Genomic DNA, 65,240 nt, shown 5'->3' on the forward strand with positions numbered 1-65,240 from the left:
TCACGTGACCTGTACTATAGTTCTTCCGTTCCGAGTGAGTCCCTGTTGTTCCCGTGATCCTGCAGTACAAATGTCCTGTCCTAGCCGCCCGACGCCCAAGTGGGTCGGTTAACTGTTATCCATGCATAACGGGTCGTAACAGCTAGCTAGTAGGGCACTATAAGCAGTAAATATTATATTATATTAACTGTATTAGTGGTGATGTAGATGAGGTTAACTGTGTTAGAGGCGGTAGCTGCAATTGCAGCGTTAATTATAGAGGTTAGGGCTTTATATAATTGCTAATTATATAAGGTGCGCTTAGCTTAATTAACGCTATAATAGGCTAGTATTATTAATACTAGTAATTTTCTCTTTTTACTAATATTAATATAGTTAACTAATAGTAGTTAACTATAATATAATTTAAGAAGAAGTTATTAAATAATATATAATAACTTATAAAAAGTAGTAATTATTAGTAATTATAATAATTACTTAATAATTACTTATAACCTCTACTATAATAGTTACTCTATAGTTATTACTTAATCCTATTTTAAGCTAGTATTAGTAATTGATGCTACTTAAGCTTATATAAATTATCCCTCTATCTATATTATTACTAAGTTTATATTAAGGAAATATATAAAGTATTAATTAAACTTTACTTTAGTAAAGGTATTAATAAAGTTATTATTATTATTAATCTATTATATTTTATATAGCTTATAGCGCTTATATAACTACTATAGAGCTATAATATTAATTATTAAATACTTCTCTTTTGTAATACTTAGCTTGATAAAGTACTTATATAGTAAGTATAAGTTAGTATAACTATATTAACTATATTAGTAGTAATATAGATAAGGTTAACTATATTAGAGGTAGTAGCTATAATTATAATATTAATTACAGAGGTTAGTGCTTTATATAATTACTCATTACATAAGGTGCGTCTAGCTTAATTAACGCTGCGATAGGCCAGAGTTACTAATAGTTGCTATCTTTGTTATTATTATTATCCTTATTGTTGTTGTTATCGTCGTCCGTCATCATCGTCCGTCATTATCGTCTGTTATTATCGTCCGTCGTCGTCGTCTGTCGTCGTCGTCTGTTGTTGTCGTCCGTCGTCGTCCTTTATTATCGTCGTCCGTTGTCGTCTGGTGTTAGAATCCTCGTTATTATTTATTATCTACCTGTTGTTATATATTTTATTGTTATTGTTCTTATCTTTATTTACATTTTTTCTCTATTGTTATTATTATTGTTGTAGTTATTTTAGCTTCCCTATCTTTGTGCTTGCTGCTATGTGTGTCCTTTTATTACTCTCTGCCTATATAGCTATTGATATCCAGCTAGGTAGCAAAAGTCTAAAGTTACCTAGGAAGTCCAGATATCAATGGCTTTAGGTCTCTCTCGTTCAACCTTGGAATTATGAAAATGGGGAACGTATTCTTACGCTACCTTCAGCTCGCAGTACTTACCATACTCCATACGGTTTAGTTGATGACCAAGGAAGCCCAAATGCCGCTCGCATGCCGTTCCAACACCAGTCGCACTCACACAGCAACCTGTCATGATAATGGTTTTTGTCCACTAAGCGCGTGAAAATACACATAAGAATGAACCCCCGGATCGACCAATTCAGTCCTCACCCTCCCCAGTAATTTCTCAACCTCATCCGCCGTCCACCCTAGCCCTCTCGTCAGAGGCCCAATAGTCACCGCATGCAGCCCGTCGTAGATAACGCTCAGATTATACAACCCCACCGTTCTCAGAGACTTACTCCTCGTCCACCCGCCTACAGGCACCTTACGCATTTGGTGTCTGATGTTAGTGAACCCCGCAGCCGCAAGACGCGCCGGGTTGCGTTCCGCGGCGTGCATGTCGACCCCGAACCGCGCCAGGCCCTGGCTGATGAGATCCACCATCTTCATGGGCGCAAAGTCATCCGGCATGGTCCCGTCGTCGCAGCCGTAGACCCAGCGCATTTCCTGTAGCTCGATCCATCCTCCTGGTTTGAGCGTTCTATAGCGTACGTCAGCTGACGAACCTGCGTGTGTGATGAGATGGGGGAGACGGTTACTTGTACGCTGACTCTAGAAGTTTCGGCCATTCCTGTACTGAAGGCGCCATGTTTCCCAGCCGGATGAAGTCGAAACTGTCGGGCTCGTGGAACCACTCTGCCTCGGCGTCGTCTACCACGAACTTGACGTTCGGCGGAACCCAGTCTGGCCATATTGGTGAAAGATCGATGCCCGTGACTGCTGCTTCGGGGTACTCGTCGCCCACTGCTCATTGTCAGCTCGCCCACTCACTCAGCTCTTCACTTCATGCCTAAAGCAAGGGAAACGACACCACGCACCATCGATAGCCCAGACCCCCGTCCCGGTCCCAATATCCAACACCTTCTGCGGATTCCTTACAGGCGCCTCATGCAACTTGCCGCTCATCATGTGCACCATCACAAGGTGCTTCATAAACTCCCTCTGCTGCTCACTATCGTCATTCGGAAAATGGTACCGCCCCTCGCGGTATCGGTGATAGCGCCGGTTGTTTTCAAAAGCGTAGTCGCGAACGGACGGCGACAGCGACATCGTCCCGGCGTGGAGGGACGGCGCCGGCGACGCGGAGGCGTAACCGTCGTCGGCGTCCATCTCGAATGCGTCGATCGTCTCATCGTCGAAGGTTATGGGGGCTTGATGGGTTGAGTTTGAGGGTGCGGGGGATGCGGGGGCGGGTGCGGTGTGCTGTTGCGCCGCCATTGTGAGGGCCGGATCTTGCGCGTGGGCATGAATGGATGCGCGCCGTGGCGGGTGACGGAGATGAGAATGGCGGCGGTGTGAAGCCGGTTGACGTCGGTGATGTGGGAAGTGGGAAGACGTCGGTATTTCATTGTCCACCCGCGGCAGATGGGACGGGACCCTGGCTGTCGCAGGGGTGTCGAGGTAGCATGAGATGACGCCCGGGCGCTCTTGGTGTTGACTTGGGTGCTTGGGTGCTTGGGTGAGATGTGACTGTAAGCCGTCAGGTACATCTGAATGTATGGGTTAGGTACGAGACTGCCCCTGTGAGATTCAGTCGAATGCTGCGGTGAACGGCTAGAAATTTGTCAAATGAAAATTGTGAGCGATGAAGATGGATCTGGGCCCGAGAAGTCGGTAGTGAGCATTGTGCCGGCATCCCAGGCATCGGATGCTGCGATCCCGCTGCAGGAGACCTAACCCGGCATCTGTAGCGAGGTCAGATGCACTGCTGAGAAATCGAGATGCAAGCCGTCTCTGCAATTGAATCGGTTCACTTGCCGTAGTTGACCATGAAGCTCACTCTCAAATATTTGGCTACATGGATAAGTCCACAGCCAAACGTTTTGTCACTTCTGTCACCCAAGCATTCGACCACCAAGGGTGGTCAAGCGGTACTTAAGACCGCTTCTCCATGGAACTTTTAAAAAGACCTCGATGCGATCTTCAGAAGCTGTCAAGTTTAATGTATTCTGCTTTCATTGATTTAAATACCATACAATCCGAGCAAGTCCGGGTGCTTCGGCACCTGGGGCCCAGCAGCAGCTCCGCACAAGTGGGGCCGTCCGTGTCGGATCCGGGCCGCCGGCGGCAACTAAGATGGCCGTGAGATCTTGCACGTCCTGCCGAGGCATATTAAGTGTAGGCGGGATAGAGAGGATAAGGCAGCCTGAAAAGAAGGACTACAGACAAGAGAGGCACACCATCGATGGTACAGCGCCTGGGTAGAGATGTTCTCCTACCCATGGAAGTAATGGTCGGTAACATATTAAATGTATTCAGGACTCTTCTTCCGCTGTCGCGTTATGACTGGCGTAAGTGGCAATGGACCTTTGTCTCCTAGCCGCAACCGGAGCCGGGTTGAGCAGGAACGCACTCAGCTCAGCATCACTCAGCTCGTCTGCACTTACACCATGGTTTACAAGCAACATTTGCGACTGAGCGATAGTCAGATGACGGCGCAGCTCGCCCGGCTCGCAAGCAGCGCCCCATTGCCGATGCCAAAGCTGAAGGTATCTTTTGTGTTTCATCAACTCTTCCTCAGCGTCTGCACCTGCCGTAAAACGCATTCGATGAAATATCTCTGACCATATTCCTTCGTTCAAAACGAAGTTTCGATAGAATGGGTAGCCCAAGTCGTACTTCGTCTGGTAGGCCACATTTATGGCGTCTCGCAAAACCTCCCTCCGGCCCTTAGGCGAGGCGCCGATGACCCTGCACAAAAGTTCTAGTCCCCGCTCACATAGCCAGTGAATGACAAAATGAAAGTTTCCACCTCTAGCGAGACAGGTTCCATCATGGCCTCTTGCTAAATGGTGTAAGCCCTCATCTACTATGATGCGGACGTAGAAGAACCCAAGCCAGTGCCAAACATCCTCCAGTGCTTCGAGCTCTGGTAGTGTGAGTCTCCTGAGAAACGGAATTTCGTCGGCATTCTTGCTGGAGGGGGCTGGACGTTTTCGCCACAAGGCGGCGTGGTGGTCGTAGTCAGTGAGCGCCTTCGGGTCCCACGAGGGCGTAGTGCAAAATAACGCGACAAAGTCGTCTTTGTTCCTGGGACTGCAGTGCCAATCTTCCAATCCCAGGCGCGTTTTGATATCTCCTGGGAGATCAAGAAGAGTATAAAGTTGGGACAACGGTTTGCAAATGTTCCAAAACCATCTCCCGTGATCCTCGGAGTATTGAGATGTGTTGCGTCCATCTGTATAGCGCGCGACGATGTCGGACGGACTACCGAGGTTTTTGGGTGTTCCCGAGAGATGACGGCGGAGGAACATTGTTCGGTATTCGCGAAAGACGAGCTGTATCTCCGGTGTCGACGTCACAAATGCTAGGATATCCTTCCAGGAGAGGGAACCGTTGCATTTGAATATCGCATCGATCATTTCGAAAAGAACTTCCGAAGGCAAGGGCGTAAAAAGGGTCTTGCGTGCAGGAGCAACACTTGGTCGCTCGTTACCGTCTGGAATGACGGCATGTTGGAGCGAATTCATCATGCCGACTTTGATGAATGCGTGTGAAGGTTTAGGACGTCGGTCGTCTCGAGGAACGATTTGGCGGTGGATGAAGGTGAGATCCGAAGTCCGGTCCATGGTCTTGGGTTGTATCCGCCTCATATACCTGTTCCTCGACCAAGTTCAGCCAGAAGATAAACTTTTCATGTATGAGAGCACTGGATTTTCGTTTCTTCTTCTTGTATTTTTGTCTTGTGGCTCCTACTCCATCACGGTGCAAGGCATCAATGCTGCGCCTCATTGTTCTTCCGAGTGAGATGGAAACGTGCGGGCTGCGTTGTCCTCACTGAGAAACCATCTATGTTCGTAAACACCGAAAACTCAATCCCACAGACGACGCATCGTTACATTTCAACCAGCATGCGCCACACTGCGGCGAGACGGTTTGGACAACGCCAGTATCCTAACGAGCCAATGGGACTGAAGAAGCAAGAGCCGATGAACGAAGCCAAGAATTATACGGTTGTACGAAATGATCTGAGAAAACCGGCGAAGGTCATGCAGAAAGGTGACCAGTCGTGTTGATACGCGGGCATCGTATGATGCTGTGACCAAAGGTCCCGCGCTGATAGTGGCATATCCTCTTTTCAAAACGGCCCTCTTGTCGAGGTTTTCCGGGCGACTCACGCGAATTCTCTGTCAGGCATTGTTCCATCGCTGATTGCAGATGCTCATATCAGGCCTCTCATCGCTGCAAGACGGCCGCAGGGGTTCATAATACCAGGTATCGTAGCAGCATTGCGGGGTTGGGGGTTGTTTGTGTTCAAATCTTACAGCGGGGTTCTTACTGCAAAGTCCACTGTTAGCCGTAGCACGGATCCACAGATTGGGGTAGAATTGGGGATGGAGAGAAAAAGCTGCTCAGGAGCCTGGAGGGTGGAAGTGGGCATGAGAAACTATCCTTCATTTAAGAGGCGGGAGACAACTAGGCGAGTGGGCTAATGTCAGTTGATCAGCCACTCGAGATGCCCAGCAGCTTGCGTTTAATCATGTTTGCAGATTGATGGGCGACCAACAGAAGCAAGCAAGGTTTTGCCCTGCATGGCCCTGCAAGACCAAGGCCCCCACAGTGAAGTGCCTGCTTCCGAGAATCACGTTGCACAGCAGCCCGAGAGCTGCTGGTGCGGTAGCGGAGGGATTTGAACGAAAATGGATGCTGGCGAGGCTAGGTACCAAAGCTAGACTTGGGGTACAGCTCCGGTTTGACCTTAACATGACATGCACGTCAATTCATTCTCCACCTCGGTGTGTTCAGAGAACTTGGGACTGTCTTGACTGATAGTTGGCCTGCCCGGTTGGAAGAAGCTCTCTCAGACGACCTGCAGATCAGGCACGGGGCCGAAGTCATGATGCTGCTTGTCGTATTTTGTGATATCGTATGCTCAAGGAGCATCCGATGCCGGTGCCGCCACGCATGCCCTGACATACTCGTGTGGTGGTCATCAATCTGGCCTGGATAAGAGATGGTAGGCTCGAGAGGGCTGCCGGAAGCCGCATTGCGCCGTCCAGGTAAGATTGAGCATGGCACAGGTTGAGATGGGTGTGAAGGACCCGAGCAGTAGTCACCGACCGCCTGGTACTCATGGATTCGCATCCTCGAGCTGGAGGGTGGACGATGAAAGACGGGCCAGTAGGGACTGCTTCCAGGACGTTTCCACCATCCCCCGCGACTGTAAGGATCGAGTAGCATTGCATCCAAAAGAGACTGCATGCTCACCGACAATTCCATTGTGGGTGACCGAGGCCGTTTACGTTGAAAGAAAGAAAGGGTGGTGCTTTGACTGGCATGGTGACAATGTTAGGATAGTGATGCCATTGGGGGAACGAGTCCGGCAGGGTGCGTCGGATGTAAGGTTGGGTATCCGATACACCGCATGTTGAATACAGGGTCGTGAGACAAGCGGGGAGATTTGTAATTGAGTATGCTCGCTTGGTAGGACATAATGCTTGAGAAATTTCAAGGTGGTCGTGGCTGGAGTTGAAGCTCACGACGGATGGAGAAGAATTTGGCATGAGGTAGAATGGGAAACACCCAGCCAGATGCACAGTGAAGGGTACGCTACGCTGTGGCGGGCACTAAGGCAAGCTGGCGGGGCCGTTGCAGGTGGTGACACCGACGCATCTAATGGAGGGGAAGAGAGGGGGAGGCAGCTTTGATGTCTCACAGTAGAGCTGAGAACGGCGAAGAAACGGTTTGAAGTTCCCCAATGGGAGTTCCTTCGGACCATCTTTGGCCTGGCACATCTGGAAGGAGCTGGGTATGTAAACGATGCATTTTGAGCAGCCACAAACGGCAAGACACTAACGGCTGTAGTTTGGGGAACCGTTAGGCCAGGGACCACGCTGTGCAACCGTGGCTTCCGGCGCAGAGCTCAACGGCATGATTGCAGGATGGATGGACTTTCCCTCATTGCTCTAGTCTTTTTCGTGTCGTTTCCAGCTCAAGGAATTGACCAAGGATCGTTGGTAGGAAGTAGTCTGACCTCACTGTGACCTTGCCCGATGTTCAGTTGTAAAAGCTGAGGTGGGGGTTTTGCATGTCACCCCGCCGTTCACGGGCGGCCCCTCTTTTACCGGTACCCGTCCGTGGCGCTACCCCGGTACGTATCTCGCCGGGTAGCAGCTACATCACCGGCCGGGGAAAGGACCTCCTCCCTATAATCATTTTCTGATCTGGTACTTTCTTCCGCTATGGTTCTGTTCCGGCGGCGTAGACACGGCAGGATCGACTCATGGTGGTTTCCCGTTCCTTACCATGCATTATCACTTCCTGAGGCAGCCAGCCACTCACCTCCTCTGCTGCCTCGCATGTTCCTGACCTCACACCAGCGTCCGTATTCGCCTTCTTGCTCCCCTGTCTCCTCTTCCCATGTCGTCCTTGGTCCCGTCGTCCTTGACTTGGCAGCCCATTTCGAACACAAAACCCAGCTTTCTCCTCGTCTCTGCTGATATTCACCTCTTCACCACTGCTATCAGCTCTACGAACGGCTTTCATAGACGCCACTGCTGATATTTCCTTGTTTTCACCACCTCGATTGGCCTCATCTGAATACACACAGCAACCGTCGCCATCATGCCAACCGACCACAAGCAGCCGGGTCGCCAGTTCTCGCTGGGCACCTCGGCCCACCGCAAGAGGCAGATGAGCACCATGCACGAGCAGGGCAATGCCTTTGGCCCAGCTTTGACGGTAGTCATCCAGGAATCAACCTCACAACATGTCACTGACAGATCTAGACCCTCTACTGTGGTATCTCGGCCGTCTTCTCCGACTCTCACACGGCCGTCGTGGCTCTTGCTATCCACGATACCGTCTACCTCATTGACTTCACCGTCAAGCACATCAACCTCGACGACCAGACCCAGACGGGGAACGATGCCATTGCCGACTACGTGATCAACACCCTCGAGGGCTATGAGCACGAAAACTTCTCCAAGTTCATCGGTGCAGGTCTACCCACCACTCTCAAGTACATGAGCCCTACCCTTTGCTCGCGCCTCTGGCTCGACCTCGACATTGTCCCCGTTGTACTCCGTCCCGACGACGAGCACAAGGAGCAGAGTTTCTGGGACATCAAGCGAGTCGATGAGCAGGCTGATTCCATGGCCCGCAAGTGCATCATGTAAGTCGCCCATCCTGCATCTACCCTGGTCGCACATCCAGTGGATCCCGTCACTGACAGTCCACTCCCAGGAACTTTGGCCCCTCTCTCGTCCCCCTTCTCCAGGTCGGCTTCCGGGGTATCGTCCAGACTGATGCGGGCTTCCGCGTCCAGCTCAACACCATCCAGAACCACAAGGACACGTGCGGGTCGGCGACCTGGGATGCCACCATGCACTATGCCAAGAAGCTTCGCGAGAACAAGATCAAGGTTGCCTTCTTCAGCAGCACTCCCCAGGGAGGTGGCGTGGCCTTGATGCGGCACGCCCTCGTTCGGTTTGCGCGTCTCATTGGCGTTGACCTGACTTGGTATGGTATGTTTTTTCCGTCTTGAGACAAGTCCGTTGAGCTGTCAAAAATCGTATGAAACTGACATCATACCCAGTCCCCAAGCCGAGGCCCGGCGTCTTCAGGGTCACCAAGAACATCCACAACATCCTCCAAGGTGTCAGCCACCCTGATCAGCGCATCTCGGACGAAGAGAAGCAGTCCATCATTGACTGGATCACGGACAATGCCAACCGCTACTGGCTGTCTGAGGGCGGTCCTCTGCGTCCCCCTGAAGAGGGCGGTGCCGACGTTGTCATGGTGAGTTCTCCAACTCATCCCCTTCCCCGCGCCCATCTCCAATTCCATACCCCCACTCCCTGAGCTACCCCTCCATGGTGCACTGGAAGTGGGATCATCCCCACAGGAGCTCTGTATTGGTGTTTGCCCCGCGACCTGGCAGTGCACCGAAGCTTCGGGTCTGAACCTTGACTGACTGGTGTTGTCGAACAGATTGATGACCCGCAAATGCCCGGCTTGATTCCTCTCATCAAGAAGATTACCCCAGACCGACCCGTTCTCTACCGATCCCACATCCAGATCCGCAGCGACCTGACTTCCAAGGCCGGCTCTCCTCAGGAGGACATCTGGAATTTCTTGTGGAGCAACATCCAGTATGCCGACATGTTCATCAGCCATCCGATTCCCATCTTCGTCCCGCACAACGTACCGCGGGAGAAGGTTGTTTACTTCCCAGCCACCACTGATTGGCTTGATGGTCTGAACAAGCCTCTCAACAAATGGGATACTGGCTACTACGGCCACATCTACAACAATGCCTGCCGCAACCAGCGCATGACAGAGCTCGAGTGGCCTGCTCGCAAGTACATCGTTCAGGTCGCCCGCTTCGACCCGTCCAAGGGTATTCCTACTGTTATTGACTCTTATGCCGAGTTCCGTCGTATCATGGAGCAGAAGGGCGTCACTGACATCCCTCAACTCGTTGTCTGCGGCAACGGTTCAGTTGATGACCCCGATGCCAGCCTGATCTACGACCAGACCATGGCTCAGCTCGAGAAGCACTACCCTCATCTCATCAAGGACTGCAGCATCATGCGCCTTGAACCCAATGACCAGCTGATCAACACAGTTCTTACTAATGCCCACGTTGTCCTCCAGCTGTCCACCCGCGAGGGCTTCGAGGTCAAGGTCTCGGAGGCCCTTCACGCGGGCCGTCCCGTCATTGCGACTTTGGCTGGCGGCATTCCCCTGCAGGTCAAGGACAAGGTCAACGGCTACTTGGTCGAGCCCGGTGACTACAAGGCAGTCGCCGGCCACCTCGTGGACCTCTTCACAGACGATGAGCTGCACAGAAAGATGAGCTACGAGGCCGAAAACGGTGTCAGCGACGAGGTTGGCACGGTCGGCAATGCCTTGGGTTGGTTCTACCTGGCTGCGAAGTGGGCCGAGGTCGGTGTTAAGCCCGGCCTGCGCGGCGGCGAGAAATGGGTCAACGACATGGCCAGAGAGGAGGCCGGCAAGCCCTACAGGGAGGGAGAGAACCGTCTGCCGCGTCACTTTACGCAGAAGAAGGACATCCCAGTTGTTTCTGGCAAGAGCAACGGCGAGAACGGCCAGAACGGTCAGAACGGCCAGTGAAGCGGGTGTTTTAGGAACATGAGTGACGAAGCAATGCTTAACGGTTAATGAGTCTTATCAAGGGAAAAGTGTTTGGGACTTGTTAGACTGCGAGATGATTCTAGAGTAGCTTCATTGTCTGTGCCCAAACAATTCGTTTTCGTCGTCCTGATTGCCGTCGTCGTTGTTGTTGTTGTTGTTGCTGTCGTCCGCCATCGCCGCCCATCGCCCTCATCCATCATTCTCATCTATCATAAACGCCCATGCTCATCTATCGTTATCGTCTGTCGTCCTCATCAATCGTCGTCGTCCGTCGTCGTCCATCGTCGTCATTACCTGTATTCCTTACATTCCTTCCACTGTCATTCTAGCACAGGGACATAGGCATTCTCAATTGATTTCCCCATTTTGTTTTATGCACCACTTGTTGGTGTTTCGAGTCACGGTGGCGTTGGTGATGGTGCCGTGGCTCTGACCGTTGGACATCACAAGACTAGTGGCCGATTGAAGCTGACCATGCCGGAAACCTCACCACACCCGTTTAGGAAGCTGGGCTGTACCTATTCAGGCTGCGGCTAATCCTTCCCAGCGATGATTTTCCACAAGTTCTGAACCTTCGCAGGATCCAGCCGGGGTGATCCCAGGCTGCAGCAGGTGACAGCCCGCCGGCCGGTTTCCGACGAGTCCACTCGCGCCCCCGGTCGGCCCTCGGATTGCGCAACATCTCGAGTCTCACCGCGAATCAGTCACTCGTGGGACGCCACGCGTCCAGGGTCTTTTGCTAGGCTGATCCTCCGGAGTGATAGATAAGCCCAGGGACGTAATCTGACGTTTCTCTACTGCCTGCTTCTCTCTTTTTCTTTTGTTTCTTTCTATTGCACAGGTATATTGAACGTCGCTTCATTCCCATCTCGCGCGACACAGGATATCGAAGATGGTGCGGCTTTCATCAACCGCCATCCTGGCACTCACCCTATCGCCGGCGACATCGGCATCGGCCTCGGCGCCGGCACCAGCGCAACCTCCGGCGCCGTCAGAGTTTGGCCCGAGCGCGCACCACGCACGCGAGAACGCGGCGCATATCTTCAACGCGGTGCACTCGGCGATGAGGCAGTGGGGCAGCTCGATTCACCACAACGGGCTGGCGGTGATTCCTGCGACGGTGCCGCGGGGCACGATGCTGTTCCACGGGGCGAGGGGGAACTCGACGCCCGAGGGGTTCGAGTGGCTTGCTTTCGAGATGGAGCATTCGGAGGGGTTTGCGAGGAGTTGGAGGGGCGGGGGGGGGCCTGCGCCACGGCCGCCTTCGAAGCCTGGGAATGGGAAGCCGCCGACGGTTTTGGGGAGTGAAGCAGACGAGCAGAGAAGGTTAGGGGATGGGGATGGGAAGAAGCCGGAGAGACCACCGCCGCCGCCGATGGAGAATATGAGGGGATACTTCCACACCTACCGCGCGAACCGGGACTTGAAGCTGCTGTACATCGACGGGATGGCGGCGGGCAAGACGGACATGGGCACGCTCGACACGCAGGACTTTCTGCTGCGCGGGGTGGTGGACCAGCCCAAGTTTGGCGAGTTTGAGCGCGCGGGGGACATTTGCGCGCTCGTGAAGTCGTGGGGGCTGGACGGGGTGATACGGATGGAGATTGGGTTCGAGAGCATCTACTGCGACTTTACCGACGGGCTGGACCTGGTGAGCGTGCTGCGGCGGCCGTGGAGCGAGGAGTGGGTGAGCGCGGGGGGCATGCCGATGTTTGAGTGGGCGAGGGCGGTCGGGCAGAGGTATGATGGCATCGGGGGCGGGCGGGTGAGGGTGGGGTTCGGGGGCATGGTGAGCGGGCTTTGGTATCCTGTGAATGTGAGTAATCCGGCGAGAGACGATATGCCGCGGCTGGGGAGGTTGGAGGAGGGCGTGAGGAAGGCGATGATGGAGCGGGTGAGGGAGAATGTGATGCGGGATGAGGGGGGAGTGGTTGAGTGGCAGGGGGTGGTTGATATGGTGGTGAGCAGGTTCGCGGACCGGATCGGGGCGTTGGCGGAGGAGGGGGCGCATGAGGCTGATGAGGAGGGCTTCGTGAGCCAGGTGTTGGTTGTGACGAACAGCTGGCTGATGTACCCGCGAGATGAGTACGACGTGGAGGTGAAGGAGATGGTTGGGGACGCGAAGGAAAGGTGCGTGAGGCAGTATCTTGCGCCCGCGGAGGTGGTGAGGAACGAGTGGACGGTCGAGGATGGCCTCATCCACACGGCTGTCGAGACCGTACTCGAGAGGATCTGCGGGGATCTCTACTCTGCTCGGGGAATGTTAGTTGACGCTGCGCCGAAGCTTGCGGCTGCGTTCTCGGCGGAGGCCATGAGCGAAGCCATCGACGGGGCCGGGAGCGAGCTCGGAGAGGCGGTCGAGAGAGCGCGCGGGGTGATGAAGGGGTTGAAGGAGTATCTCAACTGGAGCGGGTGGAAGAAGTGCAGGCCTGGCTGTGCGGTGGACGAGGTCTGCTTCGTTGCGATGTGGCCGTTTGGTATGAGGGGGGATCACTACAACCCGAGCTGTCAGAATCGGACGACGATGGAGGGACGCGGGAGGGGGGCGCCCGGGCGCGATGAGGAGGGGTATTGGGATTGGGAGCCGAGGCCGTGAGAGTTTAGAGGGTTTGAGATGATGAATGTGTTTGTTTCTATAGAGTTTGCAGGACTTCTTCGCGGAATATATCATGATGCCGTTTATGCACTCAGCTCAGCTTGTGCTTTAACGTATATGATGACTTCAGAGGCATGATTCACGGTGACATTTATATATATATATATATGCACGGCCTTCATAAGAATAGGAAGAAACATCAATCACTGGGTGGCCGCGGAAACAATATCACAACCCTCCCATATCCAACCCTAACGAAGCGTAGGTAGTCATATATAAATAATGCTTCCGCATATATCCTAGTACTATGGAAAACGCTGATGAGATCCAATATCAAATACTCCAGGAAACAAATGCAGAACCCGAGCACTCTCTGCATGTTGATCGCACAATCCTCACACGGATCCGCCGGAGGGCGTGAAGGAGCTGAGGATGTCAAACCGTAAGATTTCTAACAATCAGAGATATATCTGGAACATTCTTCCTTCACGTTAAGTTTACTGATCCACGTCTTGATCTCGACCGCCGCGCCCTCCGGAGCACGTCCACGTCCACGGGCTGGCTTAGCTCTACACTAACCAGAGTGCATCGAAAGCTCAGCGTACATACTGCATCCTCTCACAACTCACAGGGTCCAATTGCGGCTCACGCAACTAATGGCATGTCCACAGAATCCATCAAAAGCCCCGTTATGCTCTTCTATTCCCAGCTCCGCGGAGAACCTCAGCCAGCCGGGGCGGGCCGGGCGATGACATTTTCTCACCTGGGGAACGTGACCACGATGCATGTTTGTATGAGGTAAGCCTCCAAGAACCGCTGTGGCTCACGCCGTTCCGAAAAGTTCCTCGTTTCCGCGGGGGACATTATGTCAGCGGCAGCAGTGTAGGGTGTTTTGTCGGCGCAGTTTGGGCGCGTGGCAGGGGCGGAAAACGGGTTTTGGTTCCCGAGGCGGTCCAGGAACAGCGCTGCTGCGGCGTGGGACGGGACCCAGAGATCGGCTTCCAGGGCTGACGGCGCGGGACTGGCCGCCGTGCTGTGCTGTGCTGTCATTAAGCACCTCATCGATGGGCGCGCGGAATGTCGTCCTATCCCACCGGCTGACGGGTCCAGGCCTCAATCATCAGTGCTTGCAAAAAGTTTTCACGTCTTTTTGGATTGTCCTATGATGAAGATGATTTGGAACGACGCATTTTACTCCCGAGGAAAACGAATGAAGCTTCTCCGGGAACCTTGTCCATGGGTACACATGTGCAATGATGCCATGTGCGGTTTTTCCATGCTGTTCCAGTTCAGCCCTCGTTTGTTGTTTTTTGTGCGGGAATATCACGTCCGCCTCGGTAACACGGAACCTTTTTACGTGCGAGAGGATGGCGGCCCAACAGCCTGGGGGCAGGCACGCAGGCGAACAAGAGGCGGATGTTTTCATTTGAAAATTCCGTTTCAATTTATTGGGGGTGATCAATGTCTTTGCCTTCAGGCGTTACAGGAACACACACGTAGGTATGTACACACATGCACAACAAGGTGGCTTGTTGGAAAGTGTCTGGCGGGAGTGGCGGTGCGACAATTGTGTATTGTTTTAGAACTTTGAAACAAAGTGTGGGAGAGTCAGAGACAAGGCAATTTCGCTCAACGTCTTGGAGGCGAAAGCTGGGGCTGAATAGGGAGCTGAAGCTTGGTGATCCTTCGGTCGCGTGGGTGTCTGGGTGCCATGTGGTGGTTTCGTCGCACCGGCGCGCGCCCTTTGAGTAACAGAACGCTCGAGATCGACTGCCAGCCAATGCAGCAGCTTTTGGTGAGAGCTTCCAACGACCGTGGCCGCCTCTCCTTCAAATTATTCTGGCGCCATTTCTCCCGTGAAACCTTTTTGGCTGCTGGCATTTAGTCTCTCATCGTGCATGGGCTCTTACCTCAGACTGCAGAGGCCGTGGGTTCTGTCAGATCTTGCATGACGAATTGCAGCGTTGCAGAATGGCATGTGAAGTCGCAGAATCCCCACAGCAGATCATCAAGACCTCAAAGTCTTCAAAACTGCCGCGCGTAAACATCGCTGTACAGAGTAAATCACCGCTTCATGAAAGTACCAAACAAAGGCACCAAATCCAGAATGCAACGGCCACCCGTCCCACCAGCGGAAGCCCACTAAGCGTCCCGCCAGGCGGCCGTTCCGCAGAGTCAATCCGCCACGAGGCGTGCCTGAACAAGGGTGGGCCCGGCCCCGACCGCCGCGGAGATGCACAAACTCTACGACGGTCCGATGTCAGGCCACGGCAAGAGGATGTTACGGAATATCCAGTTTTTTGGTCCCTGTTTCCTCGCGGCACCTTGGCCCATTCTACCCTCCGCGGTTTAGTCTCCGGAGCGGGCAGGTGGACCTTTCCATCGGGACCACTGAGCGCTCTGATATTTGTCAATTCGGGGCCACGGGGGTACCATCGTAAGATGCGTAAGATGGATGGTGATGAGTCGTGCAAGCCGATGGGATTTCCGCCTCGTCATATAAAGCCAGTGTCCCGGCTTGAAACGATGAAACGGGAGGAAAGTGTGTTACCACCACTCATCAGAATCTAGACAGCCGTCTTCCATACACACGGACGATAAGAAACATCAGACCGAAGCACTGGCTTCATCATCATACATCACTTACCTCACGACGCACATCTGGTAGATGTCTGCCTTTTCCAAGACATCTCGTCTCCTGCCACGTCTGGTCCGCCACCAACGATTCATCAATCGAAGCTTTGCAACCTCGTCTGCCAGGATGGGCCTCACGCAACAACAAATCGACATCGTCAAGTCGACGGCACCCGTCCTCAAGGTGCACGGCGAGACCATCACCACCCTGTTCTACAAGGACATGATCGATACCCACCCAGAGCTCAAGAACGTCTTCAGCCTACGCAACCAGGCCAACGGCGAGCAGCCGCGCGCCCTCGCGAATTCGGTCCTGGCTTACGCCACGTACATTGACGACCTGCCGAAGCTCAAGGGCGCCGTCGAGCGCATCGCCCACAAGCACGCCTCGCTGTACATCCGCCCTGAGCAGTACGACATCGTCGGAACCCACTTGATGAAGGCAATCGGGGAGGTACTAGGGGATGCGCTCACGCCAGAGATCGCCGACGCGTGGACGGCGGCGTATGCGCAGCTTGCGCAGGTCTTCATCGGTCGCGAGGCCGAGATGTACAGCGAGGCGGGCTCGTGGACAAGCTGGCGCAAGTTCAAGATCATCCGGCGCATTGACGAATCCGACGTTGTCACCAGCTTCTATCTTGCACCCGTCGACGGCAAGCTGCCTCTGCCCAAGTTCAAGCCTGGCCAGTACATCTCTCTCCAGGTCCCCGTACCCGAGCTGGGAGGTATCACTCAGCCCCGGCAGTACTCGCTCAGCGACGCGCATACGGGCGACTACTACCGCATCAGCGTCAAGCGCGAGGCGACGGTGCTCGACGGCAGTGCGGAGGACAAGGGCAAGGGTCTGGTCACGGGCTTGATTTCGAACATCCTGCACAAGGAGTACCAAGTCGGCGACGAGGTTGAGCTGTCGCATCCCCAGGGGGAGTTCTTCCTCGACGTGACACAGGCCGACAAGGCCGACGTGCCGCTGGTCCTCCTGTCCGCCGGCGTCGGCGCCACCCCGCTGATGGCCATCATGGACACCGTGCTCAGCCCGGAGAGCCAGACGCCAAACAGGCCCGTCAAGTGGGTGCACACGGCGCGCAACAGCTCCAGCTTGGTCTTTGCGAAGCACGTCCGGGACCTGACCCGTCAAAGGGAGAATGTCAGCGCTCACATCTTCCTGAACGAAGTCAAGGAGGGGGATCAAAAGGGTCACCATTACGACTTCCACGAGCACCTCGATCTGGCAAAGCTGCCTACCGCAGAGCTCGGCCTGGCAGACAAGAGGACCGAGTACTTTGTCTGCGGGCCGAAGGAATGGATGCTCAAGGTGAGAGATGCGCTCGAGGGCATGGGTGTCGAGAGGGAGAGAGTCAAGCTGGAGCTGTTTGCGACCGGTGACGTCGCCTGAAGTTGAGGCTGCGATGATTTGAGTATTGAGTCAGACAGGATGAAAAGTTCCGTGACGGGGATCTTGCGAGGGATGAAGCGTTAGCGGGGCGGTGGTCTTGTTCGGACATTGTTTGTTTTTCCCATGTTGGTGCGCGCCTTGCTTTGGATGTATGTACAGATAGACAGATACCTCTCTCAAATTTTGGAACTTTAATTTTTGACAGGTTTTAGAGAGCTTCCCTTGTTGGAGATCTCGTATAAGTGACGAAAGAAAAGGGTTGACCGTTGGTTACTTTTTTGTCTTGTGGTGGTCGTTTTTGTTTGGGTGCCTGGCTCTCCCTCGGTTGAGCGCGGTGTTGGAGTTGATGTTTGCTTTTTCCCCAGCCTGGCTGTTTCGGGGCGATGAGTTCTTTGGGCGCTGAAAAATTTCTTTCAAGTTGGAAAAATTTTCACGATCGAGCGCTCAGGCTTGACTCGGAGGCTTCTAGATGCGAGATTGAACCCTGTCGTGTTGCGTGTAGATGAGATGGCTGAAGAATGAAGTTGAAGTTCGAGTGGGAGCGCGGGATGAGACGAGACCGTAAGACGGGCGGGCTCAACGCTCGTCGTTCGTCTCATCAAACGGCGCCACATGGAGAGCAACGTCCATCCTTGAGAATTAGTATGGCTCAGTATAAGACGGCCAAGATACTCGTTCGTGCCAACTGTCTTAATAACGGCCAATTAATGGTGTTTGGCAGTTAGCTGGCCGTTGGACGGCTGCCTCGGGGTATCAGCCGCTCGAGGGCGGGTGAGGAGGACGAGGCAAAGGAATGGGGGTGGGCGCTGGCTCAGGAAGACGGGACGAGGGCGGGAGTGTGGCCAAAAATAAACTGGGTAAGGTGACACGAGGGGGAGAAATCGTATCACTCGTCAAAAAGAACGTTGCTTATTCGCAGAGCTAGGCGAAAGTAGCCAACGACCAGAGAGAGACCTGGCTTGGGAAGAGCGAATCGTGTATTTTGTGACGACGATTCTAGGACCAGGCGATCAGGTACGGCGGACGGCTTCAGGTTGCCTCTTTCCCCGGCGGACGGGGGATCCGGTTGGATTTCCGGCAGGGCAGAGGAGGGAGAAGCAGGGAGGGCGTGGAGGATGAGGCTGCTCCAGATCAGATGCTCGATCGTCATCGACGCGTACCTTAGGGTGCAGATGCAGATGCGGATGCGGATGCGGATGCGGATGCAAGATTCAGGTCCCCCCATCCGGTTGGGCGTCGTCCGCGATTCCGGGAAAGAGGCCATCTCCATCGAGCTGGGCCGTCGAATGTGAGATGCGACGAAAGCCAGGGCAGTCGCAGGGCAGGGGCGAGAGGTGAGTTGTGAGTTGTGATGGACCCAAGGCCGAGGTGATGGTGTTGAAGTCGGGAATTTGGGAATTTGTTGGGTCAATAAATTGCTTCGATCGGCCCAGGGGTTCACCTGTGCTGCTGCTCATCATGTGCCCGAGGCAGGTGGAAAGGCACGAAGTAGGTCACGGGTAGGCAGGTAGGTAGGTGCCTGCCTGTCCTATTCAGTCTGATGCGAGGAGGTCTGCTTCGGCCGTGATTGGTGAGACCACGTGCCCGGGGACCCGGAGCGCCGATGTGCCGGCCTTGCGCTACCCGGAAAGAGGAAAGGGCGATGCGATCCCAGGCCGCCACCGTACCGCCTTCCGGGACGGGATCAAGCTGATCGGACGGGGGGAGGCAGGAGCGAGCAGCACGGAGCACCGGGCAGGTGCACCTGGTAAACAGTTCGTTCGGGCAGGTGCACTCCCGCGAAGACAGAAGGAGCACATCACAGGGAGGCAGGTGCGAGTGAGTAATTGCTTCATTTTCTTGGGCAGGTAAGGTAGGTGCGGTGCAGTTTCCCGCTTTCCTTCCTTCCCGGCCGAAGTGAACACTGAGATATGAATGAGGCAGGCGGGGGTCCGCGATCCCGTTCCGCCCGTTCCGCCCGCTCCTTCCCCTTCCTTCCCCGGTCTGTCGCATTGATGAATCGTGTTTGCTTGCTTCCTTCCTGCTCAACTGCCCTGCTTCATCGCATCGTCTCCTCTACATATCTCGTACTTCCCTTTGTCATATTTTCCACTTCTTTTGTTTGTTTGGTACCGAGCGATTCCTCCCGTTGTTTCTTCATCGCCCGTATCCCGGTCGCTTTAGGCTTTCTTTCCTTGCAGCAAACAGGGGCCGCCTCGACATGCAGCTGCTCGACCAGCATCAGCACCCAGCGTCAGTCAGTACCAGCAGCTGCAGCAACAAGGGCCGCAGGGCTTGCGGAACAGGGGACCTTCGACCCGGGCGCTGCGAGTCCCATCGATCTGGAACCACCAAACTTTCTTCTCGATGCTTTGCTTCTTCTTCGACCTCACACTCCTCTTCTTTCGATCCAGTCAAGGCCCATTTCGCGACATGGCAGTCCTGGCCGCCCGCATCCTGCTCCCTCGCACATCTTGCAGAGATTTGCACGCTACGGCCTCAACGGCATCGCCGCCCTTCTGCTTCGTCATATCTGACATCGCCCATCCTCCCCCCAACCGTCGATTGCCCCAAGGACCTTCGCCCAAGCATCGTCCAGGCATTACCCACGCAATGACACTGCGTCGCCGGAACACCTCCGGAATACACTGAATCCCTGCTCGTGCTCGGCCATGTCTTGCTCGGCCACGATCCTCGCCCATCACCGTCATTCCAGGGGCTAGGAAAACGACAGAAATCACAAGAGATAGACGAGACGGCCAGAGTTCTGGAAGAGTCACCAGCATTCCTCGGTAACCTCCCCTCATCTGCCGTCCCCTGTCAACCTGCTCTGAATGGCAATCATGGAATGCCGGTACTCAAACTCTATCCGCCCATCATCTCATCACCCTCCATCACGGGGGGGAATTCGCCGACCGACCCAGACTGGGATTGGTCTGGATCGTGCTGCGCTGATATTCACACGCCAGTCGGAGGGTTGGTGGATGAATGGTGGATCCGGGAATGCCCTCTCATGACCGGCTCCCCAACCGACCCCTCGCGTTTTTCGTCATATCTGGAATCACGGCTTCATGGCCGGCCGGCGGGCGCGTTCTCCTCTTCCTGCGGGTTGCGTTGCCCAACATCGCCGAACCGCCGTCGAGCCCGACGCTGGAGACTGTCCAGCCCAGCCCAGCCCAGCACAGTCGCCAGCTTCCCCCACGGACGCAGCCATCCATTCAGCTGTCAATCCCGGCTACTGGTTGCTAGCATGCGCCGAGCCGCTGTCAATCGCCGCCCGCGATGCTCGTTTGGGTGCATCCCCCGTCGATATTGCCCGTCGCCGTCAATATCGTTCCCTCCATGTCGCAGTGCAGTACTTCAGCGGTTCCTGCCTGTGCCGGGGTTGAAGAATCGAGCTATGGATCAAGAGTCGCAAAATCGATAGACAAAAGCCAAGTCCGAAAGGGAGGGCTGCTGTCACGACTGCAACGCAACACAACCTCACGCACGCAGCCCACCTTGCATACTGTCACTGTACTGTCACTTAGATGGCCTGCCACACACATGCACATCATCCTGCGGTGCCCAGCTGGACCTGTCAAATGTTAATTTTCCCTGAGTCGTGTTTGAGCGGCACCGGGTCGCATGATCTGATGCTCATTCCGTTGCCTCTCTGTGGCCATTCCGTGGGACGGCCCGCATTTGCGCCCTGCTTGGCTGCGACGCTGCTCTGTCTGTTATGGTCCTTCAATAATTACTATGCAGCAATTGTGCAGCTCCCGAATTCCCAGGTCAGCCAGGCCCATCATTAGCATACGGCCGCTTCTTCATATCGTCGCTCGCAATTCGGGACTCGCAAAACAAAGGCTCTGCCTCGTTCAAAGAGACGTCGAACGAGATGCACCGATCAAAGGCGTCATGCCCCAGATGGACAGACCAGCTCAACGTCACCCGGTGTTACACGACGCCGAACATGAACAGGTCCCGCTGCGATGCGGTCGGCGTCGGTCGGTGCAGAGACCAGCTTCCGGCGCGGCCTTCAGGGGCTGCCACGAGTCCGGGTCTGGGCGACGCGGACACTTCCGCCAGTCCCATCGTGTGCGACGCGACTAGGTCCTCGTACCTTTTCTCGGTAGTCGTTCGAGTAAAGACCGCACGCAAAAATGTCTCTCCATCAGGAGCCGTAAGAGCCAATGTCAAACGACGACTCCCAAAGCCAGCATCGCCGAATCGTCTGCCTACCCCCATCGAGCCAACTTGCAAGGATTCAACGACACACACCGAATCCTGCTACAGCCTAGCCATCAACCCCTTCAGCCTGTCGTCATACTATTCAAGCCATCAGGTCGTGCAGCCCTCTGACGTCCGGATTTGAAGATGGTCCCGCGGGTGCCAGGCCGCCAGGGTCTGCCTTGAGGGGTAGCGGCGTGAATCCCCCCTGTTAGCTCTTAGCCACATCGCGTCCTCAGCTTCTCGAGACATGGCGCTAGATCTGCAGGCTTCCCAATCCGGCATCACGTCAATGGAATGCACGTTACTCATCTCGACGGCGTTTCAACCGACTCTTTTCTCGCGCAGCCATCACCGACTTCTCTCACCTCTTGACACTCCTTCACGCCCGCCAATGCTCGCCAGATGCGCTTGCTTGGTCTTCCCGCGCGACAAAGAGACGGCGCCTTCCTGCCATACTCTCGGCCGTATCCTTATCGGTCTAACCTACTCGAACCCACAACGGGCCCTATTCAACGGCCATTCGGTGCATGGTTCCCTCCTAGCTCAAGGCCACCTGGCACTATGACCGCCTAATTGTGCACGACATTGCTTTTCCTCCGATGAAGATGCTGTCACCAGGCCTCTGATTTGCCATCGTCGGGGACGGCTCTGCTCGTGCTATTCCCGACTTCGCCGGGTGATCTGGTCAGGGCAGGCAGATTCGCCTCGTCGGAACCTCCTCACCCTCACTCGCCTTAGGCGGGTTTCACCTGGGATCATTCCAAGATGTGACCATCTATCCAACCCAGGACGGATCGAAGAGCGAGACTTATCACATTTTGTCACTGTCGCATCTTGGGGCAGATAATACTGGGTAAGGGTACCCTGGCAGGACCGGCCTGTCGGTTCCAACATGGCCCGGGAGAGATTTGTGCAAACAAACAACGCCAGGAAGCATCCAGCAAACACCTTCAACGTCTCCCCGCCTCCCATATCCGCAATTTGGCAAGCAAACATCACGAACCTCAAATGTGGCTGTGCGGACGGGTGAGGTCCGCAACCACGTATTATCCGACCTAATATTGACCACATCCATGGCTCCTTCGCCGTTAGGCTTGCCCGACCCATTATCAAGCTTAGAATCATCACTTCTAGATATTGTCGAGTCTGGACTGTTCTACTCCCAGGTACTGTATCTCTATTGGCTCCAATTCGAGTCCAGCGGCGGCCGCGGGGACTAAGAGGGTCCATCTGGGGGCCCTACGGCAGGCTGGTCAACGTCCCAAAGACTTTGCTTAGGAGGACAGCGGACGGCTCAATGGCAGTGGGAGAGGCGGCCGGCCTTCACCGTTATCTCTGCCATCCCGGGTCCGCTGACGCGAGGCGTCCCTCTCATACCTCGGTCGCGAGGCTAGTTGCTGAGTCTTTGAATCGACGGGGTCGCACGGCATCGAAGTCGCACCGTTTCTCCACGACAAGCGGTAGACGCGGAGGCCAGCGAGAAGCCGTCGTGCATGATCACCAAACCTGGCTTTACCAGCCGGGTCTTGGCATTCAATCCTCACCCGTGGCTGCTGCTCTCTGCAGCCACTTCTGCATACCCGATGGCCCCCTGTCGACCACTGCCCCCCAGGGCCATACCGCACGGTGGTGGGGAAGAGCTTGGGGTGCCCCCAAGCAGTGGGTTGTTTAGAGGGTCAAACAGACGCCACGCCTCGCGGGTGTGAGCCGTCATGATGAAGAAGCCTTTCACATCTTTTCTCTCTTCTGACGTCCTTTCTTTGTCGTTTGCTGTGCCTCAGCAGTCCAATCTCTCTGTTCAAACTTCGTTTTTCGAGGTTTCATCTGCTCCACATCCAGGACCCTGGTGGATCTCCCGGCCCCTTGCAACTTACCCTTGAACTTCTCAGTTCAGACCCCAGGGCATGCTTGAAGCACAGACTCGGGGGCAGCGCGACGTATTCCTGAGCTAGTGGTTTTTTTCTTCTTTCAGGCATCGTCCTTCATCCCATGGCAATGGGGTTCGATCGGAGAAAGTCACGAAGGCCTGTACCAGTGTGCTGGGCCTCCGGGGAGGTGCCCATTGGCCGTCCGTCAAGAGCAAGCGTACTTGATGACCCCCCCCCCCCCCCCCCTTTGCAGTACACCCCGTCCACAGACCAGTCCATGGTCCCGGGGAGGTTAGCTCAGATACCATCCCGTCCAAGTCCGATGAGCAAGGCCCGCCCAACATCCTCGTCCACTCTGTTCCCATGTTTTACCGTGGCGTCCACGGCTAGTCGACGTTGTCCAATGGCAGCGGCCCGACGCCCATATGCTTTTTCGAGCGGGCTATAGTCGAGGTGAGGAATGGATCAACCTGTGTTTGTCGATGTCAGTTGGTACTTCTCTCCTACCTTAGCTTACACATCTTACACGCGGTACACCTCTCCCCTGCCCACACTCTGCAGCCTGCGTTCATGTAAAAGCTCTTGTCTCATTGCCCAGGGATCCCTCCCACTTTGCTTTACTCGAATGGACCCAGAGCTATTTGACTAAACACCGCCCCCCGACTCTGGAATCCTCGCAATTTGCTCTTGTTTTGCCAACGCCGAACGAACCATGGCAGTGACAATGGCTGACGGTCCGAATCGGAAGGCCTGCGACCGATGTCATACGCAGAAGCTCAGCTGTAAACGCGTCGGTGACGAAGCTTGCGAGCGATGTGTCAGGCTCAAGACGCAATGCAAGTCAAGCCCATCCCTGCGGTATCGGAAGCAACACCACCAGCAGTCGACAGGCGATATCCTACGAAGAAGCATTCCGTCGCCCAAACGCCAGCGATCCAACAGTGGGAGCCACGTTGTGCAACCCGATCTGTGTGAGTCTCGTGTCTTTGACTTGTCTGGGGGGCTCTCCCTTACTGACCATTACTGTGCAGCCATTGTCAAGACCCAAGCGGGTGATTCTATCACGGGAAACCCTGGATTTGGGGATCATGCTGTGTCTCCAGAAGCCATGCTGGACATTGTCGACTTCGACTTTGGCTTTGGACAGCCGAGCCTCTACCCCAACCCAGCGCCAAATCAGCCTTTGCCGCCGCCATTCCACGGTGGCATGGAAGAACTCATGGCAGGAGATTCAATTTCTCACGCGTGGAGTCCCCCGCAATCTGCAACATCGGAGTCGGCATTCACGTCACCTGTGGCTCCACAGCCAGATCCAGCCAACCACGTCTATCTTGGTAGTCCTGGCCCCTTCAGGCAATCAGTCAGGCCTGGTCAACAACTCGACATCACTCCGGAGAGGCGGCAGAGAAGACGTGCAAAGCAGAGGACAAGGCAGATTTCCCTCCGGCCAGCTGCAGGTGGGCCGGGACCGTCTGCGGAAGAGTGGATGCCCCGGATCATCAACGTCAACTCCAGGCTCTTCGAGCTTTCGTCAAGCCTCCCACACCAGGCCGAAGCTTCTGACGAGCCGTCTCGATACAGCATGGCATCCAGTCCCGAAGAGGGCAGTGCAATGATGACGCCTTTCCCGGTGGACGAGATGTTCAAACTTTCGCGCCACTTTGCCGAGATACTTGCGGAGATGGGACCGATCGAAGACGCCTCCCCCGCTAGCGACATGGAAAGGCACCAGCCGAGTAAGGGACTCGACTCACTTGCGGATCCGGCGACTTGCCTCTTCATTCTCTCCACATATGTTCGACTCCTCGACATGTACCAGAAGGTGTTCAGCTGCATTCACTTTCAACTAGGACATTTGCAGCCGGCCAGCCTGTTTCAGTCATGGAAACTCCCTGGTGTCACTGTCGGATCTTTTGCGGTAGACTCGACGCCTTCACTGCAAATGTCTCTTACGATTCAATTAGCCGAAGAGTTTCTCTTGCAGATGCGGCGAGCAGCATCATCACTGGACCCGACTCTGCGATCGGCAGAGTCTCCAGCAGGAAGAACGCTTGACGCGACTTCCATGTTTTCTGGGGTGGTGGATGTCTCATTCCAGGCCCTGAAGAGGCAAGAAGAGAGTCTTGGACAGGAACTAAAGGACCTACGTAAGGACATGGAGTCCTTCCTTGACGGATGAAGATATATCGGAGTTACACATGTTACATAATACCATTGTTCGTTTAAGCCGCATCTCTCCATACACCTAGCAGAAGTGTACGAATCGAGTTTGGCGTGGAGTTGGAGTTCGGCGTCGCTGTTGAAGAAGAGAAACAAGCCAGACTTAAACTGGACTACCAAGACAAAGAAAACGTCTTTCATATGCAAGTACCCCGACTTCCCCACGAGGTAAATGTGCACTGAATCTCACACATTGACTTTGGTACCAAGATTGCGGACCGGTGCGCGCTTCCGAGGCCGCAAAATACCCAGCCCCGTTTTCGACGTTGTTACGCTTCCGTTCTCGTCGAGCCAGCCAAGACCTGACACAGACCACATGTCGGTCGTCGTTGAAGAAGAGGCGTCTCTTATCAAGCCTCCCGACAGCCGATGGCGCCAGTGACTCTGCGATGCTGGACGGGAGGCTAGCTAAGTAGTAGTAGTCCCGTTCCCGGGCAACTGGCCGACCGCCGAACGTGCAGCTCAAATCCCGGCGACCGTTCGAGACACGTTCGGCCACGGAACTCCGAACCACCCACCCCTTGCCAACATCATGAACGCCGAATGTTCTTCTCCCACCGCCACACGCCCCATTCCACCCCTTTGGATCCACCCCAACCGTGGCGGATGGGGGCGTGTGTCTCTTCTGCCCCCTTGCTTTTTTGACAGCAAGGGCACAGGCGTCATGATACCGACGACGCTGGTCTGCGAGGGAGACATCGCGAGATTGATGCCGCGGGCCTGTTGACTCCTTTCCCCTTCGCCGTGTAAGTGAAAATTCTATATATCCCTTCCCGTTCTTCGCCCGAAATGATTCAGTTTATTGGAAGCAAACACATCAACTCAACTTCTTCTCTATTATTATACTCTTCTCTCCGCCTTGATATCTCATCCCTGAGGCCATCATCCCTACCACTTATACCCTTTATTCCTTCCCATAATACATAATCATCCTAGAGATACCCCCGACAGCAATGTCTACCTCCTACAAGATCCCCAAGTCAGAGCCCATTGCCATTGTCGGCACTGGGTGCCGCTTTGCTGGCGATGTTAACTCCCCTTCTCAACTTTGGAATCTCCTATCCAACCCCAAAGATCTCACACAAAAGGTTCCCGCCAACCGCTTCAATGTTGAGGGCTTCTTTCACCCGGATGGAGAGTATCATGGTGCCACGAACGCCACCCAAGGCTACTTCCTCGAGCAGGACCACCGCGTATGGGACGCAGGGTTCTTCAACATCACGCCTAAGGAAGCGGAGGCTATCGATCCGCAGCAACGTATCGTGCTAGAGGTCGTATACGAAGCCATGGAGTCTGCCGGATACACCCTTTCCCAATACGCCGGCCGCAAGGTCGCCGTCTACGCCGGTCTGATGACCGCCGATTACGACTCGCTATGCCAGCGCGACGATATCACCGCTAGCCAGTACTTCGCCACCGGTAACTCGCGAGCCATCCTCTCCAACAGGATATCCTACTTTTTCAACTTCCGCGGCCCCTCCATGACCATCGACACTGCCTGCTCATCGAGTCTAGTCGCCCTCCACCAAGCCGTTCTCAGCCTGCGATCCGGCGAGTGCGAGATGGCCTGCGTGGCCGGCGCCAACATGATGATCACGCCCGAGCAGTTCATCACCGAGTCCAGCTTGCACATGCTCAGCCCTACCGGGCGTTCGAGGATGTGGGATGTTGGAGCGGACGGATACGCGCGTGGTGAAGGTTTCGCCGCGCTCTTCATCAAGCCCCTCTCTCGAGCCCTGAAAGACGGAGACGCAATCATCAGCATTGTCAGAGAGACGGGTGTCAACTCGGATGGACGAACTCAGGGCATCACGATGCCGAACCCCCTGGCCCAGGCCGAGTTGATCAAGGATACGTACCGCCGATCGGGTCTCGACTCCCAGAGCCCCACGGACCGGTGCCAATATTTTGAGGCGCACGGGACGGGCACCCAGGCTGGTGACCCTAGGGAGGCGCAGGCTATTGCTACTGCATTCTTCGGGAACGAGGCGTCGACTGCCGCCGACAGCGATGATAAGAAGCTTGTCGTCGGGTCCATCAAGACGGTCATCGGCCACACGGAAGGCGCCGCTGGTCTGGCTGGCCTACTGAAGGTGGTGCACTCCATGCACAACAAGTCGATCCCACCCAATCTGCACCTCGAGACCCTCAACCCGAGCGTCCGACCTTTCTTTGGCCACCTTCGCATCGCCACTGAGCTCATCCCTTGGCCCCAGGCCCCGGCTGGCCAGCCTCTGCGAGGCAGCGTCAACTCTTTCGGCTTCGGTGGCACCAACTCCCACGCCATCATTGAGCGGTACGAGCCGAGCATCCACAACGAGGTTGCGAAGCGCTTCGACCAATCCGTGAAGCTCTCTACCACCAAGCTCTCCGTCGCACACGATGCTAGCAAGCCCAGCGTTGGTCTGCCTCTGGTTCTCTCTGCCAAGTCGCAGAAATCTCTGGTCGCGGTTGTTCGCTCCGCTAGGGAGTTCATGGTTGGTGACCAGACATCGGCTGATGAGGTCGCCTACAACCTCTACACCCGCCGTTCCGCCCTGACTTACAGGGTTTCCGTCTCTGGCGACTCTCGCGATGCAGTCATTGCCGGTCTGGATAACCTCCTCTCCAAGGCTGGATCCTCCTCCAACCCCGAGCTTGGTGTCCGTGCAAAGCTCGACGGCAACAAGCCCAAGATCCTCGGTATCTTCACCGGCCAGGGTGCCCAGTGGTCTGGAATGGGCCGCAAGCTCTTCCACTCCAACTCCGTCTACCGCAGCGCCATTGAGAAGCTCGAGGATGTTCTCAAGACCTGCCCCCACCCTCCAACGTGGTCCCTCATCAAGGAACTCATCCACCAAGATGACGCCTCCCGCATCAACATCGCCGCCCTCTCCCAGCCTCTCTGCACCGCGGTCCAGATCGCCCTCATCGACCTCCTCGCCAGCCTTGGGGTTTCCTTCCACACTGTCGTTGGCCACTCCTCTGGTGAGATCGCGGCAGCCTATGCCGCCGGCGTCCTCTCTGCCCGCGACGCCATGCTCATTTCGTACTACCGCGGCATGTCTGCCCACCTTGCCGGCGGCAAGAACGGCCAGAAGGGCATGATGATGGCAGTCGGAATGACGCGCGCTGAGGCGACTGCTCTCTGCGAGCGCGACGACATCGAGGGCCGCATCTGGGTTGCCGCCAGCAACGCGCCGACCAGCGTCACCCTGTCGGGCGACAATGATGCTGTGAAGGCGCTGCAGGCCGAGTTGTCTGCGGAGAACAAGTTTGCGCGTCTCCTGGTCGTCGACACGGCGTACCACTCCGCCCACATGGAGAAGCCGGCTGCGGAGTACATGCAGGGCTTGGCCGCTTGCGGTATCGCGCCGAAGCAACGGAACGGAACGGTATGGGTCTCTAGCGTCTACGCCGATGGCACGGACCCGAGCGCCGACGAGCTCAAGGCGAGCTACTGGAAGGACAACATGGTCAAGGCCGTGTCTTTCTACGAAGCTATTGACCTCGCTCTGAGCTCGCAGGGCCCATTTGACTGCGCTGTCGAGGTTGGTCCTCACCCGGCTCTCAAGGGTCCTGTTCAGCAGACTGTCAAGGCCGCGACCGGCGGTGCGCTCTCCTACGCTGGTCTCCTCGACCGCAAGAAGGACGATAGACACGCGTTCGCTGAGTTCTTGGGCTTCACATGGTGCTACTTTGGCCCTGAGGCGATTGGATGGAAGGCTCTGGTTTCCAACTCAACCCAGCCTGGCCTCTTGTCATCGAAGGTTGAGCTGCCGTCTTACCCCTGGGACCACAGCCAGATGCACTATCGCGAGTCGCGCATCGCTCACCAGTACCACTTCCGCGAGCAGGGGCCCCACGAGCTTCTCGGTGTTCGCACTCGCGACGACACCGAGTTCGAGCTTCGGTGGCGTAACATCCTCAAGCTTGAGACCATCCCCTGGATCCAGCACCACAAGTTCCAGGGCCAGGCTTTGCTTCCTGCCTCCGCTTACTGCGTGCTCGCCTTGGATGCCGCAAAGGCTGTTCTGAACGGTCGCCCGGCTTCAGTTGTGGAGCTGACAGACCTCGAGTTCATGAGCGGAATCTCACTCGAGTCCAACACTTATGGCATGGAAATCCTCGTTGCGCTTAGCATCCAGCCCCCGGCTACCAAGGGCCGCTTGGCCGGCAAGGTTATCGATGGCACCTTCACCATCACCTCTTGCTATGCCGACGGTGTTGCGCCGATGCAGAAGAACTTCACTGGAAACCTGCGCATCTACCTTGGCGAGCCGTCTGAGGGAGCTCTTCCCGAGCGCGATCCCGCCAGAGCCGAGACACTGCCGGCCGACACCGATGCCTTCTACCAGATGATGTCGGAGATTGGCCTGGACTACACCGGTCCCTTCCGCGCTCTCGAGGGTATTGATCGCAGATACAACTTCTGCACCGCCACTCTCAAGAAGTTCCACGACTCGGACACCACCGGCCTGGGAGTCAGCCCCGCGACGCTCGACAGCTGCTTCCACTCCGTTTTCGCCGCCTGCGCATCCCCGGGTGACAAGTCGCTCTGGACTTCATTCTTGCCCAGAAGCATCGAGAAGATCCGCTTCAACCTTGCGCTCTGCGACGGAAAGCCTGCTGACGGGGCCTCTCTGGTTGTGGACTCCATCATTACGCAGGAGATCCCGCGCACCAAGACCGCGACGACCAAGTTCGTCGGCGACATGAGCATCTTCAACACCCGCGGCGAGATGGAGATCCAGGTCGAAGGCCTCATGGTTGCTTCCTTCGCCAACTCGAAGCCCGAGGATGACAAGGAGCTGTACCTGCACACTGTGATGGACCTCGACCCCGAACACGAGATCGTGACTGCCGACATCAGCAAGGAGGACGTCGCGACTGAGCGCATCCTGCTTGAGAGCTGTGAGAGAGTTGCGCGATTCTACATTCAGGATGAGTCGGCGATCAAGGAGATGGGAGCGCCGCCTACCTTCTTCACCCCGCCAACTTCGCCTCTTGCACCTAAGGTCGCGGGGTCTGAGGCTCAGCCCAGCCCTTGGAAGTACGACACTCAGGAGTCATTGGAGGCTTTCATCCTCCAGTCGCCTTTCTATCATGCTCTGGAGTTCATCCGCATGCTGGGAGAGAACATACCTGATGTCCTGCCGGCCATGATTTCCACCATCATCCAGGAGGCCAAGCAGCTGCACCGCTTCCGCTCCCACGTCAGCCGGGTCGTCTCTCAGATTGCTCATCGCTACCCTCGCATGCGAGTGCTTGGTCTTACAGACCCCGAGGCTGGCCTCTCAGAGCACATCATTGGTGGTCTCAAGGGCTCTTTTGTGTCTTACACCATCGGCACCGAGACCGAGAAGAACTTGCTCGCCAGACTCTCAGGCTCTGAGGCAATCAAGAAGAAGATTGACACCGAGCACCTCAAGCTGCTTGAGTCTGAGAACAAATCGGCCCTTCAACCCTTTGACTTGGTCGTTCTCAACACCTCGGTAGTCAAGGGTATTGAGCAGCGCGACAGACTCAAGCAGGTCCAGAGCTTGATGAAGCCAGGTGCTTTCCTCATCCTCATCCACGAGTCCATGAGCCCCCTCCGCGACAGACTTCGCCGCGCCTTTGGTGTGAGGGCCCAGGTCAACGCACCCCTCACTCCTCCCGAGTGGCCCGATCTCTTGGACGAGTGCGGCTTCGTCCGCGCCGCGATGAAGGCCGAGCAATTCTTCGCCCCTGACTTCTCCCTCATCGTCCGCCAGGCCGAGTCGGAGATCAAGCAGATTGCTCTGAACCCGTTCAATGGCTCTCTGCCCAAGGTGGCGGGACACACTCTCATCATTGGCGCCGGCTCCAACTCGGCCGATCTGGCGGCTGAGGTCCACCAGAAGCTGATCCCCGCCTGCAGCATGGTCGACATTGTCGCCGACTTCGACTCACTCCAACCTGACTACTTCAACGAGGTCAGCAACGTCATCTTCCTTGCTGACCTGGACGAGCCGATGATGAGCACCATGACATCCGAGCGTCTTGATCTCCTCCGCGCCATCATGGCGCCTGAGAAGGTCGTGCTCTGGGTCACCATGAACTCTCGCGCAGGCAACCCTGAGCATGCTGCCACCTATGGTTTCTCGCGCTCCATGCTGGCCGAGATTCCCAGCTTGAAGCTGCAGATGCTCGATCTCGACTCTCGACGCGACTCAGTCGATGCCGTTGCTGAGACATTCTTGCGACTGAGCATGAAGGAACTGCGCGCTGGCGGCAAGGACGGTGAGTTGCTCTGGACGCACGAGAACGAGATCTTCATGGAGCAAGGCCACAGACTTGTGCCCAGAGTCATCCCCTGGAAGGAGGGCAACGACCGAGTCAACTGCCCCCGCAGACTGGTCTCTTCCGAGGTCAACACCCTGGAGAGCTGTGTCGAGGTTGTCTCCTCCCAGTCTGGTGACGGTTCAGCCGTCTACACTGCCAACATTGTCGAGGGCGAGATCCTTGACGCCATTGTCCCTGACCAGAGTGTCATCATGGTGAACTACAGCTCTGTCGAAGTGATCAACTTTGGCCTCAAGTACGCCTCTCACGTCTGCATTGGTAAGGACGTCTCTACCGGTGAGCAGTCGCTGGCAATGACCAAGGCCAACTCTTCCTACGTCACGGTGCCCAACTCCTGCGTCTTCCCTCTTGGAGACCGCAATATCGAGCCCAAGACCCTCCTCAGCCTTGTCCTTCGCTATCTGGTCACCTTTTCTCTTGAAGAGGAAATGATGGGACAGACTCTCCTTCTTCTCGAGCCCGACACCGTTCTCTTGGAGTGCATGAAGGAAGTCTTTGAGCCAAAGGGTGTCAATGTCATCTCTTGCACCACCACCCCGATCAAGGTCAGAACCCCTGGCGAGCGCTACATCCACCCCTACGCCAGCAACCGCGAGCTCAAGGCTCTCTTCCCCTCCGGCGGTGCCTCCATCATCGACTTCCTCCCCGAGGGCAGCGAACTCTCCGAGGCCATCCTCGACTGCCTCCCTGAGAACTGTGAGTACCACTCCCGCTTCTCCCTCCTGACTTCGGAGCACGTCGTCGCCCTCGGAGACTCCATGGACATCGAGCCCATCTGGGAGACCGCCATCGAGAAGGCGTTGGAGAGCATGACCGGCATGAAGGGCCAAATGGGCATTCCCAACATCGACTCCATCTCTGTGCCCGCCCTCTTGGATCAGTCTAGCAGCGGCAAGCCCTTCCAGGTCCTCGACTGGCGCGCCGGCCGCACCGTTCAGCACATTGCCCAGCCGCTCCTGGGAACCCAGCTTCTCCGACCCTACAAGACCTACGTCCTCGTCGGCCTCACCCGCGACATGGGCCAGAGTCTCTGCAACCTCTTCTACGAGCACGGGGCGCGCCACTTGGTCCTCGCCAGCCGCAACCCCAACATGAACCCGCAGTGGATCGATGATCTCGCCGCCAAGGGCTGCGAGGTGCGCATCGAGAGGCTCGACGTCACCAGCATCGAGAGCGTGAGGGCCTTCAAGGAGAGGCTTGCTGCCGAGATGCCTCCCGTCGCTGGTGTCATCAACGGCGCCATGGTCCTAGACGACCGCGTCTTTGCGCAGATGGACGAGAACACCTGGCAGAGGGTCATGCGCCCCAAGACGGTGGGCTCCAGCAACCTCGACGAGATCTTCTCTGACTCTGATATGGAGTTCTTCATAATGACTTCCTCCTTCGCTGCCCCCGGTGGCCACGGAGGACAATCTAACTACGCCGCAGCCAATATGGTAAGTACTCTTTTCCCCTCCCCGATTCCTTCAAGACCGCTAACATTCCGCAGTACATGAACGGCCTCGCCGCCAACCGCCGCCTCCGCGGTCTCCCCGGCTCCGTCCTCAACATCGGTGTCATCTACGGCCTCGGCCTGCTCCACCGCGAGCGCAACGACATCTACGCCTTCCTCGAGAAGGACGGGTACCCGCCCATCTCGGAGCGCGACATCCACCACATGTTCCTCGAGGCCATCGTCACAGGCCGCCCCGTCGACGGCCAGATCTACGACATCACCACCGGCCTGAGCCGCTACAGCACCGCGAACCCGGACCCGCTGCACTGGCACCGCGACCCGCGCTTCTCGCACTTTACGGTTGAGGACGACGCATCGGCCGCGGAGGAGGGCGAGGGCAAGCAGAGTCTCAAGGAGACGCTGCGCGGCGTGGTGGACGGCGGGGTAGATGCCGTCGCGGAGGTGCTGACGGAGGGGTTTGCGCGGTACCTTGAGACTGTGCTGGGCCAGAGCGAGGGGAGTGTGAAGGGCGAGCATAGTGTGGGCGAGCTCGGTATGGACTCGCTTGTTGCTGTGGAGGTGAGGGGGTGGTTCTACAAGGTTGTCGAGAGGGATGTGTCTGTGATGAAGATTTTGGGGAGTGCGAGCGTGGCGAAGTTGTGCCATGAGGTGTCTGAGGGGTTTGTGGGTGAGAGGGTGACGGCTTGAGCGATGCTTTTTACTATATAAGATGTGGGCAAAGGGGTTTGGATAGGATATTTGGAATTTTGGAAAAGCTTGGGAGGTTGGATTTGAAATTGGTGTTCTGGCTTTGGTTTGGCTGTCTTACAGATTGGTCCGGGAAAAATGGCGGTTGTCTTTTCTCACGTTCTTGTTCGGTATGGGTTTGGTCTTTTGCTTTCTGGGTTGATACCACGGTCATTACATAACCTCTTTTGTTTAGACATGTTCAAGGAACAATTTTCACAACTAAGATCCATGAATGATGTGATGCTCATGCCATGATGTGACGTTTTGGATCGCTGCGCCAGAGATGATAATGGCTTGGGTGTCTAATACTTGAGACAGGTCCAGCAATTAGTACCTAGAGGGGATTTTAACAATAAAGGGCACTTCCAATAACTGTCCCCCTGGATGATTAATAAAATGTGAAGGACTTGTTCGTCACGTTCGCTTGTTGTCGGAGGCCGGTGAGTCCACACTCCGACCCGACCAGCCCCCCCATGACCCGTTCAATCGGCACGTGTACGACTTTTTGCCCGGCACGGGATGAGCCAGGCGCCGATACACAAGCGGCGCAGCCATCTCAGTCGGCCCCAGGACTGATGCGGTAAGCCTGTACGGCGGAGCGGACGTCAACTACCCCCGACCATCATCTTATTGTGGGGCCCTACTCGAGGCCTGCATTCTTTGTCCCTTCTGAAAGCATCATGACTGGTCGATGGTGCCGCTGTAATGAGCGATCTTGGCCGGGGTGCTGGGGGCTGGAATGCTGCAGACCCGACGACAAGGGAATCTCGACGATTGTTTCCGCAGCCACTCCGCAGCCTCCTTTTACATAACGTCGGTGACGGTAAATCCGAAATCAAGACCATAAAGTGCTTATAGTAATCGCTTGGAGGCCAGCCTTGGATGTTGCCAAGTCTGCCAGGTTCAGTCTTTAACATCTCTTGCGTTCTCTCGCAGCATCTGCTTCAGAAAACCAAACAACGAAGCATACTGAATAAGTCACGATGAGCAGTGCACAGCAGGTATGGAAAATCAAACAATATTCGCTCTTCTCCAGCCTTCAAGTTTGGCCTGACACTTTCTCTCTACGAAGAAGGCCTCTGGCCCGCCGTATGTACCAACGGTAGCTCTTCTGGGTCTGACCCCAACCTCAACCGTCGACATCCCAATCTCCGCCGTCCTGATCGCATTCTTCCTATGCTCAGCAGTAGCAAACTTCACGATATTCAGGCGCAACCAAGCCCGCGCGCACAAATTCATCCCGTCCATGGTTCTTTTCGGCTTCTCCATGGCGCGCACGGCAGCACTGGTCCTGCGAATCGTCTGGGCGGAGCGGTTGACGAACGCGAGCCTGGGCATCGCTGCAATGATCCTCGCCAGCGCCGGCACCGTGATCCTCTTCGTCATCAACCTCATTCTCGCCCAGCGCGTCCTGCGCTCTCTACATCCGCGATTTGGCTGGCACCGGGTTCCGAGCTTCGCCTTCATGTTTCTGTACTTTTGCGTTGTGGCCTGTCTGATCATGACCATCGTTCCGACGGTTCTCACATTCTACACCCTCGACGCTTCCGTTCGCCAAAAGGCCCGACAAATTCAGCTTTTCTCCGGCACCTATCTCGCCCTACTGGCGTTTCTCCCGATCCCTATCGTTGGTCTCGCAGCTGCGTTCCCAAAGTCTGGGAAGCCAGAGCCTTTCGGCAGCGGCTCTCTCCGGACGAAAATGGTTTTGGTGCTGGGGACCGCCGCGCTTTTGACCCTGGGCGCTGGTTTTCGCATCGGCGTCAACTTCACGACGCCAAGGCTTGCTTCAAACCCGGCGTGGTATCATCAGAAGGCATGCTACTACGTCTTCAACTACGTTCTCGAGATTATCGTCGTGTATACGTATACGTTGTCTCGTTTCGATAGACGATTTTATGTACCGAATGGAGCTAAGGGGCCAGGAGATTATGCCGCCGGCTTCGCTATGCAACATGCTGAGAGTCAAAACACCAATGACTTCACCGAATCAGCCATCAAAAGAGATTTTGCTTAGGATTCTTATGGCTGAAGGCTACTTCGGCCAGCTAGCTGAAGGCATCTACGTGGATAGAAAAACTTATCTTAATTGGCCAGAAATAGATTTTGTGTGCCTAGCATTTAGTACCTACCCATGACTGTTTCGGTCTCCCAGGACGACATCTCGAATAATTATGACATGAAGTTTCCGACGATATCTTCAAGACACCGAGGGTTTTCTTTGCGCCGGAGCTCTCCAAAGCTACAAGAGGTGCAAGAATAGTCTGACTCTCCGCCAAATCGAGGTTTTGGCTACTGAGCTGCCGCGTGCCTCGGAGATCTCATCAAGCGAAATGCGAACCACAGGTCGAAAGCCTTTGTGTCGCAGATAGACCCATAGACCTCTATCTTCTGCGAGGCTCGCGAAGAACGAAGCGTTCTCCTTGACCCGGAAGAATGATTCCATGCCTTCCTCAAATGAATGATAGTGATAGTCGTTGAAAAGAGTGACGAGGGATTTCTCAAACTGGTCCAAAATCTCAACATCCGTCTCGCCTGTACAAAGCTCTAGTCCACGAGCAAAGTCGAATATGTCCTCCAGCCATCGACAAAGGTGTCCTTTGAGATGAGTGAGGGCAGCCTTCCGCACTAATGTCTTGACCTTGAGCACATGCGAAACAAGCAACGCATGGTGGGGGTCAAAGTCTTCGCCGGCCTTCTTCATCAGAAGCAAACTGACTTCATCCAATTTCAAATAGTCGAGAACCGTTCTGTGAAGTGGTCCGACCTTTTCTCCAAGGAGCTTAGGCTCATAGGTATTTAATGTAATGTGTAAGAGGTCTTTACACCGGACCCCAAGCTGTCTCCTCTTAGCTGCAAGCATTTCGGCAGCATCTGCATCTATATCGGGCCAGCTGTCGAGGGCGATAGAAGGCTCAGTTCGAATACCGGCTCCAGACTCTTCGAGGTCAAGAAATAGAAATGTGAGCATTGGAAATGGTCCGTTAGCTCGAGAAACCATCAGCAGAGTTCGAGCTGCAGATCTCTTGTAGACTGACTCAATCCCTTCTAGCATGCGACCGAAGAAGGCTTCGAGCTCGTCTGGGAAGTCGAGCAACCTGCGATTCAGGATAATCAGGTCATCTTTGTTTGTTAGACCACGTATCAGTGACCTGACTACTAGAAAGACCCAGAGAAAGACACCATGTGCCCGGTCTACTATGTGTTGTATGAGAAATTCTGCATCCTCGGGACTTTTTTGTCTCAAGCACTGTAACTGTTCGTTTGCTTCCAAGGTGTCGGAGGTAAATATGCGGATATCCTCTTGGGTGTGCTCGTGTAGTCTTAGCATCCAGCGGGTTTTCCCAAAGGCGTCCGAAAAGTCCACCCATGGACGGCTGGACACACAAACTTTGATGTTTGAAAAGTCGGCAAGGGCATGTACGAGCTTTGATATTGCGATGTGATCACCCGAATACTCGTCAAGTCCATCAATAAAGATGCAGATCCTCACGATGCCGTCGGCATCAGGGAGGTTGCTCCTCAAATTGCCCAGATTCATAAGACATTCCAGAAGTTCATTTCTCGTCCAGTCGTACGTGTTGAGAAACAGATCATCCACCCAGCGGTTCGGACATACGTGCTGGCACAGGTCAGGCCGCTGGATCAGTACGTCCTGAAGGAGCGTTCGAAGCAGCCCCTCCTGAGACATCTGTAAGGATGTTCCAGCACTCCAAAAATGGTGTTTTGCGATAATGAGGTTATCGACGCCCCATTTCTGAAGAGCTCGCCGAGTACGAGAGTCGCCAGTAAGATACTTCATCAGTGTTGACTTTCCAGAGCCTGCTTTACCTGTTATCCAGTAAATACCGTGCTCCACCTGGAGCCACTCGGTGAAAAACAGGCTTTTGTCGGTGTAGATCCACTCGAAGGTATTCCGATGTGCAATTTGAATGTCCGACTCTCTATCCTTAATCAATTCGAAATTCAAGCTTCGCACGAGCTTTCGGGCTTTCGTGAATTGTTGATACGCCGGTCGTAACTTTGAGATGAGATTCGTTACGTCCATCAAGTCTAGATTTCTCACACGGTTTCTCATAACCTCGAGATCGAAACATAAATCTCTTCGGATGACATTGAGTGATGGATGATTCGTTTCCGGCTCATCTGTATCCGTTTTACTGTGATTGTACACGATACGCTGTTGCAAATCATCCAGGGCAGTTCTATTCGTCGAAAACCAAGTTAGATTTCACTCCCGAATTCTATCAATTCCCGACTCTACTTCAACTCACCCGGTCAAAAGTCCAGTATGACTTGCAATGGCACCTCTTAACCGATTGATTCTTTTTTCTAGGTCGTCGATCTCCTTCTTGGTAATCTCATGCCTGGATGCATACTTGACGCTTTGAAGGAGGCGATTCATGGTACCTTTTGCATTACGACCTCGAAGTTTCTGAAGTAATGCTAGTAGCTCACTGATCAAGATAAGACACGTTCCAATCAGTTCGGCCAATTCAGGCGAATCCTTACTCGCTTGAGAGGATTCCATCTTCGTGAGCAGACCTCGTAGATGCACCATGACACTGCTAAGTTCTTGTGTTGGCCTGAGCGTTGCACTGGGATTCGTGAAGATGTTCTTGCAGGTTGCAATGAATTTGTAGGAAAGTTCACCAAACTGGATCACATTTCCTGCTAAAGCAATAGCTTCCATGGCGATTTGGGTATCGCAGAGTTGGTAGTGATGTGAGCCAAGATGCCAACTAGGTTATGAGAAGCGAGAAGTAATTGTGGAAGCTGCAGCCTGGTCGTGTCATCTTGAGGGGTTGATGACTGTCAGACGCCAAGAGCCATATGTGATTTGACGCAAGGCGTTCGGCCGAAAATAGCGCCTTGCAGCCTGCAGAAGAGCGTGGTCGAAATCAATTGGCCGAGGGCGGGTGTTACATACTGTCGGAATTTCGCAACTGAAGGCTACAAGCTGCAAGGTCCTTTCAAGCTTACGAGCTTTTTGCCTGACCTGGATATGTCTGCTGGAGCCGCAAGGTGGCAAGGTTACTTTCCGATGACTTTACTCACGTATACTTGCTTCTGAAACTAAACCCAGACGGTGCCAGAGAACAGCTTCAATTGGGAAGATCTACCACATGTATCGGAACGTCACAGCCCTATCACCCTGAGCAGACAATTCCTCCGCCGTGTATCGGCTGTCGTCGCCTGCCGCCATCTGCCTGTCACGTTTTTTGTTGATCCCGATGTATGAGAAAATGAGTATCAGGGCAGCGATAATGCCGACAGAAATGAAGCCGAGCTCAAGTCCATGTCCAAGGATGTATCGGGGAGCATCTTTCTGGCGGTAGAAATTGGACGCCATAGCCTATGGGATGTCAGTCGAGTCAATTCAAGAAAGAATTTCTGTGTTGTTCGGGACATCTTACACCACCCAAATTACCAACACCGATCTGTAGAGCCATTCCAGCGCTGCGCTTGTAACTCCCAGAAAGGTTGTTGGAGAGCCAACTGATGACGCCGGGGAAGGCAGGGTAGATGGCGCAGGCAGCCACGAAAACGCCGCCGTAGACCACCTTAGGGTTTGAACTTGAGATACACCTGGAAAGAAACAATTGTTAGCGTTGCAAAGTTGGCGATGTAGTAGGCGGCGTCTTACATGGAGAACCCAACGATCATCATGCATAGGAATCCCACAATGAATGGGCTTCGCTTGCCCAAGCGGTCAGAAAGATAGGCAACGACAACTGCAAGAATCGCGGCGGTGATGTAGATAGGAACGGTCATGAGCTGAGCGGTGCTTGACGTATAGTTGAGATTTCGGATAATCGTGGGCAGAAAAAGACTGATGCCGTAGAGGGGGCAGACAATCTGCCTTGTTAGTAGACAACCTTCCATGACCCGGGGATTTACTTACTCCCCAATAGACAAAGATATTGATCCAGATTTGCCAGTCCGTGAAAGCATCCCACACGTATTTCCACTGAAAATCGTCGGCCTCAGCAACTTGAACGCGGTTGTCTGACTTTCCTTGAACCTGGCCCTGATACTTGAGGCGGTAAACAACGAATGCTCTTTCTTCCTCGGTCAAAAACCTGGCTGTTTCGGGGAAGTCGTGTAACGCCCAGAATGCAAACACTGCAACGATGACGGTGACTATGCCCTCGAGAATGAAGATCCATCTCCAGCCCTCCAAGCCGCCGGTGCCGTCCATCTTGGAAATGGCGAAGGCAAGCAGACCGCTGAAGGCACCAGCAATCGACGCAGCGGAGAAGAACATTGCTTGTCGGAGTTGGATCTCGTGGCGGCAGTACCACATTGTTAAGTAGTACTGAAAAGCAGGTCAGCATTCGATTACAATCTGTCAAGCCGGTCCACAACTTGCAGCAACGCCAGGGAACAAGCCAGCCTCAGTCACCCCAAGGAAGATTCGGGCGACTAGCAGCCCATGGTAGTTCCTGACAATCCCCATAAGCGTCATCACTGTGCCCCAGGCAACCATGATCGTGGGAAGCCAGATGCTTGGTCGGAGTTTCTTGAGCAACAGGTTGCTTGGGACTTCGAACGCAGCATATGTGAAGAAAAAGACTGTGAGACACCAACTGTACTGGTCAGATGTCATTCCCAGATCTTCTTGCAATCCTTCAATCTTTGCGTTGCCAATGTTCCCGCCTACGGCTGATGTCAATTAGGTCCTTGAATTCGGTGGTTATTTTGACTAACGATCGAGGAAAGATAGAAGATATAGCAAGGCCAGCATGGGAATGAGGCGGATGTCCATCTGTGTCGCCTCAAAGGTTAGTCGTGTGAATCCTCACGGCGCAAGTACTATTTTAATCAAAGCGCTTGCCTTTCTCAAAATCTTCTTCTCATCCAAGTGCGCAAAAGACGCAAGGGTCGTTCCCTGTGCGGTCGCGATCGCATCGATGCGCCCAATCTCGTCCTTTCTCGTCAAATGTTCTGGTTGACCATTTTCCAGCTCCGACACGTCCAGCTTTTCGGAGTTGGTAAACATGCCAGCCATCTTTGCCAATCCAACGAAGGATGGCAGCAATTTGCAATCGAACTGCGATCTTGTTCCCAAGGCTTGGTGAAAGCGGTGGCCGGGGATGGGTTGACGAGGAGCTGCTGAACAAGAGATGCCAAGGACAGAAAACGGTTTGTGCAAGGGTTCGTCGTCGAACACCCCAGGCCATCATGGTTGGCTCATCTACTAGATATAAACCTTCGGATCACTGTCCGCCGGTTCGGCCCAACCCACGGGCCACTAAACAGGTTGGCCATCGTTTGCATCGTCAGCGGCTGGGGTGAGCCCCGTCCGCCGCCGGCTCGGCAGATCGAAACGGCCAATAAGTTTATCGGTCTCTCAAGATTCCGGGGTGATTGTGGGTGTCAAGGCCGAGGTAGAAGGCTACCCCGCGTTTCTTGATCTTATTTGAAGTAAGCTTGGGGTGAACGCGCAGCGGAATGATGGCCGCTGCAACGCGTGACCCACGTGTTCTGGTCTGGATTAGTTGGAGATTGGTTGGAGGCTGGTCGGAAACAGCACAGATATGTTGAGGGATCGGCGGAGCGGAGAGGTTGGCGTGGATTGTGGTCGTGATGTCACTTGGAGAATGCGGGGGAGGAGCCGGTGTTCGGTCCGCACCACGACTAACATAGATCACGGGATCTAATTCCGGCTCGTCTCTGCACCGCAGAGAGGCTTAACTGTCCGGCGTTACATTTGGCCTCCGATGGTTCTCTATGAACCAAAGAAAGTTCTCATATATAGATAATATCTCAAGTTTTGTCAGCAGTAAGACCAGTTCCAGACCTCAACTCTATGTTCAAAACTACCTTGGAGGTACTTGAGGCATGTCTACTCCGCAAAGTAGAGCCATTTATGTTTCCTGGCAGAGAGGAAATTGTTGAAGAACCTTGAAGCACATTGAATGATGCAGTTGCGAATTTGGCACAGCGTCTGCTCGATTGACAGTACCGTTCCAATTTTCCTTGCGTCTTCTTGTATCCTTCTTCCCTTGTAAAATTTCTCTTCAGTTTACCGCCTCTGGGCATACTTTTTTGATTGCCGTATGGTGTCTCCCTGTATATTTCGACTGACGTATGATAATGTCCTGGGTTTCCGATTATACAAACGCCTTTGACGAGTACTATCTATGAACAGTTACTACCGAATATGACAAAAGAGACTCTCGTCTTTGCTTGTGTGTCTCATTGTTCATTAGCCATGACTGCTCTCAACTTCCTCAGGAGAATATTGGTTTTATATCTGCTTACCACGCGCATTCAACGCCGTGAAGTATGAGACTTGTCAACGTCCAAACTGTGGTTTTCCTTGCTGGCCTCCACCTCCCGTCGGATTGCAGCGGTTTGTTCCTCGTTTGGCTCTGTTGCATCGGCTGCGAACTCGGCTTCCTTGATACGTTTATTTTGCTGAACTGCATCTTCGTTTCCGGTATTGGCAATGGAGTCGAGCATGTCGTAGAAAAGCTTTGTCGTCTTGTGCCGGCATCTTGAATGAACCCGTTGAAGATTGAGCATTCAAATGCTGAAGTGTCATAGACAAGAAAACATGGTAAATAGTCGAAATTCTATTTAACGCAAGTTTTCTATTTGTTTAGACGGTGTACCCTCTGAGACCGAGTTGGGCTAACCCATTGACGCAATTGGCCGAGCACATTTCAGTGACTGCGGAACGACCGGATCCCACGGCTAGGGCGGGATCTAGGTTTTATACCCGCCAAGCCCCGCTGTCTCGCATTTCACTGTTCCTCATCCTACAGATCCGGCATGCCTGTTCCTCGTCTGTCACATCATTGCCTTCACTTCCGCGACATTTAGCGACTTCAACTTCGCACGTGCTTTCGGAGCTCTCACACCTCAAGCAGGCGTTGCGGGGCCGAACACCCGTCGGCCATGGCGGATGACTCGGCCGAACAACCCATCTTGAAGCGGAAGCGAATCAGCGTGGCCTGCAACAGCTGCCGCGCGAAAAAGTCCAAGGTAAGCTCCAGGAAACCAAGTTTAGAGCTTGAAATTTTTGACTCTTGCAAGTGCGATGGGAAGCGGCCGGTATGCGGTCGCTGCGCTGGCTATGATTACCACTGCTCATGGGGAAACGAGGCGACGCATCGCGATGCCAGTTGCACGCCACCATTAACGTCCTCCGAAGCAAGTAATGCAACAAGTCCACAGGAGATTTTCGATCGGTGCGAAAAGGCTATACGAAGTCTGGCCATCGATGTACCTCCTGAGGCACGGGCCGAAATCAATCAAGGTCTGGCTCGAATCCAGGCTGCCCTGTTCCATGATTGCTCGTCGGGGGCGACCACGATTAGCCCAACCAGCATCACGGCCAGTAGCCCTGCGCTCATTCAGCGCATTCAAAGTCCCAGATATGTTGGCGAAGTCAGCGACATCCATTTCTTCAACTTGGTTAGACAAACGGCCGCCCCTCGTGGCGGTGATGGTGGTTCACAAGACGACACGGGAGAGGTTGACAACTACGACATCGATGCACCAACCACGATGGAATATCTACAGAACCCAATCTCAGATATGCCAGAAAGGGAACACGTGCAAAAGTTTCTGGGGATCTACTTCTCGACTATACACGTTGCGTATCCTTTCGTAGAAGAAGCACCCTTCATGGATAAACTCAAGGACCTACAAGACGGGAACCCAGCCCCGGATTTAACCCATTCTTGGCTGTCTCTGTTATGTAAGTATCTAAAGTCTCAGAGTATTCACTTTGAAATGGCGTGCTGACATCAGCAGATGCGGTGCTCGCTCTTGGGGCGTACTATGACTCGTTCCGGCCCGACAGTCGGTCAGACGGCTCAGCTCATCAAAAGCTGTTCCAACGTTCCTTGCTTTTGTCTCGTCATGACATGCTCGAACGTTCTTTAACCCAAGTCTCGGCTCTGTTAGCACAGTGCTTTTATCTACTAGCAACATCCGAGATCGATAGATGTTGGGCTTATCTCGGCCTGGCTGTCCGCTTAGCACAGAGCATTGGCCTACATGCTGACATTCAGGACCATGGCTCAAGTCAACCGAGCTCGGAGCGACCTCAGATTCGAAGCAGGGTCTGGTACTCTTTGTACATCCTGGACCGGCTGACAGCCCTGCAACTTGGAAGGCCACCTGCGATCTCGGACCATGACTGTCATGTTCAGATTCCTTCGCGTATTGACGGTCTGGATCCAGATGTCAACAACAGCGAGGTACCGGAGAGTTCCAAAGAGGGTCGTGCTGGGGAATACTTCGTCCGTCTCATCGAGTTCTCTTCCATCATCGGCCGAGTGCTGAGGGAATGTTATCACCCAAGGCGCGATATCGCAGCTAGGCTACAAAGCACCAAAGATTGCGATGTACTACTTCTCACGTGGAAGCAAAAGCTGCCCAGATACTTGAGGTTCGACCTCGGTCACGCATTCGAGAAATCAATTACTCTTAAACGTCAGGTATGTTGTTCAGTATGCGTTGTAACTGACACGCCGGCTAACTCGGATGAAGCGGAACATGTTGGCCATCAAATTCCACCACCTGCGGGCCCTGATTCACCGACCGTATTTATACCATACGTCTCCTGAAAATAATATATTGACTCAGGATCAAACATGTCGAAGTCGAGAGTATGGGGAAATATGCGCAACGGAAGCACAGTCAATCGCCTCTCTGATGCACAACGTCACTGATACCATGGACATCGTCATGAACTATCCCTGGTGGCAGATGATATCATGCCTCGTCTGCGCAGGATCTATCATGGTCATGGCAGGTGCTCTGATCAAGCAAGACGCTAGAGACGATACCACCGTGGTCGCCTTGGAAGAAGACGTTGAGACGTGCATGGCTGTTTTGAAGGCTCTGGCCAGCAATTCCCACGGCTCAAACCTGGCGTGGGATATGATGAAGAACATACGAGCCCGCTGTACGCGTGCTTCCGATAAACCTGTCAGCGTTGACATAAGCACCTTGCCGCCAAACGCAACCCTTCACCCTGGCCAAGGCCTAAGCCAGTCTACTTATCGTAGCCCCTCGGATACCTATACCATACCTTTGGTGGCACCAAATACAACTCAATCGGGCTTCTCTGTGGAGCCGACTAACGGCTTGGACATGAACATGGGGTTTGGAGATAACATCATGTGGCCGATGATGATGACCGACGCGACATGGCCCGGCTCGTTCTTGGACATGCTCCATCCCTCATACGGATCTCAAGAAAACAACTAGAAATTGGAGCATAAATTATTTGATCATTACTCTCTACACTCATCATATTGGAAACAAAGTGATGCCCATGCCCCTAAACGCCTCTATCCAATCGAAATCTCCCGACACCGTCTGATTTATTTCGTCTTTCTTTTGCCACATCGTCTGCACAACTTCCCATTGTCTCTCATAGTTAGCAATGTGGTAGCACCGGGCTCGCTGCCACCAAAGAGCCCAAGGACGTCGCGCTGTAGCGTCACAGGACGCAACAAACGCAGGCCACATAATCGGCGCCATCCTCTGTGTAGCGCAGGAAGATGTCGAGCGATCTTTGATGTCCTCGACTGCATGCATATGCTCCGCGATCCTTGCAATTATCTCATCCTGGTCCTCGCTGTGGCATTTCTGGATACGGCGATGGTAGTAGATCACCGTGGCCAGGTGCCAGGCATTCGCATGGTGTCTGAAAATTTCAAGGCCGTCTTCGTCCTGGGAGATTGCTTCATGAGCGCCGTCGCGTTCGAGGGTCCACGAGCATAGTCGGTCTCCGAGTGCTTCGCAGGCTTCAAGCAGACTATCTGGGATGGGCTCGTGAGAGCGTTCGTACCAGGTTAGATACTCTGCCAGCCAACAAGTCTCCTGGAGTTCGGCGGCAATCTGAGGCGTGATTCCGTACATATATCCATAACAACAGTTGGATGGGTGCTGGGATGCAACGGACTGATCTCCATCTTCTGCCGGGTTTATGGACCACGGTCCCGGCGACGAGGAAAATGTCATGGTCCGAGCCAACAAGCAGAGAAAGTCACTGATCTCATTCAGCTGCTGCGTTGCTCTGCTTATCATCCTCCATTTCCGGCGTCGTTTCCTTAGTTGTTTCGTGCCTTGCAAATGTACAGCGAAATCGGCTTCGCATCCAGACATGAACTATCGAGGGTCAGGTCATTTGTAAGGGCACGACGTGGTCGGGCATTCTCACATCTATCGTTACCAGCGACAGCATGGCCACCATCAAAGTCTTGTACTCCGCGGTCGGCATCTCAAGACTGATAGCGGATTGTAGGAGAAGCAAGGCCTGCTGTCGATGTCGCGCGCCAATCTGGTGGTACCTGACTTGAGAGGGTAGACAATTCCAAAGGTGGAAAGCTGAGGACGCGAGAAGTGAGTGAAATATGACTGATTTCACTGTGGCCTTAGGTACTTGTAATCGAAGTTGTGCTGGGGAAGTGAGACTGGATGCTGCTTCGAGTGCGGCGGGGACGTATAACTGTCGGTATGGGTTTTGAGGATGCTGAATTGGCTGAAGCATCACTGCGACATGCTCAGCGTAGTGATGCATCAGTCTATCGATGACAGCATCACCGGAGATACTGGTCGATATCGTATACCTTAGGGGACTGCCCATATGATATGATACTGTGCCGTGCTCGGTCGAATTTGGCCATGCATCATTGTTGCCCGGGGAAGCTCCTAATGCTTCCTGTAAGATGACTGGTAGAGACTCCACGGCATCGGTAGGCTCGGGAACAATATCGACAACATCCTCTTCATCTTGTCGCTGTGGGTCCGCGTCGTTGGGAGCAGAAGGACTTTCCAGTCTCAAAGCCGCCTGTGTATTATCAAAAGCTAGTGAAGGTTCGGCGTTTGGGTTATCGTTGTTTGCAAACTCCGAGGGAGAAACTTCATGACCAGTGCCGCCCATGTTATCACCGGCTTGCTGTTCGCGATGAATAATAGTCGTCGAAAACACGGAAAACGGGCCTTTTGATGTTAAGACCTTTGAGCTTGCGACATCCTCAAGAGTCTCCAGAAAGCCGTCTATTTCATGCATTTGATATTGAGGACCGGTGTCTCTGCCTAATATTCCAGGAGTAAGTCCGGGTTGCAAAGCCATAAACAAAGAACTCACCAATTCGGATTCTTCCCCTCCCGTTGCTGCTACTCGAGGGCTTCTCATTCTCATTTAGTGGATCGTTTACACTGATCCACTGCAGCTTGATACCATATCCGCCACAAGCTGTCTTAATCTTCTCGCAATTCTTGCAGCTTATGGGCCTCTCGTCGCACTTGACCTTTCGTTTCTTACACGTCCAGCAGCTATACACATGTGAGCGGGTCGGGCAGTGGGATTCGCGAGATTTGGGGTAGACAAGTCACACCCTGTGAAGGTCATCGACCGCGTTGCACCTTTTGGCGGCATGGTGAGGCAACTTAATTGAGGGCAGTGGCGTGATAAGGATAGGTACTTTCGTGGATAAAACACATCTACAGCATTCAATCAGCGGTTGCGAACAACCTTAGGTGGCCTTGAAAAGCTGAAACCTTCAACGTGAGGCTGCTTAATGAGACCAACTTCAGCGCGCCATCCGGATGAAGTCGGCAGAAACGCAAGATAGCGATGAGTAATGTGGATAGCGCTACGTTACAGTGCTATCAGGAAAACTAAGACCAAACGGCACGGTATCAAGGCCGGAAATGCTCCGGATATGGTACCGTGCCACTGTCCTTCTCTAGTTGCGGGCTCAAAAGCCTCATTGGCCCGAAAACCAACTCAGTCCAATCATGCGAATTTTTCAGTAGAAGGTCAAGAATCTTTCATTGTAGATGGCGAATCATGGTACCGGGAAAGTGAGAGGGGCCTATTTTTCGTATGATTGAGTTTTGCCCTGAATCAATCGGCGATACGACCAACTGTCCGAGCTGCTCGCACCGCTGTTCATCTGAATGTGCACGATCAGGGGGGCACGATCGTCTGCCCACGACGTCCGCCTCGTCAGGTCGTCCGATCTTTTGGCACGGCTTGGCATTATAGCATGACAGACACGACCCGGCTGCTGCAACCCGGCTCAAACGACGACTTCGGCGGTGGTCCAACTTAGTGGTAACAGCGATATTGCGTGGTGCTCGAGGATGGTTGCTTCCAGGCTGTGGTGACTGAAACGGTGCGTCAAGCCTCAAAGCCTCCCTATGATCTGGGCACGCGTTTAATCAACCTGATAATGTCACAAAGTTGATGGCTGCAACACGCATTCTTGTGTTGTGTGGTTACGAGGACGTCGCCAACTTGGATAATATGGTATTATAATTCGAAACGCTAGATAGTTGGTGTAATATCCTCCGCTTCCGCTATAGGGCTGTGCCTATCCTGGCATGTCCGTCGTGTTCCGGCCAGTGGTCATTACCTTCGACATCATGGACGTATCCATGGTAATTATATTTTTGTCCAGAACTCTCTTGTTCCGACTTGTTGGTCGTTTCTGTGGCTCCCGACCGTGTTTTCGCCACGTATATTGGCAAGGTGTCGCTCTGTAATGCGTATGATTCCGGCGCGTGGTCGCGCGCCCATAGTTTTCGTGTCACGATCTGGTTCATGGTCTGGACGGTGGCCTGTTTCGACACGTCCCACCATCTGCGAATCAGGAATCGTGATATGATCGGCAAGTTGCACACAGCTGCGCCGACGGCGAGTTCCATGTACGACCAAAATGTTGTAGTTCCGGACCAGCCTGTTTTGATAAGAGCATAACTTGGTCAGCAAAGTGAACAAAGAGGGGCTCACGGGGAACAGCAGGGTGGATCTGCCAAAAGTAACGAGGAAAGGGCCGGGCTTTCGTACCGAATGCGTCTCCATCACCAGCTCCGTGATCACGCAGCCAGGTGTAGATATAACTATCTGAGGCAAGTCAGGACAACGGCTCGATTACATTAGTCAAGACGGCTTACCTTGGTAGAGGAAAAACGGAGTAGCCAGGACCAAGCTGAATATGGAGGATACCACGGCCCTAGAGCAACGTAGTGTGAGTTTGAGATCAAGTAAATGTAGCATGACGGAGTAGCCATGGATGTGTCGACAAGCAGACTCACAAGAAGCCGAAGCAAAAGACAACCAGGATGTAATTCCTCTTCTCCTTATTCACTGAAATTCGCAAGTCAGCAAGTTCATTTTTGACCAGGCCACGCCCGAGACATGGGGACATACTCGTCTGCGTGATCCTCAACAGTGGGTACATTGGCAGCAAGAACACAGTCACATCGAGGACGACCGTGACGATGCTAACGCCAAAGTTGTAAGTGACATTTGTGAAACAGTACTCTGCTGCTGTGTCGTGGTTCGTCCATTGCGCGGCCGGGTGTACCCCGCAAACGAAGACCTGTGTCCCGGTGTATGCCAGCATGAACAGGGTCACGGCTGCGATGAGGGCGTCGATGAGAATGATGTATCCCCGCCCTTGGTGGAGGAAGAGTTTCCGGAAGAGGAACAAGAACGCAAGTCGCACCACTCCGATGCCAACGCCTTGCAGGCAGTTCAAAATGTAGTTGATCTACAGCAATGAGTTAGTATCATCGGTAAGATAACCGAGCCACTCGATCACATACCTGTACGTGGATTGCGTACAGCGGGATGAATACTGGGTGGTCAGTATCCTTGGTATCCCATGAATAATCACTCCTTGGCCAGGGTCCCTCCGGCAGAGCCCATGGATCCCAATCGTGCCGTCCAGTGACACGTTTTACGGCACCTGCATGTGGAGGTCAGCATCGTGAACCTGGGGGTTTATCCGAGATGCTCGCAAATCGTCGAGTCCGAAATGCTCGCGATCTCATAATATCCGGGCGCATACCATATAGAACAATCACTCCTGTCGCAATAGCAAACAGCTGACACGCAAATTAGTCCACGTCCAAACCGTATGTGCCCGTCAATCCATTTCGACATTTATCCGCCGAGAACTTACAGAAGCGAGAATAGCGGAATAATCGTCGGCTTGGGGTCGTGACCGGCGTTCTCGTATCGACGCAACTCGGAGAAACAGCGTCAAGAGGTCGATGAAGGTCATTACCGGTACGATCGCGTACAGCAGTTCGAAGGTGACGAAATTAAAGAAGCCGACATTGGTGTTGTTTGTGTCCTCCGTCAGATATGCCCGCTTATTCAACCATGTCGTCGTTATCGTCGTGACCGTCATTCTCTCATCGTGGCCTTTGGATCGTCGTCGACACACCCGGGGGACGCGGACACGCACTGGGGAAGTCGTGGTTCGAGGTTGCGAGTGGGCTGGAATAAGGATTGATCAAAAGCGGAGCACTCCACGGTATGTATATGGGGGAGGACGGGCGAGGAGGACACCCGGCCCTTGGGTGATCGCCCTGCCCTGCCTGCTGCGATTCGCTTTTCCATGCCCCCAGGGATCGCTGAACCTCCCAAGGCCATAGCGTTTCGTAAGGATTAGTTCCAGCTAGCTAAGATTAAGCTCCCCTCGGAGCAGGTCCTGAGTTGGAAGACGAGACGGGGATTCTGGCATCGCATCACAGGCCCTCGCTTCACTGGGCACGTCAGCCTGGGAGGCTTCATGACTCAGTTAGCTGCGTCTGCGTCTGGAAAGGTTATCTTTAGAGCACGCAGCCATTGGCTGGCCCCTATGCCTCAACCGACCATTCGCCTAACCAGAAGAGACGATCACGGCATCTTCCCGGGCTGAAGAAAAGCGAAAAGGATCTTTTGCAAGAATTTAGAGTGTCGGTTAAGAAGGGATTCGGGACACGGCAATCTGGAACTATCGCATCGCTCTCGCGTACGGAGCATAGGCTTCAACAACCGAAGACTCGAATCAACCGAAACTCCTCTTGTGTGGCTTTCTTTGTGTGCGTGTTCATAGCGGAAACGGAAGTGCTGAGCCGTAATTGGTTCCCCCGATCATTTCGTATCGTTGGTTCAGTCTTCTTGGGTCTTTGTGTGAGAGATTGTGAGCGTAAGCATTCTCCGCCCCTGAACCCTGAACCCCGGCCAGCCAATACGGAGTTGCTAACTCGTTCAGTGCACCGCCTGTAGACACTCTCCGTTCCAGACCTCGAGCTCTGCCGCTCTTCCTCGAATCCGCCAAGGCAAGGCCGGAAATGCCTACTGTATCACCCAGAGGTTTTGGTGGTGGCGCAGACCATCCATTTGATACCACCCACGCGGGCGCAAATTCGAATTGGCCTTGCCATCGCAATCCGCGACAGCGATCAGACCGTTCGCCGAAGAAAAAACATGGCATGCTTCTAGCTCGCGCCGACCGCCCCGAGACGTCGGCAGCACTGGGCTCGCTAGGCGATCGGCAGAACAGCTGCAAGATAACGGCAGCAGTGGCGCCCAGAAAACTGGTTTCAGCAGATGAAGAGTTCAAGCGAACGAGCACTAGGGCCACCGCGCCATCCCGCAAAGGGCGGGCTAAGCCTGTGGAATGAGGCCATTCGTGATTTCTGGACGCTGTTGTCGAAATGCCGCCGTCTTTCCTGTCCTTGGTTTTATAGACTTGGCGAATCCAGGGGTGGCTGGGCTTCTGGTGACTGCGTTCGCAGCGTGCCTCGGGCTGAATCAGACGGGAGAGCCCGAAAGGCTGGTTTGCCAAGCCATTCCGGCCCCATTTCCGGACCCCGAGCCCCAGACCTGGCCTGCGGAAAAGCCCACCGAGGACGAGATAATCAAAGGATGCCGGACGGACCTGACTCGCGAACAGTCGATCTCAGTGGCAGGTTCGCACTCAACCCCGATGCGTGGATGTGTTCGCAGGATCACGGATACGTCCGGACTGATCCGGATTGTAAGAAGTTTGAGCCGGTTGAAGGCTGGCCAGCTGGATTGACAGCCACGTTTGCAAGTTCCGCCGAGATATCTTGCTGCTTGGACAGTCGGCAGACCGGAGATTCTCGGATGCCGTGGTTTTTGCCGGCAGTGTTGGGGCTAGACTATTAACAAAGACTCTGTGACATTCGTTGGTGGCCTGACAATCGTTTGTGGTCTTTCTCATGGTCGTGGTGGATGCCTGGGGGTTCCAGGGGATTCCGCGTGTCGATGAGATCGGTGTCCGTGATGCAGCATTGGCCAACTGACACTGGGGGACCTCAATCTTTTTGACTTTCATCGTGTTGTTGGTTGGCTCGTGTCTGATCCGCACGTCGCGCTGGCTGGTCCCAAAAAGCAGGGAGGGTTTTTGCCTGACCCAGGAACTGACCCAGGGATCATCTACAGGCTTTAGGTGACAGCTTCATCAGCACGGGCTCGTTGCTGTCTTTTTAAACATTGACAGCTCGTCGCTGGTGTTTCCTTCGGCCCAAGGCTTTTGCGTCGTGACGTTGTTACTTATTGGAACTCTATGAATGCCGACGGATACCCCTAACCAGGCAGAATACTTCAAGGTTGCTTCTCCCTGGTACGTAAATACCATCCATACAGATGATGCCTTGAGCCTCAACAAGACACGACTAATACCAACTAGCCCATGAACAACTACGGCGGGACGAGCTGGTCTGTCGCACGCTTGATTTTAAGCCACTCGTCCGGAAATTTTAATAGAGGGCAGTTCGGTCACACAGAATCTCGTAAACCCCCCATCAAACTGTTCATCTGTATGGCTCAGGGCCTTCGAAATGCCAACCAGGCCGAGTCTGGAAGGCCGTTTGCTTCCTGCAACCCAGACCCGCATCGATCAGGACAGGAGAGAAGGAAAGTCCTGTGTCTTGGTGCTACAACCAAATTTCCCGACGCGAAGTAGACGACGCATGAAAGTATCCGTACCTCAGGAAAGTTTCGTGTGCGCATCAGTAATCAGTGTTCCGTCCAGACCTTCTTCTTGACAAATTCGCTCCACAAGGCATTCGAAAGAGGCAGGGAGTCAACTGGCGGCTTACATTTCCACCCTTGTCAAGATTCCCGTGGACATTTTGTAGGATAATGCGTGTGTTGAGCTTAGAGCTGCGGGAATCTTGCCAAACTCGACATTTCGGATGTCCATGATAGCTGAGGCTTGGATGGCAGCTCGAGTTGGCTCATACCGTGGACCTTGTCAGCGTCAGCTGTCCACTTTGGCCATGACTGTCAGGACCGATGAGCCGCATAAAATGCCCGAGCATGTGCAAAATGAAGGCAAAGTCGGTAGACGTCTCGGGAAAACCTCCGCCCGGTCCTCGAGGAGTTGGTTTCCGCCGGATGATGTGGTGAATAACCCATCCGAAAACTGGAGAACTGTTCCTGTTCAACTGGCATGACCCTGTAAGTCACATTATTTTCCTTGGCACATTGTGACCAGACCGCTTATTCTTCATCCTTTCAGCGGTTGACTGACCGAACGCCGTCAATTCTTAGGTATCAACAACTAATATAATACACGCATACATCCCGTCACTTATTTCTCAAAGCGCTTGGCAACGGTCTTCCAGTTGACGACGTTCCAGATGGCATCAAAGTACTCGGCCTTGCGGTTCTGGTACTGCAGGTAGTAGGCGTGCTCCCAGGCGTCGATACCGAGGAGGGGCTCGAGGTTGCCGGTGACGGGGTCCTGGTTGGCGCGGGTGACGACGCCGAGGGTGCCGCTGGTCTTGTCCTTGACGAGCCAGGCCCAGCCGGAGCCCTGGATGCCGGCGAGGGAGGTGTTGATCTGCTTCCTCAGGGTGTCGAAGGAGCCGAAGTCCTCCTTGATAGCCTTCTGTTGGGGGGTTAGCGAGTGTCCACAGGTTTGCTAGGAGTACAGAGGGGAGGGAACGTACAGCAAGCTTGCCGTCGGGCTCACCACCGCCGTCCTTGCTGGCGGGGGCAAGGTTCTCCCAGAAGAGGGAGTGGTTGACGTGACCACCGCCGTGGAAGTTGATCAGAGGGGCCTGAGCAGCGGCCTTGGCGAAGTCGCCCTTGGAGTTGGCCTCCTCGACGGTCTCAAGAGCGGTGTTGAGGCCGTTGACGTAGGTCTGGTGGTGCTTGGAGTGGTGGAGCTCCATGATCTGGCCGGAGATGTAAGGCTCGAGGGCGCCGTAGTCGTCTGGAGGGGCATTGTCAGTGCTGCGATAGGAAGCTAGAGAGACGGCGCTACTAACAGGGCATATCTGGCAGAGTAGCCTTGCCGCGGACGAAGCTGGTGCTAGCCATAGCGGCAGCAGGCTTCGCGGCACCAGCTCGCAAAGCTGTGCGGAGGACGGGAGCGGTTCGGAGGAGAGTGGACGACATTTTGCGTGTTCTATGTCTGTTCTGGTGTCAATTGGTGTTCCTGACGATACTCCAATTCGAGATGGGAGCGTTGGGAGTAGAAATAGAGGGAGACGCAGTACCTTTGAACGTGCAATTGGTGATTGACAAATGCAGCAGAATCGCAATGACAGCTTCAGGATGATGTCAATTGCGGGAGGTTCGGTCGGCTATTACGTGAGGGCACCGGTGGGAGCTCGGATCTCCAGAAAAGCTGCGACTGGTTGCCGAGCGGAGCTCTCCACTGCTCTCAGTGCTTCCAGCGGGCTCGCTGCTTCTCGGTGCACCTTCTGTCCGTTTCTGCGAATGAAAGCAGAATGTCGTCATCCACCCAAGGTGGGGCAGCCTGTCACCTCCAGCTTTTCACAGCCAATCCCAGGCAGCCGGGTTCTCAGGTGCGCATTCTTAGGTAATCAAGCCTCTTCCATTGGCCGAACCATCAGCCACATTTTGGATTCATCACTGCCATTTGTGGCTGGTGAACGATGGCGGGGTCAGACTTGGCTTTGGTGGGCTAGCTGCTGGGTCGCGTCAACACCGCAACTCGACGCGTCGAGCTTCGACGGTGACATCGTCAACCGGCCGCTGCTCTCCTCAATATCGACAACACCCGCCGCGAACCGAAGCAGCCGCCATGTCCTACTACGACATTGATTCCATCCTTACGGATGCCGAGGTATGCTGGCACTCTCCCCAGCGCTGCACCACATCCCTCAATACTCTGCACCGATCAAAGTGTACATGAACAAGGCCAAACGGCTAACGCAACCAAGAAAATTCCCTGCAAATTCGAAATCGACGCCGCCGACCTAGGCTATCTCGACAACAACCCGTCACATGCACTGAAAGCCGGCACCCCGATCACTCTGCCCCTCTGGCTTGCCGAGATGCTCGCCCTCGCCAGCACCGGCGAAGACTCCAAGGCCCCAGTCACTCTCAACCTGCCTCCCGCCCTGTCGAGCCAAGTCGTGCAAGCCCTCAAAGCCGACTCGCGAGCCGTACCCGTTCGGAATCAATGCGCCCACTTCTACGGCCTCGGCACTCGCATCCTCGACCTATTTGACGAGCGCGAACTGAGCGAGGTGATGCGCAAGACATTTGTCACGCGGGCAGCCGAGATCTCTCTACACGCTCGCAAGGGAGGCGATGACGGTGTTGGTGGCTCTAGCGAGGACTTCCTCCGCGGTCTGGATGAGTGGGAGCGAAGTCTCTTCCGCAAGGCACACGACGGCACCAAGGCTTCCAAGGAGTGGATGGACAAGGTCAAGAAGCACTAGAAGAATGCCCCGAGATGGGATCACTTTCTGCCGTGTGCTGTGCAAGGCAGAGCATGGCGCTCAAGAATCGCGCATATTGGAATATGGGGGAACAGCGAGGCCAAGCCAAGTCGCATTGCCAAATTGCACCACGCAGGCATGAGGTACTACATGCGAAGCAGCATCCAGACACGGAGCAACCGCACTTTCGGCGCTGCTAGTCGGCCCCTTCGGCCCAGCTCCGGAGACCGAGCTGGCCGGACGTCTGGCATCAACGTCAACTTGGAGCCGGCGGCTATGCACCCCGCGAAATTGTCCGGAAGGCGAAAACAATCGCCGTCAGATGCTTTTGTCCGTGTCACAGGTCACCTTCGTTTGTCACAACAGCAAAGCGCGGGGTCGGAGGAACTGGCGGGGCTGACTCGCTATTCGGCTTTGGGGGGTAAAGCCGAACTGACACCAAAACACGACCAACTTAATGATTAATGAATGATAAGCGACGTCTAAGACAACCTTTTTGCATAATACAATTGCCATTTGAATCAATCTGGTTTGCTGACGGGGACTTGCTGCCGGAAATGCGGCTGTCATGGTTTCACATGGGAATCTTATCGAGATCCTTCGCCACTTATCTGATATCTGAAGGAAGGCGGGGCAGTCCGAGGAGATAACAAAGCGCATGGCTGTCGGCGGCTTCCGTGCATCCACAACGCTCCCGCTAGTTGTCCCAAAAACATATAGAAAAGCCCAAATCATCCCTCATCTTTCTTTCTTGGATGAAGCTGATAGACCGTTTGCAACCCTCAACAGAAAAAGTCAGCCTCTTGCCACAGAATCTCTCTCAATGCCTCACGCAACGCCCTCAACCACAATGGCTTCTCAAGCAACCATTACACCGCTTACCCCCGCCGAGGGCTCAGCTGTTGATTTCGGAGCAGTCGTCTCCAACGTTGATATCGAAAATCTCACTGGTAAGAACACATGAAGATACAAAGTGATGTTGATGTTATACACGTAAGGGAGAATACCCGTAAAATCGGTAACCTCCTATGGTAAGCTCTTCGATCTCTCTAACGTTGAAGACAGAAGGCTGACATCTTCCAGATGCCGACTTTGACGCCATCCGTGATGCTCTCTTCAAGCACCAAGTCCTCGTCTTTAAGAACCAGAGCCACGTCTCTCCCAAGGCGCAATATGAAATCACCCAGCGCTTCGACCCGGATGCCGGCGCCTCCTACGGCCACGCCAAGACCATCGACGCGAAGCGCTCCATCTTGCACCCCGACCTGAAGACCATTCCCCACCAGCCCCAAGTGCAGGTCATCGGCAACGGCTTCGTAGAAGAGTACGAGGGCCTGAAGAACATCCAGCTCCGCCACCCTCACCACCGCACCTTCCACGCCACCACCATCCCCGCCGAGGATGACCTCGACTTCACCCGCTTCTACCGCTGGCACATCGACGCAGCCCTCTACGGCCTCGCACCCCCCGTCGCCACCACCCTCCTCGCCGTCCGCGTGCCCGGCGGCCGCAAGCAGACCCTCCGCTATGACGACGGCACAGGCGAAGAGATGACCGTCCCTCTCGGCACCACGGCCTTCGTCTCGGGCTACGCAATGTACGACAACCTCTCCCCGGAAGACCAGGAGTTCGTCCGCACCACAAAGGTCGAGTACGCCCCGCACCCGTACGTGTGGATGTCCAGCGCCAAGTCCCGCTCCGACGGCCTCGGCCTCGTTTCGGAGGACAAGGAGGTGCCCATGGGCGACCTGCCCCCGATCGAGGAGGACAAGATCCAGATCCTGCCCATGTGCTGGCGCAACCCCGTCACGGGCCGTCTCGCGCTGCAGGTGCACCCTTCGGCGGTCCGGAAGCTGCACCTCAAGGACGGGTCCGTGGTGGAGAACCTCGCGGAGGTCCGGGAGACGGTGCACCGGCTGCAGAGGCCCGGCATCGCGCCCAAGAACGTGTACGCGCACGACTGGGAGCAGGGCGACTTTGTGGTGTTCCACAACCGCGGGGTGATTCACTCCGTCGTGGGCGCGTTTGCAGAGACCGAGGTTCGGTTGTTCCGGCAGTGCAATATCGCTGCGAGCAAACTTCCCGAGGGCCCGGTCGAGGTCGCTGCGGCTGTGTAGGGGATGATGGGCTTCACATGACTTCTTTCTAGCGTTTTAGTGAATTTTGCAAATTGAAATAGAGTTACCTGTCATCCGTCGGCGCAACCCGCTCCTCCGTTAGTGACATCCGGGGTTTCTTGACCGCCGGGTTTGACTGCAGCCTTGTAGTTCACACGACCATGTTGCCGGTCTTCCGGGGGAGATGCAACTGTACACCGAACTACACAGCCGATTAGCATTCACCCCCACGGTGATACGATTTAGGCTTTCGCCCAAGGTTGAGTCTCTGGCGAATAAGGTTTGGTGACATATGTCAGACCTCAGATGAAGCTCCGAGGCAGGCTGGGAATCGGAGTAAATGGCTACTAGTCAGTCTCTCACGACATCGACATCCCCTTTCGACCAGGCCGGGTGACTGCTCATAATCCACAATAGGATAGAAACCTCCGCCAGTCGTTTTCCAATGCAGCCATCGTGCACTGCCGGTGAGTCACGGCGCAACGACGATCTCACGTACGGGGCGATTTGTAGTTGTGACTTGATGTGCTTTTCGGCACACTATTGAAGTTTCCGGTCACATCGGGCGGGCGCACGCAATGACGATCGCAACTGTTGATTCCGTGATCGGAGGTTGCATCGGAACCCTCTGGCCGAGTAACACAACCCCGCACCCCGTCGTCCCACGAGAAGTAGCACGAAGCGGTGATCATCAGCTCATCGTCTGCCTCAAATAGGTAATCCGAAGGGAACGGGAAAGAGGCTCTGCAAGATATCGCGACTGTGTGATTGATTGATCTAGCCGATTAAAATATGGGGTATTCTGTGATGATGTGGGCAAGCTTCCAATGCAAACAAAAGGGATTCCAAGCCATGCCCGTCCCGCCGATCCGCCCTCTGTCCATGTAGGCCGTACCATCCGCCGAAATAATTGCCGTGTAAAAATGTGAAACCAAACTTTTTGTATGTGTAAAATGGGGTATCATTCTAACCAGAGCCATTATGCTCCGCGCATCGCTGAAGGGAGAAAAGATCGCTGTCCGAAAAGAGCACCTAGCGTCTAGGCGTGCTTCCAGAACTTCCACTTCTGCGGCTTCTGACACGCGTCACACTCCGGGACGAGGTACTTGCTGAGCTTCTTCCAGCCCTCTTCGGGAAGGGACTCGATGGAGTCGTTGAGCATGTCCATGCAGGCGCGAGTAGCTATTATCTCATGTTAGTCAACCTTGACCTATGTGTCTTAGACCTGAGATTGACTTACGCATCATCTCCATGGCATCCTCGCTGTCGGCAGCAATCTCCATACGGGTCGAGTTGTAGCAGTGGTACTTCTGCTGCAGCTCGAGCATGCACTCCCACATCTCCTCGAGGTCGGCGCCGTCGGCGGAGGAGCGGCGGCCGGTGAGGGAGGGTCTCGGGTTCGCGGCGTTCTCCACAGCGGCCGGGGCGGTGGCCGGGGCGTATTCGGTCATGGTGACGTGGGCCTCGGGCTTCTCTGAGTTGGTGGCGCAGGGCCTGATCATGTCGTCCTCGCTGTCGCTCTCGGGCCAGGAAGAGTAGCCGGAGCCGCTTCGCTTGGGGAAGTTTCGTTGTTGACGACCGAACATCTTGGATGTGTATGTGTGGATGTGAGCAAGTGGTGGTGAGCGTATGTGTGTATAGCTTCTTGGTGCTAGTGTATAAATCTGTGTCGAGTATCGATGGGTATAGGCTCAAAGTGGTGAGGAGCAGCCCTATGTTTATATCAAAGTCGAAAGCAGTGCCGAGCAACGAGGTCAACAAGAACGGTGACGAAAGGGCAGGAGGGATTCAAGCCCACTATATAAGCCGCGGGTGCCGGAAGCCCTATGCAGTGATCACCAATCTAAAGCTCAGATCGTTCGAGACGAGGCGCCCTAAAAATCTGAGAAGCGATGGCGATCAGACCCGCGGCGGCGCCCAACGGAACCAGGCCGATCCCTACTCATGCGGTCACTGAGACTTTTGTTCAGGCCATTCCATCAGATGGGTGGGCAATTTGGGTGGCCGCAAAGGTCCAGGTAGGGACCAAGGTAAAGGTAGGGGTGGGTGTCATCAAAAAAGCGTGGCTAGTGTGGTGTGGGCTGGCGGTACGTATGTTGCTCGTTGTACTAGGTAATAGTTGAGGCACACACCCTTGGACGAGAGTCATTGCAGCCAGTAACAACGTAACAAGCGCGCAAGCGTTAGCCGCATCATTTTGCAAAAAGCGACTTGACGACTCCTAAAGGGGGCCTCCTTTCAGGCCGCAGAATCTTTTCTTCTGAGGTAATTCGGGCTAGAATGAGTAATGATGATGGGGCCGGGAGGGTGCGCTGAGAGCTCCGTCTGGCCCGGACGCTGCCCGGGACAAGGCATTAAACTGGGCCCTGGCAAGCAATTTTTTTCATCGGTACCTCTTTTTCACAGCTTTGCTTCTGGCGCGTTGCCTCCTTGTTTTCTAGAAACCTGGGACGTACACGCGAATGATGGGACGCAAAAAGGGCCGAACCACGCAATGTCTGAGGGCCAGCGGCAAGAAAGAACTGGAGCTTCGCACGCGGGAAGTTTTCGTGGCTTGACGTTTTGCTCCTTATGTCCATCATGGTCCCCTGGCGAGAAATAAAATAAGTGAAATTTTCTTGTTGATGCTGCTGAATGTGTTGTTGCCGGGAGGCTTTGGTGAGGCGGCAGATGGGTACGTATCAAGCAAGCCACTTGGACAAGTTGGACTAAGGTTACAGCTTAGAGGGTATCCGTATCCGTACATGGTACTCATCAGCTTAGCTCAGGTTAGTACACATCAGCGTACAATGCAGGGCCAACAAGACAACATTTGGATCCCAATCCCAAATTGAACCCGCCCGCACCGGCCGGCATCCAAACCTCCCGCCCGCGCGCCCTGCCCTGGTTCTCATAGTCGTCCTGCTATGATGTGATGAGCGGTGTCAGCTCTGCGTCCCTGAGTGGATGAAAACAGCCCGCCGCGACGTGGACAGGGTGGCTGCGGCGGTCATGCGATTGAAGAGGGCAGCGCATCATCACATCCGCCCAGGCCGCAGATGACATCTGCCGGGCGAGGGAAGGGGGTTGCTCTGCCGTAGGGGGGACGTTTACTCCCAGATACAACACTCGGATCTACACCTTGGCTTTCTAGCTGTGATGGTGGTGGTTCGTGTTTTGCTGTGGCGCATGGTTGTAAACAATGTGGCTCTCTTTCTTTTCTCCCTGGCGACAACTAAGACATTGCACGCACTGATTGACCGCCCGCCGCCCCCATGATGCGATGCCATGCGCCCATGAAGCGATAAGGCTTATCCAGGGGCCCGAATCGTGCTATTCGCCAGGGCAGGTTGGCGAGCCCCCTCCTGACCTGCGGTGAGGGCCCTGGAAAGGGTTGAGAGAGTGTGTCTTAGACACCGAGACATGCGCCCAGCGCCGGCACTTGCGGGTTGGATCAAATGACGGTGACGATGCGGGAAGGGCGCGGGAGGATTGGGTGTGCAGAGACATGTCAGATGAGTCTTGCGAAGAGCACGCAAGATAGAACCTCACGCACCGCCGCCGCAAACGCAACCACACACAAACTAAAACGGGCGGATTTTCAACTCAACCTGCAATTGCAAGCGCGTGTCCGTGGGGGGCCGTAAAAAATGATTTTCCCAATGGCCTCAATTTACTGGCGGCGGGCCTCATCATCTCACGTTCCCGTCTATTCCCGCAAAAGAGGGGCCGCCAACACGCAGGTGGAGGGAGGGGCGTTTTACGTTTCACAGGTATCCGTACCTATGTACGAAGCATGCTTGCTGCGTCAGGGAAACGAGAAGAGAGTGGGAGAGAGGGGCCCGGTGCCGCACCGGAGGAGGGGCGTGCCGAAACTCGGTGAAGTGGGCAATAGGCCGACTCCTGGGCATCCTGTTACAAACCTCAACTGTCTTTCGACGCGGACGGCGAGTATGGAGTACACCGCTGAGGGCTTCGGCAACCGGCAGCACCGGTCGTTGACGATACTTTTACGCTACCGTACCACCCGTCCAAGTAAGAGAAAAGGTAAGATGGGATCGTCGTGGCGCGGTCCATGGCGCCATGGCCACATCATCAGCCGGACACTTCGGGCCATGCCACCAGCCAGCCCAGCTAGACAGGATGACGACCGGACGAAGCTGCTAAGACGAAGGGCCAAAAAAACACGGGCTGATTATTACGGTCTGACGAAACCTGATCCTTCGATAAAGCTTGTGTCGACGTCTGGTTTGCCCGATAAGCGCCTTGACAGCACGAACAGCACAGCCAAAAGGGGTCGATGGCGCTCTAGAATCCGGAATATTGGGGTTGGCAGTTTGGCAGTGCACCACCGAATGCGTCATGTCATCTCAACGCATCCCGTTGGGCGACTCACTGGCGTTTTTTATTTGTTGTTATCTCGTCACTCGGCCCCCAAACAGAACAACTTCACATGCTCACAGCCACAATTTTCCTATTCTTGGCCGCTCCTTGGCTTGCACGCTGATGACCCCGCAAAGCCACACATCATTATCAACGCCAAGGTCAACGACGAGAGAGAGGGTTTGTTGGCGCCGTAGCTGAACATGCACGCCCGCAACGAGCCATCTTACGCGAACATTACTCAAGAAGAAGAGGCCCCTCAGCAATCGGGCGATAGCCACATGCTGTTGGACAAACCGTCTCCGATGCAACGACTCGACGCAACGACTCTCGTCCTTTGATGCGAGGCTCAGCTTTCCCCACAAAGTCGCAAGCCGCAGGTGCCGGGCGGAGCGCACTCCGGGAACTAAAGTTGCCAAGCCGCTGACGGCGTCGTCAGGTTGAGAGAACCGCGACCGCTAACGACCGAAGCTGACACGAATATTCGCAGGCTAGAGGCCCTACGTGTCAACATGATTTCACGAACACGGCGATCTTTTACCTGGGGCGTCTCCTTGGGCAGCTTTCTACCTGTTGATTTGATTAAGCTTTGGGTCAGCCCTGGATAAAGCCCGACCAGCCAAGCTCCACCAGCGGTCGCGTCACTCCAATCCAAGTAAATATTGACGAAATAGAGTTAGGTTCGACCAGGCAACGGAGGCTGATGATCGCCAGCCCAACAGTCGGCGCCCAACTACCGACGAACCCCGGAAACGGTATCTGCTTGGGCTTATGACGATCTAGCGTTGTGGAGATGACAAGGCTTGAGTCCACGAACCCCTCAATTGAAAGACATGATTCCACCCGGATGTTCGAGTTACTGCCTTGATTTCGCCTTGCTTCAGACAGGTTCCCTGATTAGGCCCAGGTAAGTGCACCCTTGACGACGTCCTTTAAACTCTCCTGCTCGACCCCAAGCAGATCATTGTCCGCCCCGTCCAGGACAGACCTCCCGGCTCCATCCTGGTAAAGCTGGGCGACAAGGAACGCGACATACGCGCCCTTGTAGTCGCCATCCTGCAGCTTGATCCGCCCCTCGCGCCTCGCCTCGTCCGGGCTGACCGTCGTGGTCTTCCATTTCGTGTTTGTCTGCTTCTCCAGCTCGGCAAGGATCTTCCTCGGGGAAGTAGTCAGAGCAGCGATGCTAACCTCTGGGTCCTTCGTTTCCTCGGGATGCTGGAAGACAGCTGCGATGGGCTTTCCGATTTTGGCGATGCTCATCGCACTGAAGGGTTCATTGCCTGAGTCGTAGATGGTCGCCGAGTATTGCTTTAGGTCAAAACCAAAGTCTGAGAACAGCGCCAATGACTTGGCAACAGGTTAGTAAGTAGATCAACTCGAAGCTTGCCGTTTGGTTGGATGGGGACAACAGGAACAGCAGAGACGACGAGACACGACAGAAGCAACAGAGAAGATAGGGACGACCAAGACAATAAGGATAACACGGTGCTCACTCTGTCAAGCAAAGGACCATTGAAGAAGGATGTCTAGGTGAAGTTGCCATTCTTCTCTGCCTTCTCCTTCAGCAGGTCCAGAGCCTGCGCCTTCTTCCCCAGAATGGCGCGGTACTCAGGAACGTCATTGGGGCCTTTCGGAATACCAAAGTCGCTAGGGATAAAGCTTTTGACGCCAGCCTTCTCGGCGGCATGTATGACATTGGCCTGCCTGTCCAAAACAGCGTGACCGAGAACGCAGAGCACGGCATCCTGTCCTGATAAGGCTTGCTGCAGTGACTGCGGACTGAAATCGGTGACGGCAACTTTCACCTGCGGTGGGAAACGCTTTCCCTTGCTAGAGTGCGTGACGATAGTCACTACAAAATTGGCAGCCAGAAGGGCGGGAACGGCATAGCTTCCGATGCTTCCGCTGGCCTAGATGATGGTGAAGCGTAAACTCGCGGGCACCGGCAATAAAGGTGTGGACGGTAACTTACCCCAACAACTGCTACGTTCTTGATTGAGCTCATTTCCTCGTCAATTAATCTTGAGATTTGAGTGAGCAGTGATAGTTGAATTGATTAATAATGTCCTGTCTTCCAAATCGTTCTGTCTTCTTGACGATTAGTTCGTCGTCACACTTTATACCTTAGCGACTCAAAGAGCCAACATTATCATGTACCACACTCTCATCAATGATTCCTAATTCAATTAATGATTTATTTTCGGATTTCTCAGCAGGTTTGTTGTGTATTTAGGGTTTGAGAAAGGGCCTCTGCACGCGGTGAAAGTCGAGTCCGGAGATAACAATGACACAGGGCGTTACGGCAGGGCTCATGTGGGCCATGTGCGATTGGTGCCAGTTTCAATCTCGCCATCCTTGGAGGTGGCTGGAAGTCCAATTTCATCTTGGGGGCCATTTAATGAGGCAACGTAACATATATGACTTGCATTGCTCCGTACTCTTGGCAGAGTAGTGATGCGCGGCTTGTGTTACTATGAGCTTCCTTTCTGCGCTCCTGACATTCTTGCACTGAAGTAAGGACCAATCAGTCGCATATCATAATAGAAGGCGGAATCGCCATTTCTTCGCTGGCTGGAAACTTTGCAAGTTCATTTTCTGCCTAGGCGCTACTATGTATCCAATCCCTCGAAACACCTTGCTTCGAGGGTACATCTTCGTGTATCAAACTCCGGCATATCTTTTGTCGCACGAATCCAGGCGGCCGGGGCATACATCCCAAAGCTCGAGAATTGGTGTCCAGAGAACTTTAAGCTGAAGAGTCCACCAGGCTCATCCATGTGGCGATACCACCGTCTGTCGCAATAGAAGTTATCTGCGCTTTCCCTCAAAATCTTGTAAGAAACGAGTGAGACAATCCTAGAGCCACTCTTCGCTAGGTCCCTCCAACTGTAGTTAAAAACCGTGAAGCAGTGACCGCACTTAACAGAACGCCCTCGCTTTGCCCTGGTCATGCTCTCAGGCTTCCAAACGTCGTCATACTTGTGGTCCATGGGCTCCCGCATTGTGAGTCTGTTTAGTGGTGGATAGGTTGGTGTTCGCCTAAAGACATGCGGGAATATCTCGCTCCATCTAACATGAGGACAGACATGACAAAGGCTCGGCTCCTTTGCGACTAAGTCAACGTACCCACTTCCGAAACACCCCCCCATGCGAAACACCAAAAAATAATGCTATCGCAACAACACCACCAATTTCAATTAACTATCAACGAGGTAAAGTGGCAACCACTATGCAGCTTTCGGCCTCACTAG

The 65,240-nt window shown here is 54.4% G+C and overlaps 14 protein-coding genes across 14 annotated transcripts; 8 read left to right on the forward strand and 6 right to left on the reverse strand.

The window, feature by feature from the left end:
* Positions 1 to 2,067: 2,067 nt before the first annotated feature.
* COL26b_013210 (uncharacterized protein) lies at positions 2,068 to 2,750 on the reverse strand (the record flags this gene model as incomplete). The annotated part of the gene is made up of 2 exons (XM_053185831.1): positions 2,068 to 2,276; positions 2,351 to 2,750. The coding sequence occupies 2 exons, from the start codon at positions 2,748 to 2,750 to the stop codon at positions 2,068 to 2,070; spliced, it is 609 nt and encodes a 202-aa protein (XP_053030211.1).
* A 5,346-nt stretch (positions 2,751 to 8,096) lies between these two features.
* Positions 8,097 to 10,610, forward strand: COL26b_013211 (uncharacterized protein; the record flags this gene model as incomplete). Its single annotated transcript, XM_053185832.1, has 5 exons — positions 8,097 to 8,213; positions 8,261 to 8,646; positions 8,718 to 8,998; positions 9,070 to 9,272; positions 9,465 to 10,610. 5 exons carry the CDS (start codon positions 8,097 to 8,099, stop codon positions 10,608 to 10,610), a joined length of 2,133 nt encoding a protein of 710 aa, XP_053030212.1.
* Positions 10,611 to 12,006: 1,396 nt separating this feature from the next.
* On the forward strand, positions 12,007 to 13,339 carry COL26b_013212 (uncharacterized protein; the record flags this gene model as incomplete). Its single annotated transcript, XM_053185833.1, has 3 exons — positions 12,007 to 12,318; positions 12,673 to 13,080; positions 13,280 to 13,339. The coding sequence occupies 3 exons, from the start codon at positions 12,007 to 12,009 to the stop codon at positions 13,337 to 13,339; spliced, it is 780 nt and encodes a 259-aa protein (XP_053030213.1).
* Positions 13,340 to 15,988: 2,649 nt separating this feature from the next.
* COL26b_013213 (uncharacterized protein) lies at positions 15,989 to 17,257 on the forward strand (the record flags this gene model as incomplete). Its single annotated transcript, XM_053185834.1, has 1 exon — positions 15,989 to 17,257. One exon carries the CDS (start codon positions 15,989 to 15,991, stop codon positions 17,255 to 17,257), a length of 1,269 nt encoding a protein of 422 aa, XP_053030214.1.
* Positions 17,258 to 24,427: 7,170 nt separating this feature from the next.
* On the forward strand, positions 24,428 to 25,498 carry COL26b_013214 (uncharacterized protein; the record flags this gene model as incomplete). The annotated part of the gene is made up of 2 exons (XM_053185835.1): positions 24,428 to 24,731; positions 24,777 to 25,498. 2 exons carry the CDS (start codon positions 24,428 to 24,430, stop codon positions 25,496 to 25,498), a joined length of 1,026 nt encoding a protein of 341 aa, XP_053030215.1.
* A 994-nt stretch (positions 25,499 to 26,492) lies between these two features.
* COL26b_013215 (Type I Iterative PKS) lies at positions 26,493 to 33,988 on the forward strand (the record flags this gene model as incomplete). Its single annotated transcript, XM_053185836.1, has 2 exons — positions 26,493 to 33,281; positions 33,335 to 33,988. 2 exons carry the CDS (start codon positions 26,493 to 26,495, stop codon positions 33,986 to 33,988), a joined length of 7,443 nt encoding a protein of 2,480 aa, XP_053030216.1.
* A 1,025-nt stretch (positions 33,989 to 35,013) lies between these two features.
* COL26b_013216 (uncharacterized protein) lies at positions 35,014 to 36,044 on the forward strand (the record flags this gene model as incomplete). Its single annotated transcript, XM_053185837.1, has 2 exons — positions 35,014 to 35,031; positions 35,106 to 36,044. 2 exons carry the CDS (start codon positions 35,014 to 35,016, stop codon positions 36,042 to 36,044), a joined length of 957 nt encoding a protein of 318 aa, XP_053030217.1.
* A 3,102-nt stretch (positions 36,045 to 39,146) lies between these two features.
* On the reverse strand, positions 39,147 to 40,334 carry COL26b_013217 (uncharacterized protein; the record flags this gene model as incomplete). Its single annotated transcript, XM_053185838.1, has 4 exons — positions 39,147 to 39,383; positions 39,445 to 39,616; positions 39,675 to 39,886; positions 39,933 to 40,334. 4 exons carry the CDS (start codon positions 40,332 to 40,334, stop codon positions 39,147 to 39,149), a joined length of 1,023 nt encoding a protein of 340 aa, XP_053030218.1.
* Positions 40,335 to 53,403: 13,069 nt separating this feature from the next.
* On the reverse strand, positions 53,404 to 54,215 carry SOD2_3 (Superoxide dismutase [Mn], mitochondrial; the record flags this gene model as incomplete). Its single annotated transcript, XM_053185839.1, has 3 exons — positions 53,404 to 53,703; positions 53,765 to 54,030; positions 54,086 to 54,215. 3 exons carry the CDS (start codon positions 54,213 to 54,215, stop codon positions 53,404 to 53,406), a joined length of 696 nt encoding a protein of 231 aa, XP_053030219.1.
* Positions 54,216 to 54,867: 652 nt separating this feature from the next.
* PSF3 (DNA replication protein) lies at positions 54,868 to 55,510 on the forward strand (the record flags this gene model as incomplete). Its single annotated transcript, XM_053185840.1, has 2 exons — positions 54,868 to 54,909; positions 55,007 to 55,510. 2 exons carry the CDS (start codon positions 54,868 to 54,870, stop codon positions 55,508 to 55,510), a joined length of 546 nt encoding a protein of 181 aa, XP_053030220.1.
* An 850-nt stretch (positions 55,511 to 56,360) lies between these two features.
* On the forward strand, positions 56,361 to 57,627 carry COL26b_013220 (uncharacterized protein; the record flags this gene model as incomplete). The annotated part of the gene is made up of 2 exons (XM_053185841.1): positions 56,361 to 56,460; positions 56,594 to 57,627. 2 exons carry the CDS (start codon positions 56,361 to 56,363, stop codon positions 57,625 to 57,627), a joined length of 1,134 nt encoding a protein of 377 aa, XP_053030221.1.
* Positions 57,628 to 58,666: 1,039 nt separating this feature from the next.
* COL26b_013221 (uncharacterized protein) lies at positions 58,667 to 59,213 on the reverse strand (the record flags this gene model as incomplete). The annotated part of the gene is made up of 2 exons (XM_053185842.1): positions 58,667 to 58,809; positions 58,868 to 59,213. 2 exons carry the CDS (start codon positions 59,211 to 59,213, stop codon positions 58,667 to 58,669), a joined length of 489 nt encoding a protein of 162 aa, XP_053030222.1.
* Positions 59,214 to 62,886: 3,673 nt separating this feature from the next.
* On the reverse strand, positions 62,887 to 63,249 carry COL26b_013222 (uncharacterized protein; the record flags this gene model as incomplete). The annotated part of the gene is made up of 1 exon (XM_053185843.1): positions 62,887 to 63,249. The coding sequence occupies one exon, from the start codon at positions 63,247 to 63,249 to the stop codon at positions 62,887 to 62,889; it is 363 nt and encodes a 120-aa protein (XP_053030223.1).
* Positions 63,250 to 63,515: 266 nt separating this feature from the next.
* On the reverse strand, positions 63,516 to 63,994 carry COL26b_013223 (uncharacterized protein; the record flags this gene model as incomplete). The annotated part of the gene is made up of 2 exons (XM_053185844.1): positions 63,516 to 63,899; positions 63,962 to 63,994. The coding sequence occupies 2 exons, from the start codon at positions 63,992 to 63,994 to the stop codon at positions 63,516 to 63,518; spliced, it is 417 nt and encodes a 138-aa protein (XP_053030224.1).
* Positions 63,995 to 65,240: the final 1,246 nt, after the last annotated feature.

Source organism: Colletotrichum chrysophilum, assembly GCF_026319265.1.
Source record: "Colletotrichum chrysophilum strain AFK26 chromosome Unknown scaffold_212, whole genome shotgun sequence".
In the NCBI taxonomy this organism is placed as follows: Eukaryota; Fungi; Ascomycota; class Sordariomycetes; order Glomerellales; family Glomerellaceae; genus Colletotrichum; species Colletotrichum chrysophilum.